The sequence below is a fragment of the Vicia villosa genome, linkage group LG2 (genome assembly GCF_029867415.1).
Source record: "Vicia villosa cultivar HV-30 ecotype Madison, WI linkage group LG2, Vvil1.0, whole genome shotgun sequence".
In the NCBI taxonomy this organism is placed as follows: domain Eukaryota; kingdom Viridiplantae; phylum Streptophyta; class Magnoliopsida; order Fabales; family Fabaceae; genus Vicia; species Vicia villosa.
In genome coordinates this window covers 209,142,065-209,214,153 of record NC_081181.1, presented here as the reverse complement: position 1 = coordinate 209,214,153, position 72,089 = coordinate 209,142,065, and the positions used below count along the sequence as shown (strand labels likewise).

At 37.3% G+C, this 72,089-nt stretch overlaps 3 protein-coding genes, 1 long non-coding RNA gene and 1 other non-coding gene across 5 annotated transcripts; 3 read left to right on the top strand and 2 right to left on the bottom strand.

Moving 5' to 3' along the window:
• Positions 1-31,366: 31,366 nt before the first annotated feature.
• Positions 31,367-32,122, top strand: LOC131648110 (uncharacterized). The gene is made up of 3 exons (XR_009298043.1): positions 31,367-31,707; positions 31,794-31,889; positions 32,021-32,122. It is a non-coding gene; the product is annotated as an uncharacterized LOC131648110 (long non-coding RNA).
• A 5,709-nt stretch (positions 32,123-37,831) lies between these two features.
• LOC131651199 (zinc finger BED domain-containing protein RICESLEEPER 2-like) lies at positions 37,832-45,574 on the top strand. Its single transcript, XM_058920866.1, has 7 exons — positions 37,832-37,940; positions 42,119-42,210; positions 43,061-43,247; positions 43,323-44,613; positions 44,765-44,792; positions 44,969-45,400; positions 45,494-45,574. Exons 1-7 carry the CDS (start codon positions 37,832-37,834, stop codon positions 45,572-45,574), a joined length of 2,220 nt encoding a protein of 739 aa, XP_058776849.1.
• On the bottom strand, positions 39,355-39,428 carry TRNAN-GUU (transfer RNA asparagine (anticodon GUU)). The gene has a single exon. It is a non-coding gene; the product is annotated as a tRNA-Asn (tRNA).
• Positions 45,575-46,817: 1,243 nt separating the features above from the next.
• On the top strand, positions 46,818-50,367 carry LOC131648109 (uncharacterized). Its single transcript, XM_058917899.1, has 3 exons — positions 46,818-47,701; positions 48,328-48,405; positions 48,628-50,367. Exons 1-3 carry the CDS (start codon positions 47,021-47,023, stop codon positions 49,882-49,884), a joined length of 2,016 nt encoding a protein of 671 aa, XP_058773882.1. The 5' UTR covers positions 46,818-47,020; the 3' UTR covers positions 49,885-50,367.
• A 555-nt stretch (positions 50,368-50,922) lies between these two features.
• Positions 50,923-52,988, bottom strand: LOC131648108 (protein ULTRAPETALA 1-like). Its single transcript, XM_058917898.1, has 3 exons — positions 52,333-52,988; positions 51,878-52,199; positions 50,923-51,686 (listed from the first exon to the last, which is right to left on the bottom strand). Exons 1-3 carry the CDS (start codon positions 52,541-52,543, stop codon positions 51,506-51,508), a joined length of 714 nt encoding a protein of 237 aa, XP_058773881.1. The 5' UTR covers positions 52,544-52,988; the 3' UTR covers positions 50,923-51,505.
• Between the last annotated feature and the right edge of the window lie 19,101 nt (positions 52,989-72,089).

The window sequence follows — 72,089 nt, the reverse complement described above, 5'->3', positions numbered from 1 at the left end:
TCATAGTGAAAGTATATACAAAACTGATTACTCAAAAAATAATTATTATATTATATTTAATTATTTATTAAGTAGTTTAAATTTAAAATTTTTATAATGCATTTTAATTTATAGATAATCTTTTTGAGAAGAATAAATAATAAATTTCCCTTATTCGTTATTCATTAATGAACGGTTTAAAGTCAATTTTTATCTCAAAATCACCTGTTTAAATTATTTATTCTTCCTCTTATTTAAATAAATGTTCTTACGTATATATTTAGTTTTTTTCTTTAATTTCTTCTATTCAAGTCAACTTTATTTTATTAACTGTCTTGTCACTTTCACGAATTGTAGCAGAGAAGATTTTAATTCAAAAATTATTAGCTTAGATTGCAGGATTAACAATGCTTGAGTGGGGCTTGTCCTGAGATGGGACGACAAAGTCCTTAAGAGGACAGTTATTGTTTTTAGCCATTTATAGACGAAGTTGTTGAAGTTGAGGCCTATCGCGTAGGTAGCGCTTGATTTCATTGATCGGTTCGACTAACATCTTGGTATTACGGGTTATTCGCATACAACTGACACGATGGGGGATTTAATTAAAATCGGAAACAAATGCTCTAGTTTATACGGTGTAACAACAAAGTAAGATGTTGGTCCCCGACAATGACGTCAAAAACTTGATAGGCTTACAAGTGCGTGCCTTTATCGTTTTAATATAAAAAGTATTGAATCTCAGAGACCAACTGACAAGTACCGTTCTTTTAGTACAATTACGATGTTTAGCTAAGGCGGTGTGAAAGGGTTGTTTGCTTGAATGGGAAAATAAACAAGTTTTAGATTAATTATGATAACGAGGGAGCGGAATGCAATTCTCATCGACCGTTAGTACTCACAAAATCGTAGCTTAAATTTATAATGAGAAAATATTTTCTTGTGTGGAAAGGATTAAGTTGAAGGTACCGTCAGGTTTCTCGTGACGGGTACTAGATTTTAGCTTTGTAATTTAACTGTGCGCTTATGCGTATCCAACGTGTTACGGTGCAAAATCTCTTTTAGAAAATAATCTATTTTATTCTCTCAAAAAGTTCTTTTTAGTAAAAAAAATTAATTTAAAGGTGTCGTCTGCTTTCCCGTGACCAATACCAAATTTTAAGCGTATAAACGTTCATTTTCGTGTGTCCGCTTATAATCTTAAAATTACCTTTTTGAAAACTAAATTTTTAAATTAATAAAAAGTGCATTCGCAGTGTTTAGAATTAATTCTTGGATTTTTCTACATTCATATACATGTTTCACTCTTTCGAGTTGAAATCAGCATCCTTGTGTTTCTGCTTTCCCAGCAAACTTTAATTATAAAAATTATAAATTCTAAACATAAAGACAATTCTCATTATAAATGTTAATTTGCGACTGTTTAGAGTATCGTCCGTACGACGGTCCTCGCATTCCAGACTCAACTGATTTAAGCACTCATATTAAAAACGGTAAAATTTAAGCATATATTATTCATGTTCAAGTTCATATCAATAAATATTAAGTAAAACATACACGCATAGTAGCGTAAAGTAAAAGAAGTACAAATGGAACATGAATAATAAATGTTGAATATAATAATAATTTGTTCTGAATGGAGACTTTAATCTAGAATAGATAATACTGGAAATAAAATGCAAAAAAGATATGCCGACAAGATTAAAGCAGCCGCAACATAATAATAGACAGATTTGTTCCAAACTTAAAATCTAAAGTTGCAATATTACTCAATATTAGAAAATAATTGCTTTTACAAAAGTAATTATCTGGCTATTACAAAGATTGGGTGTAGAAAATAGAGTTCTCATGGCCTATTTATAGGCTACAATTAGTACCAGACGTTGTAAGATAATGTCCAAAGTAGTGGAGAGAAAAAAGGAAGTGGAGAAAATTGCTCTCTGAAAGTGGCCAAAAAACTATACTACACAAGCATGACGGTCGTCATGACCATGACGGGTCGTCCGTCATCCAACTAAGGCGCTTATTCCTTGTTTTGTTTACTTTTGATGACAATTTGACTTTCCTGAGCAGATGACGACCGTCATGATAGTTAGGGATCCGTCATGACAATAGAAATCTTGCTTTTTCTTCCTTTTTTGTCGTTTTGTCGTGCGCAAGCTTCTAACCATTAAGTACCTGAAATATACATACATTTCCAGCATAATACTATAAAAACACATATAAACGACACTAAAACACATATAAATCGCGTAAGAAACACGTTATATTTTCAAGTTATCATAGACTTATATGGTCTTTTTCATCTTCTTATGAGCATATTAAACATGTTTTAATTTGATATATGGAGAGGAAATTGTGAGCTTTGAAGAAGCTGTCAGTAAAATTATTTCTGAATAAATAAAATTTAAGATTGAGGATAATACTTTATCAAAATCAATGTTGGTAGCTAGAAGAAGACGTTATGTGAAGAAAAGCAATGAAATGGTTTTGAAATGTTGAAAACATTGATATCCATAACTTGTAAATAATAAGTGTGTTATTGGAGCAACATAATAAAAAGGTTTGAGTCAAATTATAGCAATGTCTCCTTCGCTTTAGGAGATGATGATATTTTCCTAAAAAATTGAGAAATATGTCCTAGTGGAATTTCGTTTCCATAGAAACATGATGATCTATTGCTAAAGTATAATCAGAGGGGTGTTGATTGGCATTAACACTAATTATGCTATGAGATTATGTCGGTGGTTGAAAAGCTTCATGCCAACATGAAAGTTGCACCTCAAGTTTTCAGTCTAATGTTTTACATGTGGAAACTCTTGGAGTCATTTAGCTTCAAGTGATGTAACCTTTTTTCTAGTGGATTATGATAGTTCTTTTAAACTAAAGTTGTAAGTGAAGACAATGTGAAAATTCTAGGAGTCGTGTAATTTCAAGTGACTATACTCTTTATGATGGAGAATGATAGTTCTTTTGAACTATAATTATTTGTGTAGACGGTGGAAGTTGTTGTATCATTTTAAATCAATGTGGAGATTATTGGTGTTGATTGAATATATATATATATATATATATATATATATATATATATATATATATATATATATATATATATATATATATATATATATATATATATATATATATATATATATATATATATCGAAGAAGTCCCACATCACCTGATACTATAAAGAAAGAGAGAGGTCAAGACTATATATTAAACTTTAGTTACTCATTACAAAATGAGCCAGTCAAAAGTATTTTAAATTTGTATTTGACTTTTTTTATTTCCTCTCATACTCTTATGATATAGTGATGTGATGGGGTAGTTAAGTATTTGATATGGATAATGTAGATGTATTGGGGCCTTGGGATGGTTGAGTATAATCTATGTGTTGTTACAATTTTCACATAATATTATTTTCTCGTTGTCATCAGACATCACTCGTAGTTTTTTTATGGTTTGGAATTTTCACATTATATTCTTGTGTTGTTATTGTGTTTTTATTTTCTTTCTTTTTAGTTATCCCTAGACAAATAACATCTTCACACGGTTCATGTTGATCATGTACCATCGAAAATATATTAACTATAGAGAGTTTTTTATTCTAAACTTGGAAGGTCAATGAAGGAAATTAAATAAAATGAACATACAATCCCAATAGAAAACTCGTTAATTAATAAAATATGCAACCATGTAGTTTGCTTGATCCTCCTTATGCTCATCTAATTTATCTTTAGAATACATAGCACGTCGATAATCAAAAGAAATTTTAAGATAACTGATAACCTTGTGAAGGATAAAAGAAACGTGAATTACGGGATACTTTATCTTCAAAAGTAAGGGAGAAGAATTGAGAGGGTATATGTGTGCTTGGAGATTTTAACATAATCAAGAATGAAGACGAAAGAAGGGATTCAACTGTAAACATTAGAAGATAGGAGGCATAGGATTTTGATGACTTTATTACAGGAACAAATTTGATAGACTTACCCCTTTGTGGTAGTGTCGCACGCTCGCGAAAAATGAACAGAGTCGCCACCAATATATTTATCCCAAAAGGGAAAGGAATATCAGAAAACCTAACAAAGGAAGGAACAGGGTCTTGCGACCAGAGAATCTAGGTAAGGGAGTCGGTTACGCAAGGGGAAGGTGCTAGCACCCCTCACGCCCATCGTACTCAATGGTATCCACCTATGTTTGTTTCTATCTAAAGAGTGTGTACTATGTCTATGTCCATATGTGAATGAATGCAAAATGTAGGGAAAATAAAGAATTGTACTCGCACGGGCCCTACCCCGCTGCCTACGTATCCTTTTCAGGAATCAGAGTTACCGTAGCTCGGCTCACGTTTTTCTGTTTGTTTTTGTGTTTTTTAGTTGGGCGGAGTTAACGCTCGCGCTCTTGCATAAGGGGACAGCCTAGGATGCAATGGAGCGGAGATAACAATGCCCTTAAGAAAAGAGATTGGTTTGTGTCTTTTAGGGTAATTCCATGGTGACAAGAACCTACTACAAGGCTTCGCACCACTTCCTTACTTTGTTTTTAATCTGACCATTTATTAAGCGTTTTAAGTGTTTTTGGTTGGCGTTTTTTAAAGGGAATTTATTTGTAATTTAGATCATACCAAAAAAGAGTTTTTGTTTTTTGAGTATTTAGAGAATGCCCATCGAGGCCTACGCCACAATCGTTTCTCTAAATAGCGGTTAAGAAATACATCGAGGCCTCACACCTCAATCATTTCTTTTCCGCTAAGTAAAAGAGATACAAAAAGAAGTTTTTTTTATGAATATTTAGAGAATGCACATCGAGACCTACGCCACAATCGTTTCTCTAAATAACGGTTAAGAAATACACCGAGGCTTCACACCTCAATCATTTCTTCTCCGCTAAGTAGAAAAGAACATACATCGGGGCCTACGCCCCAATCATTTCTTTCCTACTATGAAATATAGTAACGGTATGATCCTTGTCGGTATTTTATTAGGTATTTTAAAAGTTGAAAAGAAAAGAAAATGAAAGAAGGGAACTATTCTAAATTCTAGTCTAATTTGTAATTCCTATTTATGTACAAAAGGGATCTAAAATGATACTAACGAAAATAGGCCTAAAATAAGGCCAAAAGTACGAGCAATAAAATCACACAAGCATCATACAAAAATAACATGGAACTAGCACAAAAACGATTCAAGCATTAATGTGAAATTAAACTAAAACTACTATTTTTATGGGTTTTTTATAAAAGAACTCGAATGTCAAAATTAACCTAAATGATCTACTATTTTTATGAGCTTTTTTGTTAATAAGGGAAATCTAATTCAAGCCTAATTATACTAACATCTATTAATCCTAAAACTAACATTTTTATTATTTTCTATGTCATTTAATTACACTAAAATGATGGAGAACAAACTAGTTAAAAACACCAAATCTAACATGAATTATGCACACAGGGGGTTTAAGTGTAAAACAGTGGTGCAGTCAATAGATCTGCACACAAGGCCCAAAGGAGTGGCCCAAAATGGTTGTTTTTGTATAGTTTTTTTTTTATCAAGCCAAAAAGATGGTATTGGGCTCAGGCAAAAGGGGGTGTGTAATGCAATTCGGTGCATGGCCCAAGTTATTGATCAATCCAATTCAGATTTTATTTATTTCCCATTCAGATTTTTTTAAAAAATAAATAAATGAATAAAAGGGAAAAATTAAATGACAAAGGGATTAGGGTTAAACCTCAGGGTCGATTCAACTTCTCTACCGCGCAATCCTTTCCGTCTCCCTCTCTCTCAGCGGCGGCGATCTTCTCCGATCATCTCTCTCTCATCTCCGCCGTGACAACAAACAACGAAACAACTCCCTCACTTGTCTCAACTCTCGGTTCTCTCATGCTCACTCTCTCCGCACAACTCTCACTCTTCGCTCCACCCTCGCCTCTCTCGTCTTCGATTCAGACTCGCTTCATTCGCGAATCGATTAGTAAACGCATTATGTTGTTGAGGATGTATGAAGAAGATGATGATTTGCGTTCTCGTTGTTGTTATGAAGGTTGAAGATGCGTTGCGATTTCAGAGAGGGTAAAGATGACGAGTTGATGATGACTTCTGAAGATTGCTGATTGAAGGTTATGGAAGCTTCTTGAGGATGATGAAAGAAAGATGAAGATTGAAGATGGTATTGAATCGGATCCAGAGTTTGTTACAAGGTGAGTTTCCTTTTTTCTGAATTCTCTTCTTTTCTGTTACGCTATTCTCTTCTGTTATGCTGCTATGCCGAGTTTGAATTGTTTTTGTGTGATGAAGATTGGTGGATGTGAAGATTGAAGGATGGTTGCAGAGGTGGTTTTGAAGATGATGAATGTTCAGAGATGATGAAGAAAATGGGGAGAATGAAATGAAGTAGATGGAATTGTGGAGAAATGGGGATGGTGATGAATGAATTGGAGGGAGAAGAATGAAGATCCAGAACCGTGAAGAGTGAAGGAGAGCTTGTTATATAGAGATGAAGAGGATCCGTTTTCTGAAGGTTAGTTTTCAACTTCCCATTCTGTTTTGATAGCTGTTAGTGTAACTGTTTTCTGTTAGTTAGTTAGGAGAGGTGGTTAGGACAGTTAGAAGGTTTGGAAATTAGTTATGTGACAGTTGGTTAGGTTTTGATTTCTGTTACAAAGTGGTTAGAAAGTTAGAAGTTTTGTAACTGTTTAGTGGTTAGTTTGTATAGTGAACTGTGTGGATTTTGTACGAAGTGAATGAATGTGAGTGAATATTAGAAATAAGACGTTGTGTATTGTTGGAATTCGAATGGCTTGAAACTGAGTTGATGGTGAACTGTGAGGTTATTTATTTTGGAAATTTCTGTTGGAGTTATAGCTACTGATAGTAGTTTGAATATGGCAGGTTTATGACTTATTTGATTTAGGAAGATGGCTTGGGTATTGGTTCTGGTGTGGGTTATGTTTTCATGGCAGGTTTGATCATGGTTTTGTATGGATGAAATTATTTGATATTTCTACTTTTCTGTTGCAGTATTTGTCTCTCATGGTGTGAACATGGTTTGTGGTTTGAACTGGACTAACTCAGGTGAATTGATAGTGGATTGTTTTTCTTTTTGAATGTATGTGTGTATGTCTTGTATGTATGGCTTTTGGTTCGAACCGCTTTTCTTTTAGTGAACCGAATTGATGCGGTTTATTTTGTTTTTTCTGCAGGAACCATTTTTCTATGGTGAAGTGCATGCTCCATTCGATTTTTGCAACAGGTTGTATGGCTGATTATACACATGAGTGTGGGTCCAAAGTATATGGAGCCAAATGGAATTGTAAGGCCGCTGCTAGAAGTCATTAAGCATAACCTTTTATTGAAGCTGACTTTTGTAATGTATTTGAATTTTTTGTAATGGTTCACCTTGTAGTGGGACTTGAAATGAATGTATAGACACTTGAATTTTGTATTGACTGATACCTGAACCAAATGAAGATGAAGTTTTGCCTCTTTTCTTTCCAAATTTGAATTCTCTTCATGCTTCAATATTTACTATGAGTATAAAGTCTTTCAAAAGAAATTACCCATACTCCATCTTGAAATGAGGAGATCCACATGACTTAGTCAGCAGAAGTCAACCGCCCTAGGTTGACTTGTTGACCAAATGTCAACTTATACCAAATGGGTTTATCTTTAGATTTCTTTCCTTTTTCTGAATTTAAATGATCAATTGTCCTCTATTTCTCTCGATGCTTGATATCAAAAGAATTTGCACTTTAAACTTCAAATCTGCCATTAACCCAATATCTTGTCGTGGAAGAAACAAAACTCGAACAATGGTTGCCCACACGGAGATGAATCAATGCCCCAACTCAATTCATAGCATCGTAACTTAGGTCAAGCAATAAGTCATCTGAACAAATGCCTTCCAGAAGACATGTACCTATCACAATCTTGATTAAGTGTCAAACAACCCTTTTGAGAGAATGAATGACCTTTTGCCAAGGCTTAGATGAAATCCCACTTGTTTCGAGACCCTTAATCCTGTGCTTTTAGACATTTTATTTTATGAATGAATGTAAGGCCATGCAAATGCCCTGATGGGGGTATGCAGATGAGATGGGAAGTATAAGCCAGTTAAAATAAGGGGTAGGACAATTTTGGGGTATGACAGCTGCCCCTATTTAATCGTCTTAAACCTGAAGGTGAGATTGGCGCTAGCCTTTCGAACATTCAAGGTAGAAGAAGATTAAATATCAAGGCCTGAAATTTGTCCTGAAGAAAAGATGGTGTAAATGTTATCTTTATTTTTGATATCTGCTGGGGAAAGAGAAATTTTGTTTTTCCTGGTGGAAGAATTTACAGTGGGTAATGGGTTTGAATGGAGATAGCTTATAACGTGGTAGCGGTGCCGACACGGGGTTTTCAAAGAGAATGGTTGTATGAAACAATGATCGAAAGAAAAAGACCTCGTGCGATTTACGACTCAACGTCAGGACTGAAAGGAATAAGATCTCGTGGCGATCTATGACTCAACATCGAAAGAAGATCTCGTGGCGATCAACTCGTCAACAGAAGAAAAGGGAATAAGATCTCGTGGCGATCTTATGACTCAACATCGAAAGAAGATCTCGTGGCGATCAACTCGTCAACAGAAGACAAGGGAATAAGATCTCGTGGCGATCTTATGACTCAACATCGAAAGAAGATCTCGTGGCGATCAACTCGTCAACAGAAGAAAAGGGAATAAGATCTCGTGGCGATCTTATGACTCAACATCGAAAGAAGATCTCGTGGCGATCAACTCGTCAACAGAAGAAAAGGGAATAAGATCTCGTGGCGATCTTATGACTCAACATCGAAAGAAGATCTCGTGGCGATCAACTCGTCAACAGAAGAAAAGGGGATAAGATCTCGTGGCGATCTTATGACTCAACATCGAAAGAAGATCTCGTGGCGATCAACTCGTCAACAGAAGACAAGGGAATAAGATCTCGTGGCGATCTTATGACTCAACATCGAAAGAAAATCTCGTGCGATTTCCCACACTTTGGAGAGGAATAAGATCTCGTGGCGATCTATGACTCAACATCGAAAGAAGATCTCGTGGAGATCAACTCGTCAACAGAAGAAAAGGGAATAAGATCTCGTGGCGATCTTATGACTCAACATCGAAAGAAGATCTCGTGGCGATCAACTCGTCAACAGAAGAAAAGGGAATAAGATCTCGTGGCGATCTTATGACTCAACATCGAAAGAAGATCTCGTGGCGATCAACTCGTCAACAGAAGGCAAGGGAATAAGATCTCGTGGCGATCTTATGACTCAACATCGAAAGAAGATCTCGTGGCGATCAACTCGTCAACAGAAGAAAAGGGAATAAGATCTCGTGGCGATCTTATGACTCAACATCGAAAGAAGATCTCGTGGCGATCAACTCGTCAACAGAAGAAAAGGGAATAAGATCTCGTGGCGATCTTATGACTCAACATCGAAAGAAGATCTCGTGGCGATCAACTCGTCAACAGAAGAAAAGGGGATAAGATCTCGTGGCGATCTTATGACTCAACATCGAAAGAAGATCTCGTGGCGATCAACTCGTCAACAGAAGACAAGGGAATAAGATCTCGTGGCGATCTTATGACTCAACATCGAAAGAAAATCTCGTGCGATTTCCCACACTTTGGAGAGGAATAAGATCTCGTGGCGATCTATGACTCAACATCGACTCGACATCGAGGGACAAAAGAAGACATTGTGTTAGACATTCATCAGAGATTGAAGATACCTCGCATCGGCACCGTGGTTGGAAGAGATTTGAAATGTAGTAGCAGATATCAATCGGAATTTGTAAGGACAACTTTTTGTGTGGGGATGTATTATTGTCTTGATTGAGTGATGATTTGTATTATCTGGCTTATGCTTTGTATGCATGTTTGAACTTTGATGCATGGCGTAATGATCCCCTTTGATGGATATGCTACGCTTTTGAGGATGCAATGTTATATGCAATGGAAACTATATGCAGAGTGCCAAATAAAGGCCTTAGTGAGATAAACACCAGGGTGAACCTTCTTAGTGTTAAGGACCATGTGGAGGTGCCAATAGATGTTGGACTTTGATTTGTAAGATGCACTTTTCTTTGACTTGAAGAATGATTTCTGACTTCTCACCATGTGCCACTGCTTGGAGGATTTTCAGCTTAAGGAGATTCCCTTGATTCACCATGTTGGAGATGAGAAATCCAGATAAGGAGCCTTGATTAGGGAAGTAGGACAACTCCTAGGAGAAATAAACTCCTATGCTTGAGGAATGGAACAAACTCTCGGGAGAAATACACTCTGTGCTTGGGGAGAAACCAAGGTTCCAGGAGAAATACACTCCTATGATTGGGGAGAGGACAATAAAACTCAGAAGATCGTGCCCCAAGTTTCATGACCCATGAAGGGATTTGCACTAAAGAATCCTTGGAGAGATTTGTCGAATCTCGACGTAACTGCCCCAGATTGGTCAAACTCAAGAGATATTCCTCGACCTGATTGCCCCATATATGTTGAACTTGATAGAGATTCCTCGACTCAATTGCCCCAGATTAGGTACATCTTACTAGAATCCTCAATCTTTCTTTGTTTTGAAGTCATACAAACATGGAAACAACTTTACCACGCTCAACGGAGTCTTCAAATTCTTCTTCTCAAGGTAATCAAGGAAAGCATTAACTGTTCACGCCCAACGGAGTTCTTTGGATAACTTGCCCCTTGATAATCAGTCTCTGAAACGATTAGCCTTTTTTTACTCCACGGAGTTCTCAAGTCTCTTGTACTTTGACATGATCAAGTTACTCACTAATTCTCATCTTGAAATTTCTTTGATGTTTAAGCAGATGTTTTGTATGCAAAAGGATGTTAATTCTAAGAATGATAATTCTAATGCAAAGCGTATGTTAGTCTTGAAGTTTAAAAACTTTTTATGAAAAGAGGTTGCGACCTCTTGTGACTGGATCACTAGTTGACACAACCTCGATTTTTGCATATAGAAGATAAAGCAAGCATACGATATCAACATGGAAATGTGTCTCGCTTCATTGGGAGTCAGTAAACGCTATCTCATCGGAGTGCGCTTTCAAAATAAACCCTACTTCAATTAGGACTTTTAAGGGTTGTAATTTGGCCGGGTTCACGGTTTTTAGAAAACAAAGGATTTTTAGGCTCAAAATTATTTGTACCCACCCCCTTCGTGATGTTCTCCAGTCCTATGTTCAATTTAGCTTGATACGAGTGTTCATCCCTCACAAGGAATTTTGAAATGGTTGAGGAATCAATGAGGTTCTTTGGACATGGCGGTCGCTCACCTTTTATTCTTCTGATTCATTATCACACGACTTTGTTCTTGCTTGGCAATTTCATCGTCCTTTTTTTTCTTTTGTCATTTTTCTTTTCATCTTTTATTATTTTCGTCATTTTTTGCTTCTTTTTTTTTTTTTGAACAAGTCGTGTGACCTCGCATTATCTTTGATTCGTTGGAGGTGATTGCGACCGCCTCACTCCTTTGATTTGATGAAGGATTACCATTGTGGCATCGTCATCTCTTGATCTTTTGATGGAATAAGGATAATCATTGCGGTTTTGAAATTCCTCAACCTTTTGAAGGATAACCATTGTTGTATCCTTAGATGCATACCCTTTTGGTGAGTTTTGAACACTCGATCAAGTTAAATGAACGCTACCCTGCCCCAAGGTTAAAATTAAGGGTTTTTATGATTTAGAAAAGAAACTCCTTCTTCAAGGCTCAAAGGGGTTGACGAGGGTCTATCTCCCTTATATCTCCGGTGTTTGGGGATTTGAAACAATGCCTGTACATCCTCAGTAGGGTTTTTATTCGAAAACACATGATTAGAGATTTTTCATTTTTATCTTTCATCATTCTCCCTCAGCTTTTTGCATAAGCAAGCAATTAGTAAAGTTGGTATCGTAATGCCAAAAACATTTTATGAGTGAAAACGGATGGATTTCTTCAAGACAAACATAAACAATGTATTATGACTTTCATTCAGAAATTAACAAGTTTTTACATCCTAGCAATGCTTAAACACACAAATGAAAAATTACAATGAGAATGCAGTAAGAAACTAAATGAGTGTCGTTGTTGAGGAGACTTGACTCCGTCTGGACTTGTTGAGCTTGAATACTTTCTTGCAGTTCCTTCCAAACGCTTCAGATTACTCCAAAAGAGAACTCCAACGAAGTCACCCATGAGTCGTAAACTTTTGCCTTGCTTTAGGGATTCGAGCAATGCGAGTGATGCAATGCCCAAGATAAGAGTACGTCTTGCTTATCCCTCGTGCGGGAGCCCCAAGCATAGTTGCTAGAGTAGTAATCGCCATCATAAACGGGAAGAATCTTGTATGATCATCAACTCAAGAGAGCTACTTGTGGTGAAGAAGACCCAATACTAGAATCTTAACCAATTGTGATTCCAACAAACAAGGAAACGAATGAGCACAAGGCAATAGAATCACATCAATTTGTTTCTCATGTTCTTCTTGTCTCTGTTAACTAGCAAGGCCACTGAGAAGGAGATCATGAGAAAAGGCAACTGATATATGAAGTAGACCCTTGAGAATGAGAAGCATTGTGAAGAACACTCTTGATCATCACACGGAAGAAGATTCTGACGAAGTCATCCAGGAATTTGTAATGCTTTTAGGGATTCGAGCAATGCGAATGATGCAATGCTCAAGATAAGAGTGTGTCTTGCTTATCCCTCGTGCGGGAGCCCCAAGCATATTCATTGAAGAAGTATTTGCCATGGAGGAACCTTGCGTAGTCACCAAACTTAGAGAAGCTATTTGTTGCAAAGAGAACTCAAACACCAACTGAAACACCAACCTCCACGGATACAACTGAGCCTAAGAACCTTGAGAATGAGAGATGCTTCTACAAAACATTCTTGATTTCTTTTTTTTTGGAAAAGATTATGAAGAAGTTGCTCGAGAATTTGTGGTGCTTTTATTATTATCATACCAACCAACTCAGACAAGGAAGTAGTCTTCAACAAAATAGGGAATACTGAAGTGAGAATACGGAAATGAAATGATGATTGCCAATGTTGAGGAGCCTTAACTCCATTTGGGCTTATTCTTCTTCTTTTTTTTTTTGTGATATTTTCTGGAATGCGGGCATTCACTTATGCATGAACTCTTCGTTCTATGCGCAGGCCATTTGGAGTGAATGATATTACTTTGGAGTCAATGAGATCTTGGACTTTGTGTTTCAAATATTACAATCCTCAGTTGAATGTCCGGATGTCCCAGAATGGTACTCACATCTTGCATTTAAGTCATATCCTTGAGGAATTGGTATTGGAGGGGGCTTAAACTCCCTTAGTTGGACCAAAGAATCCTTGAGCAAATGAGAAAGCAGCTGACTATAGGTCATAGGAATTGGGTCAATCCTTCTTGGTGGTCTCCTTGGCATTTGTGGACCCTGCTGATGGCAATGATTCCAGTACCCATTCTGTTCAGATGTCTTCCTCTTTTGATCTGGCTGTGAAACAAATGGAGACTGATGAGGTGGGAAACCTGGAACCCAAGATGGGGCATTATGCTTCTGATTTGAAGTAGATCTGACATAGAAGTATGAATCAACCTTTTCTTCCACCGCAGTTGGAACCCCATTTCCTCGAACAAACATACCCTCGGGGGTGAACAAAATCACTTTTGAATCAATGAGATCTTGAATTTGCTGCTTCAGCGCCCTACAATTCTCAATATCATGACCAGGTGCCCCAGAATGGAACTCACATCGAGCATTGGCATCAAAGGTGGGGGGAAGCTTTTCAGGCGTAGCCAATTCTCGTAGCTCAATCAACTGAAGCTCCAGCAAACGGGGAAGTAACTGAGCGTAAGGCATCGGGATAGGATTGAGAATTCTCTGAGGTATCTTAGGCTTTTTCCCGCACATTTGGCCTCTTTGAAGAACAGATTGGCATGGAGGTAATGACACATGGAGTTGAGGAGGAACTTCCTGAGGTATTCCACGAGTGGGAAAGGATCCTACTGAAGAGAAGGGATCAACAACTTCTGTTGCAGCAGTAGGAACAACATCCCCTTCCTTTCTTAGTACTGTTTTTAGAATTTCCATAACCAAGCTTAACTGAGTCTTCAACTGACTATTCTCCTCTTTTAGTGCATCCTGATTATGGACCAAGTCTTGCATCTCCAACATAAGATGACCCATTTGTTCCCTCATCTCATCCATTTCTTCACGGAGTTGATCCATAGTTGATCTCGGAGCTGTGGCGGTGAGAAGTCAAATCTGTTGTTGATCTTGGAATCTGAATAGAAATGGTCCCATAAGTCTTTGAAAGAACCATGAAATGCATGATAGTATGAATGCATGTTTCATTTATGAGAGATCCTAAAGTCTTTTCTCACACTTTCATCTTTCTTTTTTGGAATCAAAGCTTCTCTTTTGTATAGAATATCTTTTCTTTTCTTTTTTGCCTTTTTTTTTTCCTTTTTTTTTTTTGGAAATAGACTTTAGGATCTTTCATGAATGAAGTGGATAAAACAATGATGTTATGCAATGCAACAGCATGGGATCAAGGTCCATATAATCTTAATAACCACTGTACAATCTTCTGAATAACTGATACAGGTCAAATGTCACAGGATCAAAGGTCGGACACCTTTTTGAATACCAGGAAAACCAATAGTCACCAACAGAACAGAATAGTCACCAACGGTACCTGTCATGTATATCCCTCCCCACTCACGGGTGTAGTCTAGGTCAGGGTAAGGTCAAAATGGCAACCAGCGTTATCAGTCCTCCTGAGGCACCAATGTTGTTGCATCTACATGCCAACAATGATACCCCATTTGGACCTCGACTGGGCGTGGGTCTCATGATCGCACTAGACAAGACCTGACATCTCATCGGCGTCATGACTATCCACTCTATCCTAGGTGTCCTATGTGTCACTCTGGCCTGGGTATTGGGCCTTTTACCTCATAGAACATCCCACCCAACCTGCAAACAGTGAAAATATATGGTCCCGAAGGGGATCCCAATCCAGTCCAGATGCATGCGGAAAATAAACATGATATGCAAGCAGGAAAGTAAACAGGATATGCGAAACATAAAATAAATACATAAAATAAATAAATGCACGTATACACAAAACATAGCACACCCAGTAAATAAACAAACAAACGGATAGGCTAGGATCGACTCGCTAAAGATGGACCAGCACAGGTCTAGCAACATCCCCAGCAGAGTCGCCAGCTGTCGCACGCTCGCGAAAAATGAACAGAGTCGCCACCAATATATTTATCCCAAAAGGGAAAGGAATATCAGAAAACCTAACAAAGGAAGGAACAGGGTCTTGCGACCAGAGAATCTAGGTAAGGGAGTCGGTTACGCAAGGGGAAGGTGCTAGCACCCCTCACGCCCATCGTACTCGATGGTATCCACCTATGTTTGTTTCTATCTAAAGGGTGTGTACTATGTCTATGTCCATATGTGAATGAATGCAAAATGTAGGGAAAATAAAGAATTGTACTCGCACGGGCCCTACCCCGCTGCCTACGTATCCTTTTCAGGAATCAGAGTTACCGTAGCTCGGCTCACGTTTTTCTGTTTGTTTTTGTGTTTTTTAGTTGGGCGGAGTTAACGCTCGCGCTCTTGCATAAGGGGACAGCCTAGGATGCAATGGAGCGGAGATAACAATGCCCTTAAGAAAAGAGATTGGTTTGTGTCTTTTAGGGTAATTCCATGGTGACAAGAACCTACTACAAGGCTTCGCACCACTTCCTTACTTTGTTTTTAATCTGACCATTTATTAAGCGTTTTAAGTGTTTTTGGTTGGCGTTTTTTAAAGGGAATTTATTTGTGATTTAGATCATACCAAAAAAGAGTTTTTGTTTTTTGAGTATTTAGAGAATGCCCATCGAGGCCTACGCCACAATCGTTTCTCTAAATAGCGGTTAAGAAATACATCGAGGCCTCACACCTCAATCATTTCTTTTCCGCTAAGTAAAAGAGATACAAAAAGAAGTTTTTTTTATGAATATTTAGAGAATGCACATCGAGACCTACGCCACAATCGTTTCTCTAAATAACGGTTAAGAAATACACCGAGGCTTCACACCTCAATCATTTCTTCTCCGCTAAGTAGAAAAGAACATACATCGGGGCCTACGCCCCAATCATTTCTTTCCTACTATGAAATATAGTAACGGTATGATCCTTGTCGGTATTTTATTAGGTATTTTAAAAGTTGAAAAGAAAAGAAAATGAAAGAAGGGAACTATTCTAAATTCTAGTCTAATTTGTAATTCCTATTTATGTACAAAAGGGATCTAAAATGATACTAACGAAAATAGGCCTAAAATAAGGCCAAAAGTACGAGCAATAAAATCACGCAAGCATCATACAAAAATAACATGGAACTAGCACAAAAACGATTCAAGCATTAATGTGAAATTAAACTAAAACTACTATTTTTATGGGTTTTTTATAAAAGAACTCGAATGTCAAAATTAACCTAAATGATCTACTATTTTTATGAGCTTTTTTGTTAATAAGGGAAATCTAATTCAAGCCTAATTATACTAACATCTATTAATCCTAAAACTAACATTTTTATTGTTTTCTATGTCATTTAATTACACTAAAATGATGGAGAACAAACTAGTTAAAAACACCAAATCTAACATGAATTATGCACACAGGGGGTTTAAGTGTAAAACAGTGGTGCAGTCAATAGATCTGCACACAAGGCCCAAAGGAGTGGCCCAAAATGGTTGTTTTTGTATAGTTTTTTTTATCAAGCCAAAAAGATGGTATTGGGCTCAGGCAAAAGGGGGTGTGTAATGCAATTCGGTGCATGGCCCAAGTTATTGATCAATCCAATTCAGATTTTATTTATTTCCCATTCAGATTTGTTTTAAAAAATAAATAAATGAATAAAAGGGAAAAATTAAATGACAAAGGGATTAGGGTTAAACCTCAGGGTCGATTCAACTTCTCTACCGCGCAATCCTTTCCGTCTCCCTCTCTCTCAGCGGCGGCGATCTTCTCCGATCATCTCTCTCTCATCTCCGCCGTGACAACAAACAACGAAACAACTCCCTCACTTGTCTCAACTCTCGTTTCTCTCATGCTCACTCTCTCCGCACAACTCTCACTCTTCGCTCCGCCCTCGCCTCTCTCGTCTTCGATTCAGACTCGCTTCATTCGCGAATTGATTAGTAAACGCATTGTGTTGTTGAGGATGTATGAAGAAGATGATGATTTGCGTTCTCGTTGTTGTTATGAAGGTTGAAGATGCGTTGCGATTTCAGAGAGGGTAAAGATGACGAGTTGATGATGACTTCTGAAGATTGCTGATTGAAGGTTATGGAAGCTTCTTGAGGATGATGAAAGAAAGATGAAGATTGAAGATGGTATTGAATCGGATCCAGAGTTTGTTACAAGGTGAGTTTCCTTTTTTCTGAATTCTCTTCTTTTCTGTTACGCTATTCTCTTCTGTTATGCTGCTATGCCGAGTTTGAATTGTTTTTGTGTGATGAAGATTAGTGGATGTGAAGATTGAAGGATGGTTGCAGAGGTGGTTTTGAAGATGATGAATGTTCAGAGATGATGAAGAAAATGGGGAGAATGAAATGAAGTAGATGGAATTGTGGAGAAATGGGGATGGTGATGAATGAATTGGAGGGAGAAGAATGAAGATCCAAAACCGTGAAGAGTGAAGGAGAGCTTGTTATATAGAGATGAAGAGGATCGGTTTTCTGAAGGTTAGTTTTCAACTTCCCATTCTGTTTTGATAGCTGTTAGTGTAACTGTTTTCTGTTAGTTAGTTAGGAGAGGTGGTTAGGACAGTTAGAAGGTTTGGAAATTAGTTATGTGACAGTTGGTTAGGTTTTGATTTCTGTTACAAAGTGGTTAGAAAGTTAGAAGTTTTGTAACTGTTTAGTGGTTAGTTTGTATAGTGAACTGTGTGGATTTTGTACGAAGTGAATGAATGTGAGTGAATATTAGAAATAAGACGTTGTGTATTGTTGGAATTCGAATGGCTTGAAACTGAGTTGATGGTGAACTGTGAGGTTATTTATTTTGGAAATTTCTGTTGGAGTTATAGCTACTGATAGTAGTTTGAATATGGCAGGTTTATGACTTATTTGATTTAGGAAGATGGCTTGGGTATTGGTTCTGGTGTGTGTCGCTACCGCGAAAAATTAACAGAGTCGCCACTAACATATTTATCCTGAAAAGGAAGGGAATGCCAGCAAACCACAAAACAAAACAACGGTCTCACGGCCAGAGAAAAAGGGTAAGGGAGTCGGTTACGCGAGGGGAAGGTGTTAGCACCCCACGCACCCATCGTACTCGATGGTATCCACGCTTATGTCTAAACCTATGGGTGTGTAACAAATCTATGCTAATCTGGACTAAAATGAATGCAGAATGTAGGGAAAATAAAGGATTGTGCTCGCACGGGCCCTACCCCGCTGCCTACGTATCTGTTTTGCAGAATCAGAGCTACCGTAGCTCGGCTAACTAGTTTCTGTTTGTTTTGTGTTTTTTAGGTGAACGAGTTACATTCGCACTCCGCTGCTCGACCTTTGGAGACTTATGCTTGGGAATGGAGCGGAAATAACAAGCTCTTAAGAAAAGAAAATCAAAGAGTATGGTTTGTGTTTTAAAGAATGCATGAGGAAAATCTAAGCTAAAGGGGAAAGCTTGCTACCTAATGTTATCATACAAAGGGTACAAGTCTAAGCTAAGCTATCAACCTACGAGGGAAAAGGGGAAGCACACAAGAATATCACACAAACGAGCATCCGCTCGTAAAGCAAACAAAACCAACGGTACTGACCGAATGGTAGAAAAGCGGTCCCGCCATAGCCAAGGGGAGCAGCTCAACCCAAGTCAACCAAGCATTAGACCTCGCGAAAATGATCGGGCCATAGACAAGAGGGCGGACCCCTCTCAGCAACCAAGCCGTCACGGATCGTAAAGGAAAACGGTGCGTGCGTACACCGAGCATCAACGTCGAGCAACGCGAGCTATAAGAAAGGCGGGGGTCCGGTTGCATGAACCCTTTTCCTGACATACTCGATAACAAGATCTTATGCAGGTTCAGAAGCGAGCAATGCGTAGCGTGCGCATACCGAACAGACTCGATGAGACTAGGCGGGGGTTGATTGCTAACCCTTTCCGCGTGCCTTCCATGAGGACTTAACGGAGTGCCATATAGGACTTATTACACCGTGACTCCCTGCCGCAAAGCACAAATATAAACACACCAACAAAAATAGAGCCTCTTTCGAGGGCTTGGCCAGATGCATGTCTAGGTCCTACTTCTCATGTTATAGGATGATGTGAAAAAAACGATAAAGTGCAAGAGAAATAAAATGAAACGGGAGACAATACTGAACGGATAGCAAATCCGCAATGAGCTAGCAAGCGTAAGCAGAGAAGTCCGAAGTACTTCGCGTAAGCCATCATCAAGCAAAGCGAGTCAGAAAGCGTCGTCGTGAAAATAAGTCACGAGCGACATGTGGTACACGTCGAGCATAACCACATAAGCAACCTGCAAGAGGACACAAGCCAGACAATGCAGGAATATACATCTCAATGAATGAGAGATCAGATGAATCGCATCAGGAGTAAACTCGTGTCCCACAAATAAAGTGGAACACGATGCAAATCAATCGCACCGAAATCTAATTCATGTCCCACAAATAAAGTGGAGCACGAAGCAAATGAATCACAATCAAAGGCTCTCTCGAAGTACCTCGCATATCTCAGCAAACAAATTAGTAGTAACAAGGAAGCACGCACCCGCCATAGAAAATAATAGAAATTAAATTCTAAGTAAATTCTAAACAAAAGTCTAACAAGATTAAATTGTTTTTTATGACATTTTCAACTAAAACTATAATAGAACTATGTAAGAAAACAATTAAAGTCTAACAAGCAAAAGATATTACATGTTTTTATTATTTTTTTATTAATGCGAGAAAGCTAATCAAACATCATATTTTTTCATGGCATTTTCCAAAGAATTAAAACTAAACTATGTAACAAAACAAATAAATTCTAACAAGAGAACATATTACATGTTTTTGATTATTTTTATTATACTAAAAACAATTGAACACAAACTAGTTAAAAACTTAAATCCAATGTTAAAAGTATGTACACAGGGGGTGAATGTTTGAAACTATGGTGCCACCAGCAAAAACTGGCGCATGGCCCAAGCTGATGAGGCCCCAAGGAATTGTTATTATTCAATTTTTGGCACAAAGGAGAGTGGTGCATGGGCTCATGATAGTGTGGGCAGAATTTTTGTACTAAGGCCCAAAGTTTGTTGATCCAAATCCATGTCTCTAATCGAATTGCTAATCAGACTATTTGTATACTCAGATTCAATACTAATTCTCAATTAATACCAATTAAACCATGTTTATTTAGTTTTTAACATCAAATTAATTAGCAAAAGTAAAATGCACAATTAAATGAGGATTAGGTTTTACGTGAATTGGAACTCAGTTTGTTCTCCTCCTTCCTCACAAACGGCGCGGCGGTGGAGGTCTTCTTCGCCGATCAGCTTTCAATGCGCCACTGTGAACAAGAACAAGGAACCGACCTCTCTCACTCAAAACTCGGCGGCGATGAATCCTTGGCATCGATGGTGACGGCACGGTGCGGCGGCGGCGCGGTGAGTCTCAGATTCTCAGATCGGAGCTTCCCCGTCTCAAGTTCTCGATCTCACTCTCTCTGAGATCACGCATCTTCGCTCAGATTCTCTCGCTCCTCTCTGATCTCGTGTCTTGTAATCTCTCTCGATTCAGGATTCTTTCCATCTCCAACGCTTCTCCGGTTGCAACTCAGGTATGGCTTGATGCGTGTTCCTTCTTCAATTTCGTCTCTGAATCAATGCTTCGATGACATAGCGACGTTGTTGTTGTTTGACGCAGATGAAGATGAAGAACAGATGCAGCGATGAAGATTATTGATATACGAAGTTGATGATGGAAGAACCTGAAGATGAAGCTTCGAGAATCCGGTTAAAGGTGAGTCCAATTTCTGTTACATTTTTATTTTTCTCCTTTTCATCTCCTTTGATTCTTTTCTGTTGGTGAATATGAATGATGGAGAAGGTTGATGAATTGACTGTTGATGGTGATTATCGATTCTCTTACAGGTTCTTGTTATTGCAAAGTTTATGGTGATTTGTGAAAGATGAATGTGATGCAGTGCTGAAGAGGACGAAGGTTCAACGATTCCAGAAGTTTCTGTTAGAGGTGAGTTTCTTGGAGAGAGAGAGTTTTTTGTGATTGATTTTTCTTCTGTTATGAAATCTCCCCTTCAAAGCTAGTGTAATCGGTTTTCTTCCGTCTTTTGTGCAGGGCTGTTTCCGTTTTAGCTTCATTTCCGTACCGGTTTTATTTGTATTGCAGGTGGATAGCTTATTAGTTCCGATACAAGTTTGGATGCTGCTAGTTTTGAAGCGTGGCATGTTATGGGCATAAACGACGCTAGAACCTTTAATGGTGTAATGATATTTGTAGATTGGAATGGATTTGTATAAACTTGATAGACCTTGAACTATTTTTGTAATGAATAAGATGGGCTTTTTTGTAATAGAATTTGTAACTACATGAATACACCCTCCATTCTTGTATGAATACACTCTCCATTCTTGTATGAATACACTCTCCATCCTTGTATGCTACAAACAATCTTGAACAATTTTAGAGCATTTTGAACTTAAATCATCACTTGAACGAACTCCACTTCGACGCAATCCTAATTCAATCAATGAACCAAATTACATCGCATTAAAAGCAACAGACGAAAGTCTTGACCGCCTCCTTAATTCTTTATGCCATGATTCTCATTTGAATTCCAATCCGACATAGAAATGACGCCTTAATGATCCTTGGAGAAGATAAGAGTTGTGGCACATACCAACATCTCAACATGAAATCTAATAAATCTCCTTTGAATCAACGATTGAGGCCACCACATATAAGAAATCTTTATTATTTTCTTCAATTTTTGAGAGACGGAATAAACGTCCCTCCATAACTTATAGCATAGTGGAGAGGGCAAATTTTGGGGTGCAACAGCTGCCCCTATTCAAACTTCTTGAACCTGGCGAGTGAGAAATGAAAGTTTCGAAACGTTGAGGTGGAAGGAGTTTGAATACCAGAATGAACTCGAAAATTTGCGCTCTTGATCAATAGAAGATTCCATCTTGCAATAAGAAGGAATGTACCACCCCGCAAGCAGGGAGAAAAAACTTCAATTGACCTGGATAATTAAATAAGCTCCAACTTGCGATAAGAAGGAACAGGCAACCCCATTGCTGAGGGAAAAAACTTCAATTGGTCTGAGCACCAAGAGAAGGTCGACATCTTCGGTTGATCTGTGTATCAAAGCGAAATAGACGTCTTTGGCCGACCTGAATATCGGAAATAAGAATGTCTTCAACTGATCTGGGGACATCAGGACTGAGCAGACATGTCTTCTTCTGGCGAAAATAAATCGTCAGGTGGGTGGATATCCTCAACTGATCGGAAACATCAGGATTGTGCCTTCTACTGATCTGGGGACATCAGGAAGAAAATGGATATCCTCAACCGATCTGGGGGCATCGGGAATTTTAAAGAATGCTTTCAACTGATCTGGGGACATCAGGACTGAGCAAGCAAGTCTTCTTCCGACGAAAATAAATCGTCAGGTGGGTGGAAGTCCTCAACTGATCGGAAACATCAGGATTGTGCCTTCTACTGATCTGGGGGCATCAGGAAGAAAATGGACCTCCTCAACCGATCTGGGGACATCGGGAATCAAGATTGTCTTCAACTGATCTGGGGACATCAGGACTGAGCAGACATATCTTCTTCTGAACGAACTAAATCGTCAGGGAATGGATATTTCCGACTGATCTGAGGCATCAGAGGGCTTGCTCCTTCGGAAGATCTTAGAGATTCGGAGGCGGTTCTTTCAACTGAACTGAATTTCAGGATAAGAACAAATATCCTCAACCGATCTGGGGACATCGGGAATAGGAGTGTCTTCAACTGACCTGGCGATATCAGGAATAATAGACAGTCCTCTTCTGATGAAGTAAATCATCAGGAGATATCTCCGACTGATCTGAGGCATCAGTGGGCTAGCTCCTTCGGAAGATCTCGGGAGATCCGGAGGCGATTCCTTCAACTAATCTGGGCATTAGGATAGGAACAGATATCTCTTCCGAAATGTGTGCGCCGGGAATGGAATGTCTTCAATGGATGAATTGACAATCCTCTTCTGATCTCAATATCAGGATAACGCCCGTAATGATTAGGCGAATATTGCTCTCTGGGGGAGCATTTGAACCTGGATAAACTTTCCTGCAGAAAGAAACAGATATGATATGATTTATGCATGATGCATGTATGAATGTATATGGAGTAACGTTTCCGAGAAGGAAGACGCTATACGCTTTTGAGAATGCAATGCAAATGATGCATGATTCGAACGTTGCTTGGGGAGACAACGGAGGAGCACTGAATTGCTGAAGAAGTCCTGGAGAGATTATAGAACTCTGCGGGGAGGACAAGATGAGTGACTAGAAGTCACAAACTACGAGCTGACAGAGATGAATCAGAAATCTGCTGGAGACGATCAAATTTGGATGTGAGCTCTGGCTGGGGAATAAATCCTGCTCGGGGATATGGACATCCCAATTAACTGCTTAGGGAATACCCTGGCAACTTCACTAGAGAAGAAAATTCTCGACATTCTGGGGATGTGGAGATAAAGGCAAGTCATGAAGACAACTCTGATGGGGAGTGACCAACTTGCTTGTGTAGGACGCATTCCGCTGGGGAAATCCTTGAAGGAAACAGATTCTGCTAAGGATGCGAGTGAAACTCTGCTGAGGAGAGACTCAGTGGGGAAGATGAATACTTCTGCATAACGATCCACTGAGGAGATGAGAAATCCGCTGGGGATAAGGAACTTAACATAAGAACCTTTTTATTAAGGCAACTCCACTGGGGAATAAGATGACTCTCTTGGGGAAAACAGGTCAATCTGTTAGGGAGAGAAACACTCTACTGGGTAAATGAGGAATTCGGGCAAGGAACCTCATTAAGAGCTTGTTGGGGAATTAGATACCATTCATCATGATTCAGCTGGGGAGAAGACATTCCACTGGGGAATAAGGCTTCTGAAGCACGGAGATTTCATTGAGATGCTTTGCTGAGGATATGAGAATCTTGGAACAAGGAAAGTCTCATCTGAATGTACTCAGCTGGGGAATGAGAATCTCTCACTCGGCTAGATCCGCCAATGTGTTGATATGATGCGCTCAAAAGGATGTACCCACAACGGGAAAATGCAAGAGCAAACAGATTATCAGACATCTGAGCTTGAAACTTTCCAAACAAGCAATGGATTCAATGAGTTGACAAGCACGCAGTGATTAGAACACCAAACAAGAATCGGTCGGAGCATCAAACATGCATTGGTTCTTCAAGGGAATACCACCGCGCAGTGGGTTTAAAGGGTCAAGCAAGTGTTGACTTCAAAGGGACCAAATAGGCATTGGCTTTCATAGTGTTCTGCATATTCATATTGATTGTAAAGATCCCAACAAGTATTGGACTTTCAGCTTCTAACTGCTGAGGATGATGACCTTGACCTCCCGACGGTCTTTGAATTCACTAGTAGTTTAGCTCGCACTTGAATTTCACCTCATTTCCTCTTGGTTAGAAGAGATGCTATTGCATAGTGTCTTGCCCCAGCCTGTAGAGATTCGTCTTGTAAGGATCTTCTGACATCTGTTTACATCAAACTGACTTGCCCTAGTAGCGTGACTTTGAAAACGTGCCCCTGAATGGCCTGCGTTGGAGGTAGCTTCAGCTACGCTTGGGTGAATGCCCCTGATTACTCAACACTTTGAGAGATTACTCGAATCTTGACCTGATTTCCTCAGATTGATTAAAAACTTACTCGATAGAGTAATCAACTGCTTATGTGCCCCTGAAGGTGATCAGACTTTGAGATATTCTTGCTTCAACTCAACGGAGTGCTGAAGACAACTTGCGCTTCGGGAGGATAAAACTTTTTTATCTGAAGTTCATGATGGAAACTTTCTTGATGTTAAGCACTTGTTCACATGCAAAGAATGTTTATTATGAGAAATATAATTCTAATGCAAAGAGCATGTTCGTCTTGATTTTAAAAGAAACTTTTTGAAAGGATGTCGTAACATCGAGTTTTTTATGAAAGAAAGATGGTGTGATACCAACCCAAGCAATTAGCGGATCTCCTAGGAGTCAGCTTACCGTATTCTCGTGTATAGTTTGCTTTCGAATTAACCCATGCTTCAGTTAGGACTTTTAAGGGTTGTAACGTGGCCAGGTTCACGGTTTTTTAGAAAAAGAGATTTTTAGGCTCAAAATTATTTGGTGCCCACCCCCTTCGTGATGTTCTCCATTTCTAAGTTCAGTTAACTTGACACGAGCATTCATCTCTCAACAGGAGTTTGAAAATGATTGAGGAGTCAATGAGGCGTTCGGACATGGCAGTCTCTTTACCTTTCGTTTTTGGTGTCTGATCACACGACTTTGTTCTTTTGGTAAGGATTCTTGTTTTGTAATCCTTGTTTTTAGCTTTTGCTTTGCTTTTTTTTTTGTTTCCCTAACTTTTGCCTGGACAAATTCTTTTGAATTTTGATTTGGATGTCCAGCGGGATGCCCTAATTTTTGCCTAAGTCACATGTTTTCAACTTGTTGACTTAGCGGGCTTTTCTTCTCTTTTTTTTTCATGATTCATTCTTTCTTTTTTTTTAACAAGTCGTGTGATCCTGTATCTCGGATTTTTTGGAAGTGATTGTGACTGCCTGAGTCTTTGATTGATGAAGAATTACCATTGTGGTATCGTCATATTTTGACCTCCTGATGTGAGGGATAAACCACTGCGGTTTTGATGTTGGTCTCGACCTCCTGATGTGAGGGATAAATTTGATGTCTCGACCTCCTGAGGTGAGGGATAACCGTTGTAGATTTGACTTTCCTCAATTTGAAAGATAGCCATTATTGTATCCTTAGATGTGTGCTCTTGATGAATTTTGAATGCTCAACCAGGTTAACTGAACACTACCCGCCCCTGGGTTAAATGTGAGGGGTTTTTCGTATAGAAAAGAAAACTCCTACTTCGAAGGCTCAGAGGGGTTAACGAAGGTTTCACTCCCTTATATCTCCAGTGTTTGGGAATTTGAAACAATGCCTGTACATCATCAACAGAGTTTTACTCAAAAGCATACCATTTGAGGTTATTGGTATTATGTTCATCATTCTCCCTACGGAGTTATCATGCTTTGTTAACAAGAGTTTAGTATCACAAAAAGCATATAAAAACATATAAGAGCAAAAGCGAATGGATTTTTTCAAGACAAACATATTCAGTGCATTATGATTATAGTTCAAAAACAAACAAGTTTTGCATACAAACCGTATTGAACAAAACAAGAAAGCTTAAACATGAACATGCATGATGATTTAGGAATTGTCAACATTGAGGAGATCCTCTCCGTATGGACTTATTGCTTCAGAAGATCCAGTGAGATAGAGGAGAATTTCAATTCTGGCCTTCAGGTGCGAATGTGACAGCCTTTGAATCAATCAGGTCTTGAACCTTGTCTTTGAACGGATGACAATCCTCAATCAGATAACCAGGTGCCCCAGCATGGAGAACACACCAAGCATCAACATATGTTCCTGTAGAACACTTTAGATTACTTCACAGAAGAAGATTTCGGCAAAGTCATACAGAAGTTGCAAGTGCTCAGCTTTAGGGATCTGAGTTGTGCCAGTGGTGCACAAACTCAAGATACAAGGCATCTTGCTTATCCCTCGGTCGGGAGCCCTCAAAAACAGCGACGAGATTTTGTGAATGCTTTAGGGATTTGAGTTGCCAATGTTGCAAACTCAAGAACACGGAGTCTTGCTTATCCCTCGGTCGGGAGCCCCAAATATAGCTGCTGAAGCAGAGAACACCATCATGAATGGAGGAAACTTGTGTTACTATCGGCGAACAACAATAACCTCTGATGTTTGGCTATCAAAGTCATTACTTGGAACACATAATAGATGTTGTGAAGGAAGCCTCTGGCAGTACAAATAGCAAGTGATTCTCATGAGTTACTCCTCGAGGAAAAACAAACATTCTACTTGCAGCAGATGAAATGTGATTGACCAGTAGAAACCATTATGAATAAACTCAAACATATCTGTATCGAGCAAGTCCTGGACTCTATGTGCCCCAACACCTTGTAAGGCTTGACATTATGATCAGGTGCCCCGAGAATGGAAAACACCGAGTATTGTCATCGAACCCAAGAGAGCTATCTGTGGTAAGAAGGACCCAAAGCGACGAATCTTAACCAACTGAAATTCCATTAAGCGAGGAAGCAACTGAACACAAGGCATTAAGATTACATCAGCCTGCTTCTTACTATTTCCGTCTCTGTTGACAAGAAAAGACTATTGACAAGGAAACTCCAAGATGAGCAGGTGACTCAAGATGTGAAGCAGAACCTTGAGAATAAGAGGTGTCTATATGAGCCACTTTTGATTACTGCTGGGCAGAAGATTCTGACGAAGTCACACGGAATTTGTAAGTGCTTTAGGGATTCGAACAATGCAAATGGTGCAATGCTCAAGATAGACAATGTCTTGCTTATCCCTCGTGCGGGAGCCCCAAACAACTTCAAAGACTTGCAGATCCTAACATCAAGACCAGGTGCCCCAGAATGGAATTCGCACCTAGTGTCATCATCATCAAGCAGAGAACTTGCAAACATCAATACAGTACGGAACTTAACCAGTTGCAAATAAAGCAATCGTGGAAGCAAATGAGAATAAGACCTGTCTTCAAAAAGAAACCCAATTGAGCTTTCACCTTGGATAAAATCCCCACAAAGTTGTTCCATGACCAATCTTTGAGCTCACAACAGTAACAAGTCAAGTGTGCGAGCCTGAAGAGAGCACCAAGTCTGAATAATAGATCCTCGGTCCTGAATACCTGTTAAGCATGGAATGTATGAGATGCATGATATGAATGCAATGCCATGTTCATTCGATTTCCAAGGAATTCTCATGTTTTGATTTTTAGCAAGAGATGAAAGAGCTTGACACGAGGCTTAAAGATATGATTCCTTGAAAATGGAAGGAACATGCATGCTAGTATGCTAGTTTTTTTTTTGTACATCATTTTTTGGAAAGTAAATATGCAATGATGCAAAGTGGTGGGACTTGTTGCCGCCCACCAGGCATTCTGCACTGCCGGTAACACACATAGTACAAAGCCAAAGGTTCGGCCCCAAATGATATACCACACGGAACATAGAATGTCAATCCACGGAACCAAAGCCCATAGTCAATAACACACTGGAATAGAACACAGATTACCACCCGAACAAGAACCATAGTACCCCACGAACAGGAACCAATAGTAACCCACGAACAAGAACAGCGGTAACCCACGAACGAGAACAGCGGTAACCCACGAACAAGAACAGCGGTCACCAACAATGTACCTATTATATAATCATTGATTCCCGCCCCACTCACGGGTAAAATCTAGGCCAAGGTAAGGTCATGAAACGCAGTATACGGTCCGCCCGAAGGTAAGCATCATCACAGCGCGTAAGCGGGTGACGATAATACCTCCGTTTGAAACCACTACTCTGCTCGTGTTCACATAATCCATCCCGAGACGTACACCTCGAGACAAACCATGCTCCCACTCTATCCTAGGGTTCCTATGGTTCACACATAGCCTGGGTATTGGGCCTTTTACCTCTTGAAACACCCACCCAACAGACAGAGATCCAGCCAGTCCAGAATATGATGCAGAAAAGTGAAAGCGCACATAGAATGCAATGCAAACAGGTAAATATGCAAAGCAATAAAAGCACCCAAAGATAAACACACAAGCGCTAGGATCGACTCGCTAGGTCCGGACCAGCAACAGGTCAAGATGTCCCCAGCAGAGTCGCCAGCTGTCGCTACCGCGAAAAATTAACAGAGTCGCCACTAACATATTTATCCTGAAAAGGAAGGGAATGCCAGCAAACCACAAAACAAAACAACGGTCTCACGGCCAGAGAAAAAGGGTAAGGGAGTCGGTTACGCGAGGGGAAGGTGTTAGCACCCCACGCGCCCATCGTACTCGATGGTATCCACGCTTATGTCTAAACCTATGGGTGTGTAACAAATCTATGCTAATCTGGACTAAAATGAATGCAGAATGTAGGGAAAATAAAGGATTGTGCTCGCACGGGCCCTACCCCGCTGCCTACGTATCTGTTTTGCAGAATCAGAGCTACCGTAGCTCGGCTAACTAGTTTCTGTTTGTTTTGTGTTTTTTAGGTGAACGAGTTACATTCGCACTCCGCTGCTCGACCTTTGGAGACTTATGCTTGGGAATGGAGCGGAAATAACAAGCTCTTAAGAAAAGAAAATCAAAGAGTGTGGTTTGTGTTTTAAAGAATGCATGAGGAAAATCTAAGCTAAAGGGGAAAGCTTGCTACCTAATGTTATCATACAAAGGGTACAAGTCTAAGCTAAGCTATCAACCTACGAGGGAAAAGGGGAAGCACACAAGAATATCACACAAACGAGCATCCGCTCGTAAAGCAAACAAAACCAACGGTACTGACGAATGGTAGAAAAGCGGTCCCGCCATAGCCAAGGGGAGCAGCTCAACCCAAGTCAACCAAGCATTAGACCTCGCGAAAATGATCGGGCCATAGACAAGAGGGCGGACCCCTCTCAGCAACCAAGCCGTCACGGATCGTAAAGGAAAACGGTGCGTGCGTACACCGAGCATCAACGTCGAGCAACGCGAGCTATAAGAAAGGCGGGGGTCCGGTTGCATGAACCCTTTTCCTGACATACTCGATAACAAGATCTTATGCAGGTTCAGAAGCGAGCAATGCGTAGCGTGCGCATACCGAACAGACTCGATGAGACTAGGCGGGGGTTGATTGCTAACCCTTTCCGCGTGCCTTCCATGAGGACTTAACGGAGTGCCATATAGGACTTATTACACCGTGACTCCCTGCCGCAAAGCACAAATATAAACACACCAACAAAAACAGAGCCTCTTTCGAGGGCTTGGCCAGATGCATGTCTAGGTCCTACTTCTCATGTTATAGGATGATGTGAAAAAAACAATAAAGTGCAAGAGAAATAAAATGAAACGGGAGACAATACTGAACGGATAGCAAATCCGCAATGAGCTAGCAAGCGTAAGCAGAGAAGTCCGAAGTACTTCGCGTAAGCCATCATCAAGCAAAGCGAGTCAGAAAGCGTCGTCGTGAAAATAAGTCACGAGCGACATGTGGTACACGTCGAGCATAACCACATAAGCAACCTGCAAGAGGACACAAGCTAGACAATGCAGGAATATACATCTCAATGAATGAGAGATCAGATGAATCGCATCAGGAGTAAACTCGTGTCCCACAAATAAAGTGGAACACGATGCAAATCAATCGCACCGAAATCTAATTCATGTCCCACAAATAAAGTGGAGCACGAAGCAAATGAATCACAATCAAAGGCTCTCTCGAAGTACCTCGCATATCTCAGCAAACAAATTAGTAGTAACAAGGAAGCACGCACCCGCCATAGAAAATAATAGAAATTAAATTCTAAGTAAATTCTAAACAAAAGTCTAACAAGATTAAATTGTTTTTTATGACATTTTCAACTAAAACTATAATAGAACTATGTAAGAAAACAATTAAAGTCTAACAAGCAAAAGATATTACATGTTTTTATTATTTTTTTATTAATGCGAGAAAGCTAATCAAACATCATATTTTTTCATGGCATTTTCCAAAGAATTAAAACTAAACTATGTAACAAAACAAATAAATTCTAACAAGAGAACATATTACATGTTTTTGATTATTTTTATTATACTAAAAACAATTGAACACAAACTAGTTAAAAACTTAAATCCAATGTTAAAAGTATGTACACAGGGGGTGAATGTTTGAAACTATGGTGCCACCAGCAAAAACTGGCGCATGGCCCAAGCTGATGAGGCCCAAGGAATTGTTATTATTCAATTTTTGGCACAAAGGAGAGTGGTGCATGGGCTCATGATAGTGTGGGAAGAATTTTTGTACTAAGGCCCAAAGTTTGTTGATCCAAATCCATGTCTCTAATCGAATTGCTAATCAGACTATTTGTATACTCAGATTCAATACTAATTCTCAATTAATACCAATTAAACCATGTTTATTTAGTTTTTAACATCAAATTAATTAGCAAAAGTAAAATGCACAATTAAATGAGGATTAGGTTTTACGTGAATTGGAACTCAGTTTGTTCTCCTCCTTCCTCACAAACGGCGCGGCGGTGGAGGTCTTCTTCGCCGATCAGCTTTCAATGCGCCACTGTGAACAAGAACAAGGAACCGACCTCTCTCACTCAAAACTCGGCGGCGATGAATCCTTGGCATCGATGGTGACGGCACGGTGCGGCGGCGGCGCGGTGAGTCTCAGATTCTCAGATCGGAGCTTCCCCGTCTCAAGTTCTCGATCTCACTCTCTCTGAGATCACGCATCTTCGCTCAGATTCTCTCGCTCCTCTCTGGTCTCGTGTCTTGTAATCTCTCTCGATTCAGGATTCTTTCCATCTCCAACGCTTCTCCGGTTGCAACTCAGGTATGGCTTGATGCGTGTTCCTTCTTCAATTTCGTCTCTGAATCAATGCTTCGATGACATAGCGACGTTGTTGTTGTTTGACGCAGATGAAGATGAAGAACAGATGCAGCGATGAAGATTATTGATATACGAAGTTGATGATGGAAGAACCTGAAGATGAAGCTTCGAGAATCCGGTTAAAGGTGAGTCCAATTTCTGTTACATTTTTATTTTTCTCCTTTTCATCTCCTTTGATTCTTTTCTGTTGGTGAATATGAATGATGGAGAAGGTTGATGAATTGACTGTTGATGGTGATTATCGATTCTCTTACAGGTTCTTGTTATTGCAAAGTTTATGGTGATTTGTGAAAGATGAATGTGATGCAGTGCTGAAGAGGACGAAGGTTCAACGATTCCAGAAGTTTTTGTTAGAGGTGAGTTTCTTGGAGAGAGAGAGACAGTTTTTTGGGATTGATTTTTCTTCTGTTATGAAATCTCCCCTTCAAAGCTAGTGTAATCGGTTTTCTTCCGTCTTTTGTGCAGGGCTGTTTCCGTTTTAGCTTCATTTCCGTACCGGTTTTATTTGTATTGCAGGTGGATAGCTTATTAGTTCCGATACAAGTTTGGATGCTGCTAGTTTTGAAGCGTGGCATGTTATGGGCATAAACGACGCTAGAACCTTGAATGGTGTAATGATATTTGTAGATTGGAATGGATTTGTATAAACTTGATAGACCTTGGACTATTTTTGTAATGAATAAGATGGGCTTTTTTGTAATAGAATTTGTAACTACATGAATACACCCTCCATTCTTGTATGAATACACTCTCCATTCTTGTATGAATACACTCTCCATCCTTGTATGCTACAAACAATCTTGAACAATTTTAGAGCATTTTGAACTTAAATCATCACTTGAACGAACTCCACTTCGACGCAATCCTAATTCAATCAATGAACCAAATTACATCGCATTAAAAGCAACAGACGAAAGTCTTGACCGCCTCCTTAATTCTTTATGCCATGATTCTCATTTGAATTCCAATCCGACATAGAAATGACGCCTTAATGATCCTTGGAGAAGATAAGAGTTGTGGCACATACCAACATCTCGACATGAAATCTAATAAATCTCCTTTGAATCAACGATTGAGGCCACCACATATAAGAAATCTTTATTATTTTCTTCAATTTTTGAGAGACGGAATAAACGTCCCTCCATAACTTATAGCATAGTGGAGAGGGCAAATTTTGGGGTGCAACAGTGTGGGTTATGTTTTCATGGCAGGTTTGATCATGGTTTTGTATGGATGAAATTATTTGATATTTCTACTTTTCTGTTGCAGTATTTGTCTCTCATGGTGTGAACATGGTTTGTGGTTTGAACTGGACTAACTCAGGTGAATTGATAGTGGATTGTTTTTCTTTTTGAATGTATGTGTGTATGTCTTGTATGTATGGCTTTTGGTTCGAACCGCTTTTCTTTTAGTGAACCGAATTGATGCGGTTTATTTTGTTTTTTCTGCAGGAACCATTTTTCTATGGTGAAGTGCATGCTCCATTCGATTTTTGCAACAGGTTGTATGGCTGATTATACACATGAGTGTGGGTCCAAAGTATATGGAGCCAAATGGAATTGTAAGGCCGCTGCTAGAAGTCATTAAGCATAACCTTTTATTGAAGCTGACTTTTGTAATGTATTTGAATTTTTTGTAATGGTTCACCTTGTAGTGGGACTTGAAATGAATGTATAGACACTTGAATTTTGTATTGACTGATACCTGAACCAAATGAAGATGAAGTTTTGCCTCTTTTCTTTCCAAATTTGAATTCTCTTCATGCTTCAATATTTACTATGAGTATAAAGTCTTTCAAAAGAAATTACCCATACTCCATCTTGAAATGAGGAGATCCACATGACTTAGTCAGCAGAAGTCAACCGCCCTAGGTTGACTTGTTGACCAAATGTCAACTTATACCAAATGGGTTTATCTTTAGATTTCTTTCCTTTTTCTGAATTTAAATGATCAATTGTCCTCTATTTCTCTCGATGCTTGATATCAAAAGAATTTGCACTTTAAACTTCAAATCTGCCATTAACCCAATATCTTGTCGTGGAAGAAACAAAACTCGAACAATGGTTGCCCACACGGAGATGAATCAATGCCCCAACTCAATTCATAGCATCGTAACTTAGGTCAAGCAATAAGTCATCTGAACAAATGCCTTCCAGAAGACATGTACCTATCACAATCTTGATTAAGTGTCAAACAACCCTTTTGAGAGAATGAATGACCTTTTGCCAAGGCTTAGATGAAATCCCACTTGTTTCGAGACCCTTAATCCTGTGCTTTTAGACATTTTATTTTATGAATGAATGTAAGGCCATGCAAATGCCCTGATGGGGGTATGCAGATGAGATGGGAAATATAAGCCAGTTAAAATAAGGGGTAGGACAATTTTGGGGTATGACAGGTAGTAAGTTTACTCGGTCTAGGGGGTTCGACAATAATTCGTATAGATAGATTCCTAATTTCGGAAGAGTGGTGTAGATCATGGCCCACATGTTCTCAATGGGAATTAGTCAAAGAACTCTCAGATCATCGTCCAATTCTATTGTGTGATGCAACTCAAAAGTGGGGGCCGAAACTGTTTCGCATGTTAAATTGTTGGAAAAATGTTGAGGGGTATCATGAATTTGTTAAGGAGTAATGGCAAGATATAAATGTGGAAGGATGGAGAATGTTTGTGCTAAATGAGAAATTAAAAAATGATAAAGGGAAAATTAAAAGAGTTGCACAAATCTCACACTCGAAACTTAGAAGGAAAGATTAAAGTTGCAAAAGAAGAGATCAATAAGCTGGACCTAAGAGTAAAATCATAACATCTAACAGTAGATGAGGTGAACAGAAAAAGAGAAGTTTCAGCGGAATTACATATATTGTCAAATTTGAACTGTAGTATCCAATGTCAAAGGACTCGAGTAAGATTGTTAGAAGAAAGAGATGAGGAGTCCAAATACTTCCATGGGTGTATTAATAAAAGAAGGAAAGACGACAAAATTTTGTCAATAGAAGTCAACGGTAGAGTGGTGAAAGAAGCAGAGGAAGTAAAAAGTGCATTTCATGATCATTTTTGGAATCTTTTTGAGGGAAGGAAGGAGAGACCTATTCCATCCAATATAGATTTCAAAAAAGTGGATGATATGGACAAGGAATACTTGGTGAAAGAGTTCACAGAAACAAAAGTTCGTAATGCAATTTGGGACTGCGATAGCTCGAAAAGCCAAGGTCTGAACGAAGTTAAATTTGGTTTTATAAAATATTTTTGGGAGCACATTAAAGGCGACGTTATAAGGACGATGTCAGAATTCCACTCTAATGGTCAGTTTGTAAAAGGAGAAAATTGTTCTTTTATGGTTCTCATCCCAAAGAAAAACAATTCGTCAAAGATCTCTGATTACAGACCAATTATATTGGTGGGATGCATATACAAATTAATATATAGAGTTTTAGCAAACAAATTGAAAAAGTGATCAATAATATCATCTCTGAGACTCAATCAACATTAATTACAAGTCGGCAGATTATCAATGAGATTCTTGTTGCAAACGAAATTATGGATGAGGCCAAGAGAAAAAAAATAAAGGTGGACTTCTAAAAGGTGTACGATTCAGTTGATTGGAATTTCTGAGGGTATGTGATGAACAAAATGGGTTTTCAAGAGAAATGGAAGAGATGAATTTTTAAGTGTCTTAGTTCATCCTCAGTGTCTGTGCTAGTAAGTGGAAGCCCTACAAAAGAGTTTAAGATGGAGCGAGGGATTAGACATGGAGATCCACTTTCCCCAATTTTTATTTTTATTAGTGTCAGAAGGTTTAAACATTTTGATGAAAAGACTATGGAATTGGGGAAGTTTTCAGAGTACAAATTTGAGGCATGTAATGATAAATTCTCACACTTATAATATGCATACTATACATTGATCATAAGTGAATGAAGGTGGACCAATATTCAAACTATTAAGGCAATATTACTTATGTTCAAATCAATGTTTGGTTTAAAAGTATACTTCCAAAAGAGGTTGATTGTTGGTATGGACATTCCTCAATTCTAGATAGAAGAAGCTGCTAGTATCTTAAATTGTAGAATTGGAACTCTACCTTTCAATTACCTCGGTTTACCAATAGGGGCAGATCCAAAACGGAAGGATACTTGGGTACAGGTGATAAGTCCAATGAAAGCTAGGCTGTCTAAATGAAAGAACAAACACTTATCCATCAGAGGTCGGGTTGTAATATTAAAATCATTCTTGTATACGATTCAGGTTTACTTTCTCTCTTTCTTCCAGGCTCCGACATGTATTATATCTAATATAGAATCTATATTCAAACAATTCCTTTGGGGGGTTATGAGGACGAGAAAAACTTGATTGGGTTAAATGGGACAAAGTGTGTAGAACAATTGAGGATGGGGATCCAGGTGTTAAAATTGTGATGATTTTCAACAAAGCTTTGTTAGGAAAACAAAAAATGGAAAGTTACAGTTGAAAAAAAATGGTATTTGGTACATTGTGTTGCTAAACATATATGGGTGAATATGGCAAATTTGATGTCAGAAGATTACGACTCATCAAGTTGGTGGAAGGACATAAGACAATTGAACATAGGAGGGGTAGAGAGCTCGAGCGAATATTCGGTGAAAGAAGTTTATAAGGGCTTAATGTCAGTGGATATCCCATTTCTTAAGCACTACCGGTCGAAATTTTGGAATAAGGATATTTCCTTAAAAAATATCTAGCCTGGTGTGGAAAATGTTCGATAATAAAATACCTACAAAGGATAATTTAGTTAAAAGGGGAGTGTTAGGTCATGGGGAGGATATGTGTGTAGGAGAGTGTGGGAAGGAAGATTCAGCCCCTCTCATTTTCTTTGAGTGTACTGTTTTTACAGAGGTTTGGAGCTCTATTTGCAGTTGGATCGAAGTGATTATAGTGTTTCCCAATGACAGTTGGCAACACATGGAACAATTTGAATTTTTGCTTAGAGAAGAGAGATCAATTTCAAAAAATCTAGTTGTGATATGGTCCGCGTGTGTGTGGTGCATTTGAAAGTCAAGAATCGATAAAATTTTCTGAACTAAGGAAATTAGTATTGAAAAAATCTCTCAATAGGCCTAGTTGACATCATGGAAGTGGTTAAAATTAAAAGCAAAGTTGATATAGGGTGATATAGGCCAATGATATATGACACCAAAAATCTTGTCTCGGTATCATTGTAAATTGAAGCATCACATATGCGTCGAAGAGAATTTGGATAGTGGATGTGATTGTAGTTGGTGTCTATTTCATCTTGAATTCAAAGGTATTTGCTCTTGTTGGTGGTTGGTAGCCCATAAGCTGGAGGCAGCTTGGGTCAAATTTATGGCTTTGTGACATTAGAGAATCATTTTTGGTTTTTTTCCCTTCAGTTTTGGTGTGTTGGATTATTCCCTGGCTTGCTTATCAGGGCGTTAGCAGCTTCTTTTGGCATTGTTGTGTCTCAGTATAATTGTTGTGGCTGCAAAGGAGTGCGGATTTTTCTGGTACAAAAGTGGTGTAGTGTTTGTTGATATGAATCTTTCATTGAAGGGAGGCTGTTAATTTGTATTTTTTTATAATGATTCGTGTTTGGAGGTGTTATTGTTAGATGCTTGTGTTGCTATTGTCGGAGTAATTGAGGTTGTCTTTTCATCTGTTTTGTCCAATTCTTCTATTAAATTTTCTTTGGTTGGATCAGGTCTTTGGGAGGGGTGATGTGTATTGAAGTAGAGGCGTGTAGTTCTTTCTGGGTGGTAGCTAGTTATTGTTGTGTTTTTTGTATCAATTGGCCATGTGGTGTTGTGACTCTGTATTTACGTATTAGCATTTTTATGCTAGTTAGTTCATAGTATAATGATAATAATATCTTTTGTCTTTTTCAAAAAATTAGTGGGTCTATATGATAATATAGACTAAAAGTTAGTCATAACCAACATAAATTTTAATTTTAATCTTTCAATCATTATTCTTTGTGAGCCTTATGTTTCTCTCTAAAAAGGAAACTATTTGCATGACTAAATAATGAATTACTTTAGTGAAATGAATTTGAATCACGAATCACGAAATATGGGACGTGAAGATGACACATGCACCATTTATATTGAACACCCTCCTTTAACGGAGAGATCCAAAATGCCTTTAAAGGTGAATTGGGTTATACCTCATGATTATAGAGGTGCGACTTTCCTCCAAATCATTATATTGTAGTTGTTTTCAATTTTTTGACTTATATCCTATTTCGATCAAACTTAAGTTTACGGTACTACGACTATAAGGTATAGTCTGTTTTGAGTATTAGAACCCTCACGATTTTTTCCTTTACAAAAGGTGTCATTAAATTGAAGAATGTGGGTGTTGTATGTAAACTACACTTAGCCTCAATTCCCAAGCAATGTGGGACTATTTTAACCAGTCCACAACAATTTCCCCTTAATTGAAGCTAAGAGGTTAGGTGAGAGCACGTGGGCTCGATCCCTCCTTCTAGCACCAATGTTTCGATCAACCTCAAGTTTGCGATAATGCAAATACAATTTATTGTCCGTTTTGGGTGTAAGAACCCTCGCGACTATATCCTTTAGAAAAGATGCCTTGTTGGACTGAGGTATATGTGTGTTGTATATACATTACCATTATCCTTGATCCCTAAGCAATATGGAACTATTTTGGTCAACCCGAAACAATTTCTCCTAGTTAAGGCTAAAGGCACACAGTGCAAATTTCAAATTCCCACATATGGCACGGATTTTTCAATCGACCTCAAGTTTATGTCACCACGACTACGAAGTATTGTCTCATTTGGGTGTGAGAATCCAGTCGATGGTAAGGGTCATTTGCGAAGTTTGAATTTCCATAGATTGTGCCAATGTTTCAGTCGACCTCAAGTTTGTGTCACTGCAACTACGAGGTATTATTTGTTGGTGTGAGAATCACAACTTTGTCCTTTAGAACATGTGTCTCGTTAGATTGAAGAGAATGAGTGTTGTATATAAGCTACCCATATCTAAGGGTGGCAAATGGGTCGTGGCCTGTCGGGTCAGCTTGCACACCCGCCAAAAAATGGCGAGTTAGATTGGGATTTTGGGCCCACCTATCTGTGCAGCACAGCCCGCAGGTCATTGCCTGTTTTGTAACTTTTGATTTAGTAGTTATTTTTGAACTTGCATATATTGCTTCGACACGAGCAAACTTCTTCTTATACCCTTCCAACTCCTCCCAAATATTGTTCACCTGTTAGTAACAAACATATAGGAAATAAATTCTATTATACTAGGGGAAACACTAAAATAATAAAAGAAGAAATAAGGACACTACTATATTCCTATGTGAAATACTCGTCACTATGAATAATTCACTAGTTTTGATGTACTTACTTGTGGGATTTGCTCAACTATTTAGTTTGCTTTTTTTATTTTGGATAGCTCAATATATTTTTTATTTTCTATTTTAAGAGTTTGGTTATTTTGAACTTAACATGGACTGATATAGAATCCATTAAGAGATGTTTTCCAAACTGAAAGTAGAAATTATTATTGCTTAAATGTGGATTAAAGTTAGGTATTGAAAACATATATACTTTCCTTGCCACAAAACGCTAGAAGGAGGGGTTGAACCTCCGACCTTGTGGTTAACAGCCACACGCTCTAACCAACTGAGCTATTCCAGCTTCTTGAAAAATTAAATATGTAATAAAATAAAATAATTCAAATAGAACTAAACATAAAAAATCAAATTACCATAAACCTCTCTGCATTGGTTCACTATTTTCAATATTACTATTATAATATATATTTTTTAATTATAATAAAGAGTTTAACCACTTTTGTTAATTTAAATAATAATTAATATTAATCAATAGGTACTTGATTAATATTTGTTTATACGACAATTTTTTTATACTACAGGATAGAGTACACTTACTTTAAATGTGTTTTTAGCGCAACACTTACACAAATGCGGTTAGTGAAGGCAACAAAATCAAAAATCGATCGACCCTGCCCCAAATTTAACGGAAAAATGATTATCTAGGGGTGGAAATGGTGCACAGAAAATTTAAAAACAAGGGTGGGTGGGATTTTAATATCTACGTCGCACTCACCCAACCCTATCAAAATTACTAAACTTCCAATGCAGTTATTTTTTATTTATTTTAAATTAACTTTTATTAAGATAGTATAATTTAATATTTAGAAAATTAATTTTAAAATTTTAAGTTTGATGATTAATTTATCATGAAAGTTGCTATTTAATTTAAGGATTAGTTTTTGATGCTATCAAAAAATAAAATATGAAGATTTAAAATCACATAAACATATTTTATTTTGTTGAAAAATTTAAGGTTTATGGAGACATGGTGAATGGGAGGAGGGAACCCAACCTCATTGAAGTCGGAGTCGAGTGTCCAATCATCATCCGCAATATAGTTTGGGGGAGGGGTGTGTTGGGTCATCAATTTAGGGATGATACAGAGAGGTAGGGATAAGACACATAATATTGAAAATCGCTCCCACCTCCGCGCCATTGTCATACATAAATTTAGTTGGTGCAGGATAGAAATTCCAATTGTGGAGGTTGAGACAACTTCATTATTTATGCAATCATTTTACATTCAAGCTTTGATGTTGAGTTTATTAAGTGCAATCATTTTATGTTTATAGACCAATTTAGTGACCATTACATTTCGGTTGAAAAGTGCTACTCGCTAAGCTTTTATGACGAATTTAGTGACCAAAATTTAACGACCGAATTTAGTGTTTTTTCATAAAATAAAATTAAAAGTTATAATACCTGAAAATCGAACTCATGACCTCCACATATCTTAATAAGACATTGCCACTACACCACTATATATATATATATATATATATATATATATATATATATATTATATATATATATATATATATATATATATATATATATATATATATATATATATATATATATATATATATATATATATATATATATATTATTTTACACTGTCAGTGCACTAACTTTGACCTCAAAATAGAAAGTAAATAGTAACATAATAAAGATGATTAAAATTTCGGTCTCTAATTTTATATATAAATTATATTGTATATAAAATATTTTTTCGTGACCGAATATGCAATCACAAAATTTTGGTCTCTAAATCGTTAGCTGATTTATTTTAGTGATCGATTTTGTGACCTCTTAAAATTACCTCATGAATATTAAATTTTAGTGGCTAATTCGGTCACTAAAAAAGAATTTTCTAATAGTGTTTTGACATCACTATGCCGCGATTTACCACAACATTAAAGAAATTCTAACTAGAAAATTACGAGTTCAAATATTTCATACCCTAAAAAAAGAATGTTTGTACTAACTATCTAGTAAAATATTATATTACTAATGATACGTCGTACCGGTCTTATATGAAATCTTCTGTAAGAATCATCACTCTTTTACTAACTGACGTTAATAAAACTATTTTCTAGATAATTTCTTAATTTTTGTCTTTCTTTTGTTAGTGCAACAATCGGGGGAGGGTCGAGTCAAAAGCATTGTTAATTTCTGGAACATTTCACTTGAGCAACATACCTTTGTGAGAGACACATCACTTCTCCACCTAAAACCTTAAGGTGATAGGTAAGTGAGTTCTCCCACTTATATATACTTAAGGCACTACATGCATTTCCAATGTGAGACTATTACCCAGACTCACACTTGTGTTATTCTCAACATCATTTTTCACTTGTACAAAAAAAAAGAGCTCATTTCAAACTCTATTCTTAAATATCTATACAAGTATTGATGGCAACACAACTTATAAAAATCCAAGTACATTTTAACTTATAAAAGAAAATGAGTTGGAAAAGTGTATTATAACCAATTTTTTAAAAACCGGACCAGTTGGTCGGACCGGTCGAACCGGCCAGATAACCGATCTAATTCAATTGCTGGATCAAATATATTATTGAACCGGTGTGAACCTGTTAAAACTGGAGTAAACCGCAAAAACCGGCGGTTTTCATGAATCGGTGGTTTAATTGTATTTTAACAAAATTATTTAAAAAATTAAAACGACGCCATTTTAATTATTTTAATGAAAAGTAAAAAATAAAATAAATAAAAATAAAAGAACTTAAATAAAAAATAAAAATAAAGATGTTACGGACGATTGACTTTGTTGTATATGGTTTTGATATTGAAGAAGGAGATCTCAACATTTAAACAATTTTCCGTTTCTTTAACTTTAATTTAGTAAGCAATGTAATTATTTGGTTATAAATTATTTAATTATATATTATTTAAGTAGATTATGTTGCGACTAAAGTTTGTTTGCAGTTCTACTTTATAATTTTGTACTATTTTATTATGTGTGATTAGGGCTGTATTTGGGAATGCGGATCCGAGATCCGGACCGGGATCCGGACTGGTGGAACTGGTCCAATGGACCGACCGAAATAGTGAATGGGATGGTAATGGATAAAAAAATTATCCGAATCCAGAATGAAGAACCGCACCAAATATCCAATGAGTAACCGAAAATAAAAATATAAATAGCCTTGTCATTTCATTTCCTCACTTTTCCCACTCCCTCTCTCTCTCATTCACTCTCAGACTCCTCCGGTCCTCCCTCTCTCACTCACGTCTCTCTTCCTCTCCTCCCATGTCTCTACCTTATCCACCTCCGACAGCCTCTTCTTCCCCTCCTTGTCTTCGATGATAAGTCCTCACACACTAGTTATTGTTTTTACTTCTTCTTGAATCGTGATTTCGTCTATCTGTTTCAGAGAGATTTCTTGGAGTATCTTCTTCGCATAACTGTAATATATTCAAACTTTTTGTATTGTTATATTTCACATAAATTTCATGCTATTTACCATGTTTGCATGTTAGGTTTGATGCTTCGTTTTATAGTATGTTGCTGTTTTGCCCTAATTTGTTTTGACCTAATTTGTTTTGCCCTAATTTGTTTTGACCTAAACTTTTTATAAATGAAATGCATGTTACAATTTTGACCTAAGTTTTACCTATTTCAATTTTCAAGTTTGATTAAGATTAATAAAGCGTTAGGGTTTTTTTATACTGAGTTTTTTTTATTCATAAATCATAATAAAGCTCGATTAGGGTTTTGATCAAATTTTTGGGTCTGTTCTAAATAAAGTTGGGCTTCTTTTGTTGAGTTTTGTTACAGTTTACTATTATATTATTGTTTAATTCTTTGTATTTTCTTCCATGTCGTTTCAAGATTCATCATTGACTCCTCCAACAATGGTGGATGATCTTATTGATATTGAGTTGTTGCTTGGTGACATCGGGGAATAGGAGACAACGGATGGAGGTAATTTAGAGCTTGGTGAGATGATGGATATGGAGGTTCCAGTTCCGAGTGATACAACTACTCAAACCAACCCCACTGATGATACTACTACTCAGACCCCCACTCAAAATACTACAAACACAAACACTGATGCTTCAACCCCTCAAGTTGCCCAAGCTCAGAGTTCCCAGAGTTAGAGAAATGCTGATGGTAGAGCTCCTCGTCCCAAAAAATCTGTTGTTCATTCTGAAATGGTGCTTATTGTAGGTCCAGATGGCATTAAGAAGTGGAAGTGCAGATGGTGTGGAAAGCTTTACACATATGATGCAAAGTGGAAGAGTACCTCTAATGGTAAGAAACATTTAGATGCCTGTATTCAGAGAAGGATAATGTTGAAAGGAAATAATGAGAAAGAGTTTGCTCAATCTAGATTAAACATAGGTGATAATACTCCTAGTTTAGCTACTTGGACATATAATCATGCTAGGGTTAGAGAAATTGCAGCACACATGATTCTAGGTCATGAATTTCCTTTTTCTGTTATGGAAGGTGTTATTTTTAATGAGTTTCTAAAAGAGATTTATCCATGGTGCAAAAATATTACTAGGCAACAGGTTATGTTTGATTGTGAGACATTTTATGAGGCTGAGAGAATTAAAATGAAAAGGTCTATGGCTTTGATTAACAGGGTCAGTCTCACCACTGACTTGCAGTGGTCTGGTGAACAGAGGATAGGCTATATGACCGTGACTGGTCATTTCATTGATTCAAAATGGCAGCTTCATAAAAGAGTTTTATCTTTTAAGAATGTGCCATCACCATATTCTGGAGAGGTTTTGTGCAGGGTACTGATAAAGGTAATGGATGATTGGGGAATAAGGGATAAGGTAGCATCTATTTCTGTTGATAATACCAGTGCCAATGATAAATGCATTGCTAGGTTGAAGAGAGATTATTCTGGTAGGAGAAATTTACCCTTAGATGGTAAGTTATTTCATGTAAGGTGTTGTGCACACATCTTAAATTTGTTGGTGCAGGATGGGCTTAATATGATTAAGGTGTATGTTGATAAGATAAGAAATGGTGTCAAATACTTGCTTAATTCTGAAACAAGATGCAAATCATTCAAAAAGATTGTTGATGAGTTGCAACTTGAAGGCAGAATGCAAGTGTTGGATACAAAGACTAGGTGGAACTCAACTTGGTTGATGTTGTCTACTGCATACCATTACAGAGAAGTGTGGCCTAGATATGCTGAGGAAAATGGTGCATTTCTCAGTTTTTTGCCTGATGCAAATGATTGGGAAGATGTTCATGATATTTGCAAGTTTTTGGAGGTTTTTGCTGATGTGACATCAATTATTAGTGGCACATCTTACCCTACTGCTAATCTGTTTTTGTCTGAGCTTTACAGAGTGAAGGTTTTACTTAATAATCCTTCAAGTATCTCACATAATCCTCAGTTGCAGGCCCTTGCTAGTGAAGTGAAGTTGAAATATGACAAATATTGGTCAGAGTCTAATACATTGATTTCGATTGGTGCAGTTCTTGATCCAAGGTATGAACATCTTAGCCTATGATATATGATTATTATCTGAGGCATGATTATTATTCTCTGATCTTGATATGAATGATTGTTATCTGATGCATGATTGGCATCCTGTTATTGATATGTATAGTGATTTGTGACTTAATTGTGTCTTATTAAGTTGCCTTGCTGCTGGTTGTGGTTTAATAGTGCCTACTGCCTGCCTATGATGTAATCTTTTCTTGAATTGTATGAATTATGATTACCTGAGGCATATGATGGATCCTGTTCTTGATAGTCTCATTTAAGTTGCCTTGCTGGTTGTGGTTTAATAGTGCCTATGATGAAATCTTTTCTTGAATTGTATGAATTATGATTACCTGAGGCCTATGATGGAACCAATGATGCAACTACCCATACTGCTGCATCTGAATCTCCAGAAGTAGGATCTACTTCTGGATTGGGAAGGAGGAACTTTGAAATGTTTTTAGAAACTGTTGTGGGTAATAATTTCAAAACTGATCTTGAATTATATTTTGAGGAGTCTCCTTTGAAAGTTCTCCCTAATGCTAAATTTGATGTTTTAACTTGGTGGGTGGGAAATGAAGCCAAATATCCTGTTCTTAGTAAATTGGCAAAGGATATCCTAACTGTTCCAGTTACTACTGTTGCTTTAGAAGCAACTTTTAGTGCTGGGAAAAGGATTATTAATCCGAAAAGATCTTCTATGAAAACTAAGACAGTTGAAATGGTGCTTTGTGGAGGTGATTGGGTGAAGGAGAAATATGGAATAAAGAAGGGGTGCACTGCTTCTATTGTAAGTTTATTTTTCATGTCTTCTTTCAATTCTAACTAATACATGTTTATTATTATTCTATCTTAACTAATACTTTTCAAATTTGTGTTGTAGCTTGAGGAACCACAAGATGAACCTTTGACATATCATTTTGATGAAGATTTGGGTGTTTCATCTACTGCTGCTGCAACTTGAATACAATGCCAATGATGAGATTGTTCTGAGGCATTATGAAATGTAATGATCTTTTGAGTTTATTTTGACTTATCATTTTGAAACCTCATGTATTTTTGATACAATTATCTTTGGTAGCCTCTTATCAAAACATTAACATTTGTCTTGGTATATTATATAAGTTGGTATATTATATAAGTGATTATGAAATGTTGTTGGGTTGTTAATTTGATATGTAAAATCATTAGTTTCATTTCATGTACAGTTTGGAAACCCATAAATAAACATGAAATTTCATTAATTTTTTCTTGTGTATCGGGTGGTCCGGTTACCCGACCAACAACAACGGTTCGGTTTCGGTTATTTTATTAAAAAAAATCTAATTCGGTTCGGTCTTCGGTTACCCGAAATTGTTGGATCGGTTTCGGTCCAACAATTTATCCATCACTGTGCTGGACCGGTCCCGGTTTACCCGGATAAGTTTTCGGTCCATGAATCGGGACATCAATTATTCGGACTGAACCGGAGTGATAACAACCCTATGTGTGATATCTATGTTTAAAATTTGATTTTAAATTATGAACTTGTAAATTTATTTATGATATGATATTTTAAAAAAATTTAAGTGTTAGTTATATTTTATAGAGACTAAATCACCTGATGTGACATGTTTTATACCTATATAATTATGTTATAACAACCGGTCTATTTAACCGTGTTATCTGATTTAATCCGATTTAGTCACGCGGTTCGACCAGTGACTTATTAGTTCAACCAATAAACTAGTTACCCAATACACTCACTGGTTTAACGTCTTGTCCGATTTTAAACACCGATTATAACCCTAATCATATGAATATTTGGAAATTATTTAGTACTATCAATTTAACAAATAACAACACTAACATAAAAGGGAGTCAAGCTCCTCTCCATTTCTCATCATCTCCATTTCTACCATTACCATAGTTTGTGAAATATAAATACAATAGTGTGACATTAATTGGACTTAATGATTTATTATACACTCCAAAATACTTGCAAACTATAGTAATGGAGAGAGGAAATGAAAAAAAAAATGGAGAGGATTCTATCTCCATAAAAGGGGCGAATATAATTTCAATCTAACTAAATATAGTAAAGTAGTACAGTAAGTATATTGTAGCAAAAAAAAAAAAATTACATTATTATCAGCAGCGTATTACGGATAGGAGTTGCCATATAATTAATTCAATAGTACTGTAAAACGGCAGCGTTTGGTCGGGAATAATATGCTGTGTACTTGCGTTTTGAAACCCAGATTTGGCGCGTCCTAGGGTTTAAGGAGATGAAGGGTTTCCAAAAGAAACCGAAAATCTTTACCGATATGGAAATCAAGAACGTATTCGTACTAATTCTAAATGTGTTGTTTCTTGTATTAATTCCAAACTTCCTCTTTTTTTCTAACCCTAGCTCTGCCGCGCCTCAAACATGGACGACGATGAAATTGCTCTCGCCGATTCTTTCATCAACTTCGAACTTGCCGCCTATAGCCCTACCTCCGATGATCACTCTGATCCGATTATCAACGAATCTGGTTCTTCCGTTCCGGGTCTTGCAGTTGGTAGTACCGGTATTGAGGAGAGGGTTGAGAGTTTGGGTTTAGGTGAAAAGGAAGGCGAGATTATAGCTAAGGATGATGATGCTGTTGTGGAGAGTGAAGAGGGTGAAGTTAGAGGCGAGATTGTGGAGAGTGAAGATGGCGAGATTGTGGAGAGTGAGGATGGCGAGATTAGAGGCGAGATTGTGGAGAGTGAAGATGGCGAGATTAGAGGCAATGTTATTGCTAATGATGATGAGATTAGAGGCTATGTTATAGCTAATGATGATGATGATGCTTTTGGAATGGAGAGTGAAGGTGGCGAGATTAGAGGGGATGTTATTGCCAATGATGATGAGATTAGAGGCGAGATTGTTGCTAATGATGATGTTAATGCAACTGTTACTGAAGGTTCTAATAGGGAGAGTGAGTGTTTCGGTAGGGGTGTTAAATTTGACGAGGAGTATGAATTGGAAGAAGGGGAGATAGTGGAATCTGATGATGATAGAAAAGACGGTTCGAGTGATGAAGAGTCACAAGAGGGATCTGTTCGGTTAACGAATGAGCTTGAGGTATTGTTTTTTTCTTTCTTATCTATTGTAAGTTAAGTGTTTGTTCATTTGACAGTAGTATTCTATGTTAGAAATTAGTATGATTTATCTGAATGGTAATGAAGGTGATAGAAGCATCTTTGTGAGTTGTATTGATTAGATTAGTCTGAGCTTTTGAGACACTAACTGGTTTGATTTAGAGGCTAATGGTGTTTTGAATGTATTCAGTTAAAGATTAAAGACACGCGCTTGGTGGGTTTGAAGCCTGTGTTTCCAATCCCACTTTGCTTCTGTGCCGACAGATGAATCTGAATTGGTCATACATACTTTCACTGGTTGAACTGTTGAAGCCTGGCTTTTGATCTGTTGAGTCCTCCATATTTTACTTTGAAGCTTCATTAGGAGGAGTGAAGAATGTTAGAATCAACATATAAGTTGTTATCTTTTGTTATTTAATGCAATGATCAATATATGGTACATGTGATTGCTGGATGAAGGGTGAGTTTTATTCTATATTCTATGTTACTTCAAACTAGTGTAACTAACCTGAGAGCCTTTATGTAGACCACTTTTCTAAATTTATTTACTTTTGTGGATGTATATTGTTTAACTTTAATTTGCTTTTTTTGTGTTTGTGAATTTTGCAGATTCTTCCTAGGGTCCCTCCTGTGAATGTGGAATTGGGACCACATCATATAATGCTGCCTCTGGGAGTTGTTACATCTGTAAGCTGACTGAAACCTTGTCTCTGATATAAACAAAATTTAGATAGGCTTTCTAGTGCAAAAAAATTGTTGATTGCCAGTTTTTTAGCTTCTTTAGGTTACATGGTGGACCCTCATCTGCTACTTGCATTAATATTTAGTAATATTATTACAAGGGGAAATAGAGGAGAAGGGGTGCCAATTAGCATTGTAATCATCTTAATCAAGTGATTCTTTTTCCAGATTGTCGGTGCTAGAGTCGTTGTGGAAGGGTCGGAGAATCATGACCCTCTTGATCAAGGTTCTGTTCTCTGGATTACTGGAAGGCAAACACCCCTAGGTGTCATTGACGATACCTTTGCACAAGTTAAAAATCCACATTATGTTGTGAGATACAATTTGGAAAGTGAAATCCCGGAAGGAGTCCATGAGGGAACTTTGATTTCGTTTGTTGCCGAGTTTGCTAAGCATGTGCTTAATTCCAAGGATCTTTACAAGAAAGGATCTGATGCATCCGGGATGTTTGATGAGGAAGTGTTCAACGAAACGGAATTTTCGGATGATGAGAAAGAGGCCGAGTACAATAGAATGCAAAAACAAGCAAAAAGAGGCCAAAGCAGTCGAAATTCTGATAGGATGAAAAACGACAGGCAGCATGAACCACTAAATGATGGTTCCATCCCTAAGAGGCAAATAGTTGCTCATGGTCACGGTCCACCTATTCCGAGCAGTGGACAAGGCTTTTTTGGTGTTGGCCGTGGTCATTCTTCCCCTCTTCCTGGCACTGGACAAGGCTTTTCTGGTGTTGGCCGTGGTCATTCTTCCCCTCTTCCTGGCACTGGACAAGGCTTTTCTGGTGTTGGCCGTGGTCGTTCTTCCCCTCTTCCGCCACTACTGGCATTGCCCCACCGGCCTAGTGGATTCCCTACAAATAGTGTCTCATGGAACCCAGAAAATACCCAAAATTTTCATCAGCAGCCGATGCAAGGAATCCCATTTCAACAGCAGTTCAATCCCAGCCAAAGGTTTCCTCCACCAACTGTATATCCTGGAGGACAGCCCAATATGTATGCAGAACCCATGCATGCACAGCAGCCCATGAATCAAAACCAATGGACACACTTTCCCCAGTTTCAAGCACCTACATGTTTTCAACCAAGTAATATTTCAGGCAATCTAGGTGGCCCTCCTCATCAATTCAACCCACCAACAAATTTTCATTCACCGCCAATTGCAGGCAGTCAAGGTGGCCCTGGGCATCAATTCAGTCCACCTGCAAATTTTCAATCACCACCAATTTTAGGCTATCAAGGTGGCCCTCCGCTTCAGTTCAACCCACCTGCAAATATTCAATCACCACCAATTTCAGCCAATCAGAATCCTCCACAACTTAATCAGCAATTCAATCCCGGTGCTTATGATGGCCGCCAGAGAACATTTGCCAGTCGCAGAAGGAGACCATCCCATAGAGGAGGTAAAGGTTGGCGACCATCCAGATAAAAGCTACTGTGTAAAGGTCAGTACACATTGAAACAATTTCTCTGGTTGGAACATTATGGAAGCAACGCATACTTCATTTTGTTGCGATTCATGTAATGAGTTCATATTACATTGGTCATTTGTTTTCATTAGACTTTGATTTGTATAGTCATGACTGAAGATTTCCTCCTTGGTGGCTTGGTAGACAAATATTTTTTGACCAAGGATGAATTGTAAAAAGGAAACAAATGAAAAAAAAATTGTGCAAAAAAGTTTCAAGTTTGATCTGCAAAGTACATACACTCTTCGCAAGAGGGTTCATTGGCTATAGTGATGGAGGATTAAAATAAATAGAAACCCTACTCAAAAAATAAGATCTCAAAATTGGAATGACATTGATTGAAACTTTTTTTCAGTTTTTTCACTGTGTATTTTGTTTTAATAGAATTTGACTTTGGAACTAAATGCACTTCACTCATAAATGGAGTGTATTTAATAAACTTGTTAAGACAGATATTTACTGTTCCATTGATTAAACCCACTTATGAATCGGCATTATAGTTCTTAATTTTAAAAATAATGAGAATCCAAGATACTTCATTGTTATAGATTGATTGTGTATAATTCACGGCAATATGAATGACCATTTGGTTATTTTTAAAGAGAAAAAATATTGATTTGCATAACAGAAACATAGTAGTAAAATATTTGTAAATGGGGGAGGATAAAACATTTCTTAAAATTAATTTCAAGTTCCTCTAATTTCAAGTCCATAACTTATAATTAGTGAGAAGTTTGATTATTCTACTTTCTACCATGCAGTATTTCTTAGAGTAATAATATACTCTCTCGGTTTCTTGTATAGACAAAATGAAAGAACTAATTCATCAATTCAAATTAATTAAAAATAATTATTAATAAAAAGGAGAAAATTCTATTTTTACTAAAACACCCTCAAAATGTATTTGTGCATTTAATTTAATCATAAATAATAATGAATTTGTAGTGATACAAATAATATTATACATTTGAATATGTATTGAAAAATCAAACTCATTTCAAACCGAGAGTAATATTAACTAAAGATGTATTGAAAAAAAAAATAAAACATAATATTTTTAAAAATATGACTCACATTTTAAAAGCAGAAAAAGTCTTAACTAGAAAAATATTTCAGATAAACCAAAAAATGCATCCAATAACTTGAAAAGAAAATTACCATTGGTTCTGCATTATTTTCTGAGCTTGCCAACTGGTTAAAAGTACTTCCTCATGTATGAATAACATTTTACAGAAAGAAATCATAGGGAAAAAAGTTCTTCACTACTAAAAGAATATTCAAGTTCATTAATATTCAAAGAACATGCAATAGAATCATTTCTATAAGATTATACATTTGGTTGAACCATCTTAATTAGATAAAGAATAGAACATTTTTTATATATCTTACATGATTAGGAAGAAGCCATGATAGCATTAAAAAAATGTAGTTGGATGAATTCTATTTTTAAAAAAAGCCACATAATAAAACACAGAAAACAATTAATTTAATGGAAAATAATTAACAATTAACCAAGTAGGAGTACATCAGAACCTTGAAAGGGTACTAAAAAAAATCAAAAGTTAGGAGCATAATTTGAACTCAAGCTTTGACATTGGCATTCCTGGTAAAGTCAGTACAAGTTTGGCAAGTGCAATCTGAAAAACGGCATATCTCACACCCAAAGCATACACAAGAAGTGCAACCTTTACATGCTGCAGTACGAGTGCATCCTCTATAAACCCTTCGACTTCCTCTTTCTTCTTCATTATCACATGTAATTCTGAGATACAGTAAACAGTTAATACTAATTATTTCTCCACAAACAGCAATAATCATAGTATAAGGCAAAAAAATTCCAATTTATATTGATAATTAAAACTGAATTCATCATAGATAACATAGCCATAAATAATTGCATTAAATACATGAACCTATAGATATGGTTCAAGGAAAAATATATTCATAACATACTTGTCATATGGAAGGTTAGAACAGTTCCAATTTGGATCAGCCAAAGCATCATGATGAATGCGGCAATCTTCTTTAGTTCTCAGCCGGAATCTACGCTCTTTGTTACATCTAGTACACCGGATGAACTCGTCACGATGGCCTCGTCCATTTTGCAATTTGTGTGATCCATTGGCTGTTCTTAACGCTTGATTGTAGTATTTGAGAAGAACTGTTTTATACAACGGAACTTTCTCACCATCAACTATTACCCACACATTGTTCTTCCATTTTCTAGCCGTTTCTCTTCCAGAATGTTTCTCAAATGCAGCAGGAGTCAATTTGTCTGAAACAAATGAAAAACAAACACATAAGAAATCAATACAGCCATGGTAACAAAAAAATTTATATATATATGATATATCTGATGTTTCTACACAACTATCAACTGAGCTGATTTATCGGGGAGAGACACGAACCTTCTTGGCAACCAGGGGTGCATTCACAGGTGATTTCAAGGTAACCATTAACAAAAACCCTAAGCCATCCAACAGCATCACCATATCTATGGCTAGTACAACCGCACATTACTTCAACATATTCTCCAACTCTCTTCACCCCATTGACATCCTTTAGCTCTTCATCACTGAACATGGTGAACCCAGTTTCTTTCTCTAACCCGTTCGCCATTTTCTATCAAAAAGACGCTGTTTTAGGTAAGAGGGTATGAATAGAATGGAAATTAGGTTAAGCGAGATACGCGGCGAAAAAATCTCTGATATAGAAGTACAAAGGAAGTATATCTTCCAAATGATGGAGTTTTTGTAGGAGAGATTGGAAACTGAAAAAGTCAAATAATGAAAAAGTCTAGCTAATAACTAGGGAAGAGATGAGAGATCTACCATAGAAAAATGTAGAGAGAGAGAAGTGAAGAGTGGGTAAAGGTTTAGGGAAGGTGCTATTTGCATGAAAGTAGCGTATGACAGTAAAGAGGAGAGAGAAAGTGAGTGGTTTTGTTTATAGGAAGTCGCTCTCAAGGCTCATGGGAGTGGTCGAAATTTTGGGTAGTTGTTTTTTTTACTAGGAAATTGTACTGTGTTACTGTTCTCGAGAAAGAGGTTTTATTGTGTTTAAAGAAAGAGGAGAAAAGATTCTTTGGAATATGAGTTTGATTTTGCAGTGCAGTAATTGAGTTTTTGATATGATTGTTGATGTGAGGTATAGTACCAGTTTGTTATTCAAGTAAAAAACAGCTACTTTCAGCAAAGGAGTAGTACAATTCATTTCAGTAGTTGTTATTGTGCGACTAATTTAGTTGGGGTGATTGCCAAAGTTTTTTAATTTATAAATTTAAAAATCGTAGTCCTTCCATCTCAAATTATAATAAGATGGTTTTGTAGAAAAAATTTATTTCAAATTATTAAATCATTTTACTTTCCTATAAAATATAATTATTATATTTTTTAATTTGTATGAAATGCCTAAAACGTTATATAATTTGAGAAGAAGATAATAAAAGAGATGATGTATTATAATTAAAAGAAACTAACACATAGTTGGATCCTAGTGATTAGTGTAATGGAAAAGTAGTAGCAGTATTATTATTTTGCAAGCATTTTAGGATGAAAAATTATAATTAAAGGGAAAAAAAGTTACAAGTTACACCATTTAGTTTAAAGTTTTCAAGAGACAATCTTTAGATTAGATAAAGTATGATAAACAAATATAGAATTGTATTTTAACTAAAGATTATAACCAACATTTGTCATGAGAAGTATCAATAGCTAAAATGACATTGATCAATTCTACATAAAGATAGTTATGGAGGCTCGAAGAGCTATATAAATGTACAAGTTGAATTGCACCTATTGGGAGTATGTATCTTTTCAATAGAGAATTTAATTTATCTATTACGGATTGCAAATAAATGCACCTTAATTTGCCTTAAAAATGAGAAATAGAAACATCCAAATTAAATGGGAAGTTCTAGATTGCCCTTTAAAAAATATAAATAATTATTTAACAATAATTTAATTGATCATATTTACTTCACAAACCAATACAAGAAAAAATAATAGTCTTCAAAATGTTTGTACTAAAAATACCACCACATGATAAAGAAAGAATAAATGGAAAAAAATAGATATTTAATTTCAATTTTAGTTCATTTATCTAAAATATCCACCTTCACTCTTCTCAAGTTATAACTCAAAAAATTCTTCATTCAAGTTTACCTGTTTAGAAAACTAATATAAAAAAAGAGTAAGGAATGAATGACACATTAGGTGAATGTGAAATCGTCATATGAAAAAAAGTCAAACAAGGATAACCCAAAGAGACGAGAATGACGTTGTAACAGTTAGCTATTACATAACTCTTATCTGGTAACATTATCCATTTCTCTTGTGACAGAGGACCTAAAGATGATATCATCAAGAATTCTCTCATTTTTGAAAAGCAATCTCCAAATAATTTCTCGTAGAGACTACTTCTAGGACCTCTAATTTCATTATCCAAGTCACGACGAACAATTGGCCATCCATCCCCGTCATATCCATGCAACGATGCAATGTCATCAACAAATGGTCTGATATGATCTGGAAATTGTACCATGAACTTATTAGATGGTTTATTCTTGGAGGTTTGGGATATATGTGAACATGTCCGCTTTGAGGATTTTTTTGAACTCGAGTTTTCTTGATCAACATACTCGTGATATGAAAGGCCACGATAAACATAATATCCTACGAGTTTCTTCTCTTTCTTTTTCACCCTCTCATTTGGTTTTTATTTTTTCAGGTGGTGGGCGCATCCTTGTTGTAGTGGGATAATCAATTTCACACACCGTACTTTTTAGTGCTCTTTTTTCTATAACATCTAGTGACCTGAACCATTTCCAAATTGCATGAATTGCATTGGTCATGTCCACCTCTGATCCATCATCTGCATCTACCTCTTGTTTACATTTCATACTTATCTTTCTCTAATGAATATGAATAGCCTCAATTGGTATCGGACGAACACTCAATGTGTATCTCCCTAACTCATAAGCACAAGGTAACTTATATACTTTTCTATGAGTACACCCGCACATTTGAGTGTTTGTACCCACTATGTCAACCCTCAACCACTCTTCACCAATGTGCCTCAAAGCATCTCTTGATACCGATCCATGTAAATTCCCATAAAATGGACTAGTGTGTGTATGCTCAACTTCATAAAAACTCTTCTCAAATGAAACTCTAATGTTGCCTAAATGTATCTTGAGATTGTCATTCATAGCCTCATAACATTTGCATATATCATCTAAGATGTTCGCCAACATCTGTTTTAGTTTCCAACGCACTGACTCGACCCTTAAAAAAAGTAAGTACCCCTAATATTAAGATAAACAAATTATGGCTAAAATCGAACATACCTATTAGTCGTGGTGATGCCTAAATGCAACACTTGATTGATCCATGCTTCGATAAATCTATGCCTATGTAGAGTCAACCACGTGTATTTCACATAATCAAAAAATTCTTTAAAGTCAACACATGCATGCTCAAGTTGTTGCAACCATTGATGGTGCTCCACCTCATCACTAGCCCTTACAAGTTTATACCATATTTTCTCTATCGGCTCTCGCATATCATTCATAACATATTCCTTACACTTTGATTTCACATTTTTGTTGATGTAAAATCGACAAAGCAAATTTGTTAGAACAAGATTTGTTCTGATCAATTATCTTAGTTTTGATGATAACAATAATATGAATTTTGCTTAAGATAATATGGTACTCTAATCCAATGCAATTTCCTTTTCAGGAAATATATAAAGAGTACGCATAATTCAGCGCTCAGAAGCTTTGTCTCAAGGGTTCAGCATGCAACATCAGAACATGGTCTGGCAAGACATCAGAAGATGGTCGAAGCAGAATCAGAACATGGGTCTATGGAAGCATCAGAAGAACAAGAGAACAGAAGCACTGAAGTTCTGATGGTATCACGCTCAGAAGCACTTCAAGGTCAGAAGATCAGAAGATGCTATGCACCAAGCTGTTTGACTCTGATGATATTCAAACGTTGTATTCACAAACATCAGATCAGAAGGAAGTACAAGTGGCAAGCTACGCTGACTGACAAAAGGAACGTTAAAAGCTATTCTAGGCTACGTCAGTAGACACAGCGTGAACAAGGCTCGAGGTAGTTGACAAAAGCGTATAACATTAAATGCGATGCTGTACGGAACACGCAAAGCATTAAATGCACTCAACGGTCATCTTCTCCAACGCCTATAAATATGAAGTTCTGATGAGAAGCAAGGTTAACAACTCTGCACCAAAACAATTCAAATTAACTTGCTGAAACGCTGTTCAAATTCAAAACTCAGAATCTTCATCTTCATCAAAGCTCACTACATTGCTGTTGTAATATATTAGTGAGATTAAGCTTAAACGTTAAGAGAAATATCACAGTTTGTGATTATCGCTTTTAAGAAGCATTTGTAATACTCTTAGAATTGATTACATTAAGTTGTAAGGAACTAGAGTGATCGTGTGGATCAGTATACTCTAGAAAAGTCTTAGAGGGTATCTAAGCAGTTGTTCCTGGAGTGATCAGTGTGTGATCAGAAGACTCTGGAAGACTTAGTTGCTGACTAAGTGGAGAACCATTGTAATCCGTGCGATTAGTGGATTAAATCCTCAGTTGAGGTAAATCATCTCTGCGGGGGTGGACTGGAGTAGTTTAGTTAACAACGAACCAGGATAAAAATAACTGTGCAATTTATTTTTATCTGTCAAGTTTTTAAAGCTACACTTATTCAAACCCCCCCTTTCTAAGTGTTTTTCTATCCTTCAATTGGCATCAGAGCGCCGGTTCTAAGGTGCAAGCACTTAACCGTGTTTAGAAAAGATTCAGGAAGAGAAAAACGCTTCAGTAAAAGATGGTTGATGAAAGTGAAAAGTCTACACCTACACCTGCATCTACATCTGGCTCTGCTGAGCAATACAACGGTAACAATGGTTATACTAGACCGCCGGTATTTGATGGTGAAAACTTTGAATACTGGAAAGATAAACTGGAAAGTTACTTTCTTGGTCTAGATGGTGATCTATGGGATCTTCTGATGGATGGTTACAAACATCCAGTAAATGCTAGTGGCGTAAAGCTGTCAAGGCAAGAAATGAATGATGATCAGAAGAAGCTTTTCAGGAATCATTGTTGAATGCAGTATAGGGCAAGCAACAAAAAAGATTTGGAAATATTGATCCAGGAATTATCGTCCACAGAGATGGAGAGATGCCATTCAATAGTTTCTATGGTTTCGAGCTCGGGATTGAATGAGCAAAAAGTAAACAAAGATATAGACAGTAAAAGAATAAACACGTTCTTAGAAGAGAAATAACTTATCAGGAATGTAAATATATTCACTCTTCACAAACATACACTTACCAACCTGTTATACTCAACCTACGATACTTATCTATGTCATCACGTATCTCTCACATAAGCATCCATCTCTGGAGCACGAACGAGATCATCTCACAACTAAGGTTATCTCTAACGCGAAGTCGCGAGAACATCCGTATTCTTGCGTCGGCGATCTCTCGCGCGCCGCTCAAACACGAAAGCATTAAGTACAGATACCCACAGTGATTGCTAGCTCTAAATCTATCTCTAGAGTTCAGATCCAACAGATTATCATCCTAGATAAGGATTCAAGAAGTTTATCTCTAAAGCACCCCAAATCCCCAACATAGAGCAAAAATCCAGGATAACATCAACAAAGATTTGTAAAGCAAGTTAAACATAACATTATAATCGGTAAATATACATAAGATTCAAGTAAATATACAAACAAAACCCAACCAAAGAGAAATACACAAAGAAGAAGAGAAATGAACCGAAAATCTCCCGGTTTGTCAGCTCCGTTCGACGCTCAATCCACTCCCAATCATCCAAATGCAACCTCTGAAGTTGTTTTCTAAGCTAATCTACCCTAAGAATGAAGGTTTGATGATTTGGGAACAATTACCCCAAAACATAACCTAAAAATGTGATTTTTACCCCTATTTAACGAGCTGATATCTGTCATGGTCGCTCAGCGGAGGTACTCCCGCTTAGCGGCTGACAGCAAAAGTGAAATCTTGTTTTTGCCATAAGTTGAGAACCGTAACTCCGAATTGCGCCCGGTTCGAAGCATTGGAAAGCTTATTCAATGCTCTATCCAATAATGAATGAATGGAGACCAAATTGATGATTTTGGTCATCCTTATTTTGAGCCTATGGAAGTCCGCTTGATGGTGGCTAAGCGGGCTTGCACCAAAACTGCGAAATCGAAGTCGTGCCTTTGACACTTTATTCCTCAAGGCTCCAATAAGCATGAATACCTATAAAAACAAAGGAAAAACTACCAAATGATATAAAAGTATATGAAAATACAACTATTCACAAAGTATACGTATTTATACACAAAACGGGGAATTACTCAAACGGTGTTAACAAAAGTATCGATAAGTGCCACTATTTACATACACAAAATAAGTACATTTTGGCACTTATCAATCATCATAAATGCAAAACTGTTTTGCTGAATGCTATCTCTCATGCTGAGTATGAGAAGATATCTAACAGGGAAACGACCTATGACATATATGAGTCCTTGAAAATGACTCATGAAGGAAATGCTCAAGTCAAGGAGACTAAAGCTCTAGCTTTAATCCAGAAGTATGAAGCCTTCAAGATGGAGGATGATGAAGACATTGAAAAGATGTTTTCAAGATTTCAAACTCTTACTGCTGGATTGAGAGTTCTTGACAAGGGATACACCAAGGCTGATCACGTAAAGAAGATCATCAGAAGCTTACCCAGAAGATGGGGTCCTATGGTGACTGCATTCAAGATTGCAAAGAATCTGAATGAAGTTTCTCTGGAAGAGCTTATCAGTGCCTTGAGGAGTCATGAAATAGAGCTGGACGCAAATAAGCCTCAAAAGAAAGGTAAGTCTATTGCATTAAAATCCAATATCAAGAAATGCACTAACGCTTTTCAGGCTAGAGAAGAAGATCCTGAAGAATCAGAATCTGAAGAAGAAGATGAACTGTCCTTGATCTCCAGAAGGCTAAATCAACTCTGGAAGACCAAGCAAAGGAAGTTCAGAGGCTTCAGAAGTTCAAAGAAATTTGAACGTGGAGAATCTTCTGATGACAGGAGATTTGACAAGAAGAAGGTCATGTGCTATGAATGCAATGAGCCTGGACACTTCAAGAATGAATGTCCAAATCTTCAGAAGGAAAATCCCAAGAAGAAGTTTCATAAGAAGAAAGGTCTTATGGCAACCTGGGATGAGTCAGAAGATGATTCAGACTCTGAAGATGAGCAGGCCAACTGTGCGCTGATGGCGACAGAAGATGACGGATCAGAATCTACATCAGAATCAGATTCTGAAGAGGTATTTTCTGAACTTACTAGAGATGAGTTAGTTTCCGGTCTAACTGAACTTCTGGAACTCAAGTCTCAGATTAGTCTCAAATACAAAAAGCTGAAAAAGCTATTTGAATTTGAAACAAAGAAGCTTGAGTTGGAGAATTCTGAATTAAAAGAAAAACTTTTAAAATTATCCAATAATGTTGGATCTCCTTCTGATTCAGAAAAATCCACTCCTAGTCTAAACCATATTCTGAAAGAATATGATTTAAGTTTCAGGAAGTTCTTATCTAGAAGTATTGGCAGAAGTCAGCTAGCTTCTATGATATATGCTGTGTCTGGAAACAAAAGAGTTGGCATTGGTTTTGAGGGTGAAACCCCATACAAACTTGAACCTGTTGATAAAATGAAACTCACATACAAGCCATTGTATGATCAGTTCAAGTATGGCCACTCCCATGATATTAGGCACACTTCACATGCTCAAAGTTTTCACATAACACACACCAAAAAGCATGTGACACAACCTAGGAAATATCATGAAACTCACATTAAGAATTATCATGCTGTTCCTCCTATTGCTTACAAAGTTAAACCCAAGTTCAATCAGAACTTGAGAAAATCTAACAAGAAAGGACCCAAAAAGATATGGGTACCTAAGGATAAGATTATTCCTATTGCAGATATCCTTGACTGCAAAAAGGACAAAGCACAACATGTCATGGTACCTGGACTCTGGATGCTCACGACACATGACAGGAAGAAGGTCTATGTTCCAAGACCTGGTGCTTAAGTCTGGAGGAGAAGTCAAGTTTGGAGGAGATCAGAAGGGCAAGATAATTGGCTCTGGAACTATAAAGTCTGGTAACTCTCCTTCCATTTCTAATGTACTTCTTGTAGAAGGATTAACACATAACCTCTTATCTATCAGTCAATTGAGTGACAATGGTTATGATATAATCTTTAATCAAGAATCTTGCAAGGCTGTAAATCAGAAGGATGGCTCAATCCTATTTACAGGCAAGAGGAAGAACAACATTTATAAGACAGATCTGCAAGATCTTATGAGTCAGAAGGTGACTTGTCTTATGTCTGTTTCTGAAGAGCAGTGGGTCTGGCACAGAAGATTAGGTCATGCTAGTTTGAGAAAGATTTCTCAGATTAACAAACTGAATCTTGTCAGAGGACTCCCTAATCTGAAATTCAAATCAGATGCTCTTTGTGAAGCATGTCAGAAGGGCAAGTTCTCCAAACCTGCACTCAAGTCCAAGAATGTTGTTTCTACCTCAAGGCCATTAGAACTCTTGCACATTGATCTGTTTGGCCCAGTCAAAACAGCATCTGTCAGAGGGAAGAAATATGGATTAGTCATCGTAGATGATTATAGCCGCTGGACGTGGGTAAAATTCTTGAAACACAAGGATGAGACTCATTCAGTGTTCTTTGATTTCTGCATTCAGATTCAATCTGAAAAAGAGTGTAAAATCATAAAGGTCAGAAGTGATCATGGTGGTGAATTTGAGAACAGATCCTTTGAAGAATTCTTCAAAGAGAATGGCATTGCCCATGATTTCTCTTGTCCTAGAACTCCACAGCAAAATGGAGTTGTAGAACGAAAGAATAGGACTCTACAAGAAATGGCCAGAACCATGATCAATGAAACCAATATGGCTAAGCATTTCTGGGCAGAAGCAATAAACACTGCATGCTATATTCAGAATAGAATCTCTATCAGACCTATTCTAAATAAGACTCCTTATGAATTGTGGAAGAATAGAAAGCCCAACATTTCATATTTCCATCCTTTTGGATGTGTATGCTTTATTCTGAACACTAAAGATCATCTTGGTAAGTTTGATTCCAAAGCACAAAAATGTTTCCTTCTTGGATATTCTGAACGCTCAAAAGGCTACAGAGTATACAATACTGAAACATTGATTGTAGAAGAATCAATCAATATCAGGTTTGATGATAAGCTTGGTTCTGAAAAACCAAAGCAGTTTGATAATTTTGCTGATTGTGATATTGATATATCAGAAGTTGTTGAGCCAAGAAGCAACGCATCAGAAGCAGAGCTTCTCAGAAGCAAAGAATCGGAAGATCAAGTATCAGCTTCTCTGGAGAATCTAAGCATATCTGAAGAACCAACTGTCAGAAGATCATCCAGACTCATCACTGGTCATTCAGAAGATGTCATTCTTGGAAAGAAGGATGATCCAATCAGAACAAGAGCATTCCTTAAGAACAATGCAGATTGTCAATTAGGTCTTGTATCTTTGATCGAGCCAACTTCTGTTGATCATGCTCTAGAAGATCCAGACTGGATAATTGCTATGCAAGAAGAATTGAATCAGTTTACAAGGAATGATGTTTGGGATCTTGTTCCTAGACCAGATGGATTCAATATAATCGGTACAAAATGGGTCTTCAGAAACAAGCTCAAAATAAGAAGATGAGAAGTTCTTATGTATGAGTATCTTCTGAAATGAAATTTTTCATAAGAAGTTCTGATAGAAATCAATTAGAAATTGTGATTCAGTTATTACTAACGTTTCATTGTCTAAGTTGATTCAGAATCTCTATAAAAGCAAAACAGCTGTAACTGGCTATCCAGATGGTAAACACGTGTTCACTATTCCTGGACAAGCGTGCGTGCAGTTGAGGGGACGTCTACTTAGGTAACTGTGCAAATCACGTCTTTTGTCATTATTATCTCTCCTCACGTCACGTAACATTAAATGCTTTTCATCATTTACTCTCTTTCAGTTTTCTTTTTATATGCTTCAAACGTTTCTTTTCCCTCTCATATTTCTCTCTCTTTGCATTCAGTTTCTTTTTCGTTCTCTCTCTTTGCATTCATATCATAAACCCTAGCAGTTTCCTATATCTGCAAATTCATCATGAATCCATCGTCAAGCTCTGGGAATCAAGATAATGATCGGAAACAAAAGAGAAAGGCAACTGCTGATCCAGAAATCAAACCAAAAAGAGTAAGGATCACCTATGACCCGCTCAAAGTGTATCAACCCCTTGACGGTACCCCTCAATCACCTCCCTCTTCAAAGACCTCCACCACCTCTTCCTCCTCATTCATCCTCTCGGAACCACTCTCTTCACCATCTGATATCTCCTCTCCCTCAACCCATCCATCAGATATTTCTTCATCTCTCTCACACCCTTTTCCCACCAGAACACCTAATCCCTATAGTGTTGTTCTTCCCGACTCCAGGTTCACTGTCAACCCTCCAACCCCTACCACTCAATCATATCTGGAGCTTTTACATTCTGATGTAAATGGCTGGTTGGAGATTCTGGGTGCTGCTCACCTTAACCATCTGGATGAGTATGCCACAAACAACCTTTGGGATACCTTTCGTCAGGATTTTCTAGATAGGGCAACAGACACTCAGAGAAGGATCATGTCTGAAGCTCCTGGTATTCGTGGTCTTCGGCTGGAAGCTGGTGAAAGCAGCCGTCACCATCTCATCAGGAACAGAAGTGTTCTTGAGAAGAAGATACCTGCAGATGAGTTGGAAGAAGAAAATCTCTGCAGAGACATCGTGGTGTGGAAACCATGGTTTCATGTGCTGACTGGAGATTTTCAGTGGCTGTTCAACTGGTTCAGAATGAACCCTTCTGAAAAAGCACCTCACATGGTATTTCCAGTAGTGGTTTATCGTGCTGAAGTTGCTGGTCCTACTCCTCCAACAAACCTAGCAGCTATTCTTCAAGCGTTGGAAGATGGAACTTCTGAGCTGCCTGAACCAGATGAGGAAATGGAAGATGCACAAGCTGAAGATCTTCCAGAAGATCACCCTGCTGGAATTGCTGTCCCTTTTGGTAGAAATTCAGGTGCCTCTTCTTCTGGTGAAACCTCAGCTCTGATGGAGACCTTGGAAACTCTTCATCAGAATCAAGCTATGCTGGCTTCTCGTTTGGACACGCAAGAAGCAGCCAATGCTGAGTTTCGCTCCTTCATGGCAAGGCAAGCTACAAGCACTGACGGGATTCATGATGTTCTGGCGCGGATTTTGCGTAGGCTAGGATCTTAGTCCTTTGGTTTTTGTAGTTTTCTTTCCTTGTTGCATCTGTTTTTCCTGCATTCCTCTCCTGTAATCCTTCTTGCTGGTTATCAATGAAAACTTTCCTTGTTTTACATTCCAGTAATTTTATTGGTAGTTTTATTGCATCTGAATCTTTTGAAATATTCTTTTTGATGTTATGACAAAAAGGGGGAGAAAGATAAATGATAAATGATTTGATTTAATCAGTTGCATTCACTAACAAGAACTGCAAGTTCTATATGGTTTAAGTGTTTTGCAGGTATAAAGAAGTGAAGAGAATCTTCAAAGCAAACACAAGAAGAAAAACCATGGAAACTGAAGCAAGCTTAGTGCTGTCAAGCTTCAGAAATCAGAAGCAAGAAAGAAGAATGAATCAGAAGCACTGATAATAGAATTTGATCCATATTTGTCTATTTGATCTGACAAAATTCTATTTGCTCTGATACATCATTTTGGCCTATATGGCTCTGATACATATAATGTGTTCTAATATACATTTTATGTTCTGACTCGTTCATGCTGACTTTTGTCGTTTAGTTTTTTGTTCTGTAACATTTCAGGATGTAGAGATGCTCAGATGATGCTCTGGTACATTCAACAATGTTCTGATACAAATCTAGCATGAAGTGATGTTGGTAGAAATTCAAAGCTCTGAAGCTATCCGAGGGAAGCAGAAATCAGAAGCTGCGAATGTTCTAAAGATCCAGAAAACTCAAGTTCTGAAGCTGTCCTAAATGGAAGCAGAAATCAGAAGCTGTGAATGTTCAGAAGATCAAAGAAATTCAAGTTCTGAAGCTGTCCTAGATGGAAGCAGAAGTCAGAAGCTGTGAATGTTCAGAAGATCAAAGAAATTCAAGTTCTGAAGCTGTCCTAGATGGAAGCAGGAATCAGAAGCTGCGAGTGTTCTAGGGATCTAAAGAAATTCTAGTTCTGAAGCTGTCCAATGGAAGCAGAAGTCAGAAGCTATGAATTCTCTAAAGACAGAAGCTTATATGATCGTCTCTACCGAAATAATCAGGGAAGTCTTTTATTAAAGTTCTTCGAGTATTTATTTCAGGGGGAGATTATTTATCTCAGGGGGAGATTGTTAATCTCAGGGGGAGACATATTCATATGCTTATGCTATAGCTGTGTAATTTGTCTTTTGCCGTATGTTCTTTCTGATCGCAAATTCATATCATTTATATATGTTTTTGTCATCATCAAAAAGGGGGAGATTGTTAGAACAAGATTTGTTCTGATCAATTATCTTAGTTTTGATGATAACAATAATATGAATTTTGCTTAAGATAATATGGTACTCTAATCCAATGCAATTTCCTTTTCAGGAAATATATAAAGAGTACGCATAATTCAGCGCTCAGAAGCTTTGTCTCAAGGGTTCAGCATGCAACATCAGAACATGGTCTGGCAAGACATCAGAAGATGGTCGAAGCAGAATCAGAACATGGGTCTATGGAAGCATCAGAAGAACAAGAGAACAGAAGCACTGAAGTTCTGATGGTATCACGCTCAGAAGCACTTCAAGGTCAGAAGATCAGAAGATGCTATGCACCAAGCTGTTTGACTCTGATGATATTCAAACGTTGTATTCACAAACATCAGATCAGAAGGAAGTACAAGTGGCAAGCTACGCTGACTGACAAAAGGAACGTTAAAAGCTATTCTAGGCTACGTCAGTAGACACAGCGTGAACAAGGCTCGAGGTAGTTGACAAAAGCGTATAACATTAAATGCGATGCTGTACGGAACACGCAAAGCATTAAATGCACTCAACGGTCATCTTCTCCAACGCCTATAAATATGAAGTTCTGATGAGAAGCAAGGTTAACAACTCTGCACCAAAACAATTCAAATTAACTTGCTGAAACGCTGTTCAAATTCAAAACTCAGAATCTTCATCTTCATCAAAGCTCACTACATTGCTGTTGTAATATATTAGTGAGATTAAGCTTAAACGTTAAGAGAAATATCACAGTTTGTGATTATCGCTTTTAAGAAGCATTTGTAATACTCTTAGAATTGATTACATTAAGTTGTAAGGAACTAGAGTGATCGTGTGGATCAGTATACTCTAGAAAAGTCTTAGAGGGTATCTAAGCAGTTGTTCCTGGAGTGATCAGTGTGTGATCAGAAGACTCTGGAAGACTTAGTTGCTGACTAAGTGGAGAACCATTGTAATCCGTGCGATTAGTGGATTAAATCCTCAGTTGAGGTAAATCATCTCTGCGGGGGTGGACTGGAGTAGTTTAGTTAACAACGAACCAGGATAAAAATAACTGTGCAATTTATTTTTATCTGTCAAGTTTTTAAAGCTACACTTATTCAAACCCCCCCTTTCTAAGTGTTTTTCTATCCTTCAAAATTAATTGTTTTTGGAAATACTGTTTCAATTGATTTCATCAAAGCAAGATCTTTATCAGTCAAAATCACTTGTGGCCATAACCCCTGCAACACCCCAAATCTACCCCGCAAATATACAGGAAAATCATAGTTTAAAAGTCTCAAAACATACATCACATTTGAGGCGTCACAATTACATCGTAAAAAAAATCATACACATGCTCATATATATATATATATATATATATATATATATATATATATATATATATATATATATATATATATATATATATATATATGCATAGCAAGTAATACGGGGGAAACTCACATCCATTAAACATCAATACTCAAATAGTCATAATATCGCAGCGGAACAACATCAACAATAATATTCAAGTCATACATGTCAAACATGGGCAACTAAAAATCCAACATATCTATGTAGGACATAACAACATAATCCAATGAGAGATAACAATATCCAAATATAATAACAAAAACGACCAGACAACATGACATAGTCAAAACAAGCTAAACGTCCCCCGAGTGCTACGTATCAGAGCATAGACACACCGACACGAGCTAAAAGGTAAACGACTACTCCACATTGTTACCTGCACATTACCAACAGAGGGTAACATTCAAACAGAAAGGGTGAGATATCATTCATTATAAAGAAATGTATGATAATATTCAAAGCAAGAGAAAAGATCATACATTGGTCACCACTTCTCATCACAACACTCAATACAACAACTCACATCACATAATCAACTTATGAAACGACAACAATATCAACAATCAACCATGATAATATATGCAATTCACGAGTAAGATTCCAACACATCACGACAAACATCTCATCATCAAGCCATCACATCACAACAAACATATCTTCATCAAGTCACAACAACATAATCTAATAAGACTCAAATGCAATTCACATGTGACTCGATTTATGCAAATGCATGTGGTACCATTTAGAGTAAAACTCCCATCGTCTCAAAATTTTCCATTGGGCACTTCGTAGCTATTTGCCATTAAGGCCGTTGTGTTTGCCATAGTTTTTAGGCCATCGTGTTTTCCATAAGTTTCAGGCATGCAATATGCAATGGATGCGACTCAATGATGCACATCCACAAATACAACATAACAATACGTCACAACATCGTATAAACAACCATCGAACATTGTTAATCAAATGTCAAACTTCAATAACAACAACAAAATCATCATCATTCATAAGAATGCGTCACTTTACAATCACGTCGCTATGTTGCATCATCATCATACAACAATACTTCACTTCATAACAACATTCACAACATAAGGCAATTAAATTCAAGGAAAGGATTCATAAATATTTCCAAGGATATTCAAAGCATATACAACAGAAAGACATCAATTAGAGCTTCATGGAAGTTGAAACGACATTTAAAAATAAGTTACGGTTCAAAAGATACATCATGTCAAAGTTTGAACAAGTTTTCCACAGCAAGGTCCACTTAGCGACCTTCAAGCGCGCTTATGGAAATACAATTTTAATAACCCCGCTTGAAGCGACCAGAAACAGTAGCGAAATGCAAACCAGGTTCCGCTTAGCGGACTGGCTCCGCTTAGTGAGCCATCTCTATTTTTCAAAAACAAACAGCATCCGCTTAGCGGACGTGCGATTATGCAGAAAAATCACAGCAATGACAGACTTGCGTAATCACTCATCCATCATCCAAAATTCATTCTAAACAGCAATTAAACACATATAATCACGAAATCTATCATCATCTATCATCAAACATCAATTAAAACACATTTCCAATCAATGATTCATGCATTTTCATCATAAACCCTAAAATTCTACACACAATTCCATGGATACAACACATAATCAAAACCCCACCCTAAACATCATCATACATCCCTTTAGATGAAAGAACCCCACCCTTACCTTGGGATTTGGATTGAAGCTAACTCTAATCTTCAATCTCTCTTTCTCTTCTCTCTTCTCTTCTTTCACCAAAAATCCCAAATGAGCTTCTAATTCTATTTTCCTCTAAAACTCTTGTTTTGTTAAACCCTTACTATCTTTTATTTGCTAATGGGCCCTAATTAACACTTCTCTAATGCTGATCCTATCATAGACCCAATAACTAGTCTAACCACCAACTTATGTCATTTACTAGTAAAACTCAATAAATAACATAAAGTTACATAAGCACATATAAACACACTTAATCCACATAATTCACAAATAATAAAATAAAATACGAAATAATAAATACGAGTGTTACAAACCCTGCTTAGTAAATAGTTGTTTTAACTTATCTGTAATACGGTGAACTGACTTTATCGAAATGTCGCGGTAAGCAAGAGTCGCCACCGACTTTTATTTATCCAAATCAACAGAAAGGCTAAAAGAACAGGAAAAACCTTTTAAATAAAAACTGAGTTCGGGGGGTAATTTATACAAAGGGAAGGTGTAAGGCACCCTTTGCATCCATGGTTTTCCATGGACTCTTAATTGCTTTGCTCTTTAGTTTTGAAACCAAAAGTTTAGAAATGTAGAAGAAGAAAATAAGGACTTTAGCTCGTAAATGAGCGTAGCCTTATTGGAGTTTTTTGAGAAAAAGGGTAGAAAAAGAATTTTAAACCAGAGCAAAGCAATTAGGGGCAAATTACTTGGTTAGATGAAAAATGTTCTTTTAACCTTTCAGGGCTATCCATACCATAGGAGGGTAGGGAAGTCCTTTTATTTGGAGGTTGAAGGGTCGTCGAATTATCGTTCGCCACAAGACTGTCCCTGCCATAGAGGGGCAGGTAGTCTAAGGGAAGGATCAGAATAGCCATTTACTTTTAGGCAACCGGAGGATACCTCAGCACTTCGTAGGCAACTTCGAGGGACGAGATCATATTAGCGAATCGAAGGCAGCATCATTAGGGACTTATGATCTGAATGAACCAAGGGCAACATTGCTGAGGTATCCTCGTATTCGAGGGACTTGGCTATTCTGCACTGAAAAACACAAGGCAACAAGGCAACAGGCAACAGGCAACAAGAGAGGTACCATAAAAGGTGTGTGGGTGCACAATTATGTGGTTAACTTCGATTACATTTATCTTGTAAAGTTAGTGATTCTAAATTCAGTTTGAGGTTGCACTCCCTAAAATTACTAACCACGCAGTAAATATAAACAGTGTTAAGTGCCTTCGAGGCCACACAATACAGTCCGGGAACAGTTACATAATAAGCCATGGGGATGGGGGAGAAAAAGCAATAAGAACAGAAACCCCAACAGCGCAATAAGTCTGACACAAGTAATAATTAAAATAAAAGAGAACATAAAATAAAAGAGAACAAGTTTTAGGGTTACCCAACATTTGAGCTTTGACTGGTTGGTTACCCTGAAAATTGGAAAAGGAAAAATAAACAACAAGGGGTGAGTGTATTACCAATTCATTGGCGATCGAAGCTAACCCTATTTTAGAAAAAAGGCAAAATAAAATGATATTTAAAATAATTATAAAATCAAGGACTTAGCTTTTGATCTGATATGGCGCGTAGGCGGACGAACCCTGATGGTAACCCTGAAAAATTGCACAAAGAAAAGGAAATTTTTTTAGTGTATGAATGAACTAAAGATAAACTCGCAAACCCTGATTAGGGCACAAGTTAACCATGGTTAATAAAATAAATTACTAATTGAAATAATACCAAAGTTAACGGAGAAAAATCGAGAGTTCGAATCAATATATCGATTAAATAATTATTAGATGTAATCCTAATTATTTAATTGATAAAACAGTTCATTTGAAAATAATATTGAATTTTAAATAATAATCATAAAACAATTATGAATAAAATTGTGAAAACTCGAACCTTCGATAAAAATTATACATCTATTATAACAACTCATTTATTGGAATAAATAAATAAATATAAAAGAAATAATAATTATAATAGTAGAAGAAAGAAAATAAAAAAACATTTATGAAATTGAAATTAAAAAAATAGAAAAAGAACTTAGCTTTGTTTAGGTGTGATGAGCCTCTGATGGTCCACGGTGGACTGACATGTTCTGTGCCTTTTGATCTGAAGGGAGAAAGAGCTGATGGTGGAGATCTAAGGATGTATCATAGTCACGTATGGGACCACTGCATGGGATCTGCAAACAACTATGAACATACAAATTAATAAAATATAACGCGTGGAAGGTAGGGTTCAAACCCAGGCCCTCACGCATATCACTGAAACGTCTCCACCAACTGAGCCAGTTACAATTACTGATATCGAAACGGGACGTAGCCTACATAAACACTGAAACGACGTAAAGAAAATTTAAAACAAACTAACGCGCCATTACTGTTCCTCCTTCTTCTTCGTGGAAACTATGTTCTTCCTCATCCTTGCACAAACCAATCTCATGGAATACGATGAATAAATAACATATAATGATATGAATCGACTCAAAATCGCATCCCGAATGTGACTATGCTCTTATTATGGTCCAATTTCTATTATGTTAGAAAATCCCAATTCAAAGCTTGGAACCCTAACAATGGTGGATTCCGTGTGCAAGCAAATAAACGCAATTAAATTTCCAGAATCGCTCATAACATCATTGTAAACACAAATGTGCAATCAAAATTCATTTATAATGCATAAAAATTGAAATCGGAATTGGAAAAAGTTTGTCAAACCGTGAGGTATTGGCGATTGTTCTTGATGCTTCAAGGCTCGAGGATGAATGCAAAACGTTCAGTGATGCTTCAGGAGTATTCTTAGATATTTAAAACTCTTTGAATTGGGCTGCAATCACAAAAACAATTTTGCAATTTTCTTGAACTTTTGAGAGCTTGAAGGTGGTTCTTGGAGGCAAAAATTTCGTCCCCTAGCATTTGATCATCTTTAGGTATATATGGAGAATGAATTAGGTCAATCAAACTTAAAAAAATCTTGTTGAATCTTAAATTGCAATTTGGAGAATTTTGATTCATGAAAGCTTCCAAATTTGGTCCAATCTTGATTCAATCTCTTCCAATTTCAATGTGCACGAATTTTTGTTGATTTTTATAGTTAATATTGATTGGATTTGGTTATAAGTGAAATCCCAATCAAATCTTTGATTTCTACTTGATTTATTTGAATTTAATCAACCTTTTTTAATGAATAAAAATTCATATAAAATCTAAAAAATCTAAAAAATTCGTGGTAATTGGAATGGATGTCTTGGATAACTTATGGAACAATATTGTGCCAAAAAAGATTGGGTCCCTTTGCAAGAAAGTTCAATTTGAAGCCTTTTATTTCACATTTTTTCCTTCAAAATTAGACAACTTTGACAAGGCATATCTCCCTCAATTTTTAAAATATGGAGGAGTTCTAGGACTTTTTGGAAACCTCAAGATGTCCTCTACTAGCCACTTTGGAAGCTTTTTTCCATTTGAAGAATTTATCTTGATGATATTGGCTTTGACAAAAAACTGCTTTTGGTTGACTTTCAAAAAGGACCTATAATCTTTTGATTCATATATCTCAAATGAAGCATTTCTAGACTTGACTTGTGAGAGAATAAGTTGTAGAGAATTCAATTTCCTTCAAATTGAGCTTTGGATGGGAAATTTCTGATGTTCCATGTAAGAGTTATGGCTGGTCAAAATTCAGTTGACTTTCTCCTATGAAAACCCTAATTTAGAAACTTTTGGATTTGTTGATTTCTGATCTTTTCTTGATGAACCATGATCAATCCTTGATAAAGTGGTGAATGATACTTCAAAATAAGGATGTTGACAAAAAATCAGGAGTTTTGACTGTACTTTGACCACAGTTGACTTTTAGGTCAAATCAGTCGACTGTTGACTTTCTGAGTAATTGAGTGATCAACTCTTTAAATCGAGACCTGAATTTTGTCATGGAGATAGTTTGAAACATCATAAGCCATATGAGATGCCTTGGACCCTCTGTTTCATTGATTTTCTTCAGGAAACCACAAACCCTAGTTTCTTGAACCTTTGCTTAGGAGGGATGTCTTTGAGCCTTGAACTTTGATCTGAGTTTGTTTTAAGAGAAATAAGATGGGAAAATTTTGGGGTATGACATTATCCAATAACTAACAAAAGTTCTTTGTCTGCTCAGATTCTATATATAGGAAAATGCAATAAAAAATGTTAACTCAGATAATGTCATACCAATTACTTCATACAAAGGTTGCTTATACTTATTTGTCTTGTACCTGTTGTCCATAATCAACACAGTAGGAAACACATTCAACAGTTTCACTGATTCTGGATGGGCCCATAAAGTATCTCTCACAACTTATGACTCATCTTTTTTCCTACTCTAGTAAACATAATATGAATCCTCTATCAGCTTACACAAATATTGCATTTCCGTTCTAGGACCCCTTATGTCTTTCG

Bases quoted from the DNA above. Each gene is read 5' to 3' on its own strand.
- LOC131651199 (XM_058920866.1), top strand. From the start codon at position 37,832: ATGGGACGTGAAGATGACACATGCACCATTTATATTGAACACCCTCCT. The intron at 42,211-43,060 runs GTAATGGATAAA...ATCGGGGAATAG, and splicing joins CCGAAATAGTGAATGGGATG to GAGACAACGGATGGAGGTAA. The intron at 43,248-43,322 runs GTTAGAGAAATG...TGCTTATTGTAG, and splicing joins CCAAGCTCAGAGTTCCCAGA to GTCCAGATGGCATTAAGAAG.
- LOC131648108 (XM_058917898.1), bottom strand. From the start codon at position 52,543: ATGGCGAACGGGTTAGAGAAAGAAACTGGGTTCACCATGTTCAGTGAT. The intron at 52,200-52,332 runs GTTCGTGTCTCT...CATTTGTTTCAG, and splicing joins CACCCCTGGTTGCCAAGAAG to ACAAATTGACTCCTGCTGCA. The intron at 51,687-51,877 runs GTATGTTATGAA...ACTGTATCTCAG, and splicing joins TCTAACCTTCCATATGACAA to AATTACATGTGATAATGAAG.
- LOC131648109 (XM_058917899.1), top strand. From the start codon at position 47,021: ATGGACGACGATGAAATTGCTCTCGCCGATTCTTTCATCAACTTCGAA. The intron at 47,702-48,327 runs GTATTGTTTTTT...TGAATTTTGCAG, and splicing joins GGTTAACGAATGAGCTTGAG to ATTCTTCCTAGGGTCCCTCC. The intron at 48,406-48,627 runs GTAAGCTGACTG...TTCTTTTTCCAG, and splicing joins CTCTGGGAGTTGTTACATCT to ATTGTCGGTGCTAGAGTCGT.